Source organism: Antechinus flavipes, chromosome 2, assembly GCF_016432865.1.
Source record: "Antechinus flavipes isolate AdamAnt ecotype Samford, QLD, Australia chromosome 2, AdamAnt_v2, whole genome shotgun sequence".
Taxonomy (NCBI): domain Eukaryota; kingdom Metazoa; phylum Chordata; class Mammalia; order Dasyuromorphia; family Dasyuridae; genus Antechinus; species Antechinus flavipes.
In genome coordinates this window covers 640,988,804-641,059,256 of record NC_067399.1, presented here as the reverse complement: position 1 = coordinate 641,059,256, position 70,453 = coordinate 640,988,804, and the positions used below count along the sequence as shown (strand labels likewise).

The following is a 70,453-nucleotide window of genomic DNA, read 5'->3' as shown; positions in this document are numbered from 1 at the left end:
CAGAAACAGAGAGGAGAAAGAGAGGGAGGGATGGAGAGAAAAGAAAGAGGGGAAAGAGGGAGGGGAAAGAGGAGGAGGAAAAAAGGAAGGAGGAAGAGGAGGAGGAGGAGAAAGAAGAGGAGGGAGAGAGAAACACAGAGACAAGGAGACAGAGAAAAGAAAGAAAAGGAGGGATGGAGAGAAGAGAAAGAGGGGAGAGAGGGAGGGAGAGGGAAGAAAAAGAAGAAGAGAAAGAGGAAGAGAAGGAAAAGGAGGAGAAAAAGAAGGAGGAAGAAGAGGAGGAGGAAGAGGAAGAGAAGGGAGAGACAGAGACAAAGACAAAGAAGAGAGAGAGAGGGAGGGCTGGAGAGAACAGAAAGAGTGCAGAAAAGAAAAGAGAGGGAGGGAAAAGAGGAAGAGAAAGAGGAAGAAAGAAGAGAAAATGGAGGAGGAAGAAGAGGAAGAGAAGGGAGAGACAGAAACAGAGACAGAGGATTAAGAGAGGAGGATGGAGAGAAGAGAAAGAGGGAAGAAAGGGAGAGAGTGGGAGGGAAACAGAAAGAAAAAGGAAGAGGAAGAGGAGAGAAAGAGGAGGCGGGGGAGAGGGAGGAGAAGAAGAAGGAAAAGAAGAAGGGCGAGAAAGAGGGGGGAGGGAGAGACAGAGGAGAAAGAGGGGAGAGGGATGGAGAGAAGAAAAAGAGGGGAGAGAGGAGAAAGGATAAAAGAGAGGAGGAGGTATAAAAAGCGATAGGCATCACAAAATTAAAACAAAGTTCATCATAAGCTCAGAAGAGCGGAATTGGAGGCGATGTTCCAGTTCGGCATGTTTGTAAGCAGCATGGAGGCCACAGCAGGGTTAAGATTAAAGTGAAAATATAGGGTGACATCACATTGTGGCGAGGTTTGAATTTTGGGCAAAAAACAATTGGAGATTGCATGGATGATTTTCCCCCCTGACACAACTGGAGTTAAGTGACTTGCCCAGGGTCACACAGCTAGGAAGTGTTAAGTGTCTGAGATCAGATTTGAACTCAGTTCCTCCTGACTTCAGGGCTGTCCCTGCAACGATGATTTTGAGAAGATGATTCTGGAAGCTTCTATAAAGGGTGGTTGGGAGGAAGGGAAGGGTGACAGCAATAATCAGGGCGGGTAATAGACTCTGGTATTAGGAAGGAGGTGGTGGGAATAGATACAAAAAGACAAGGAAAACACTTTTAACTGACTAAGAGGGAGAGATTCCAAAATAACCCAAAGGTTTTGAAAAAGATATGGGATGAGTGGTGGGAACCCAGATGCAGCCAAACCAGGAAGAGGAGGCTGGGAGGGGGGAGAAGTTTGAGCTATAACTGGGATTGGGTGTAGGGTCTGGAACCCAGAAGAACTGAGATTAAGAACAGAGATGGGAGCGGGGATTTCCTGACACTGAGGTAGCTGTCAAAACTTCCGAGGGAGTGAAAGTCCTGCACAGTGTGATGAACCAGAATGGAGAAGTATTTGTGTGTGATCAGAGCCACAAAGGAGTCAGGAGGTGATGGATGTGAATGGGAAAAAGGCCGCTGAATTTGTCCCTTGGGACATCTCGGAGAGGGCAGATTCAGTAGTGGGAGCAGAAGCCATGCTGCCAGGGTTTGAGGAGAGAGGGGGTGACAAGGAAGTGGAGACATTTGCTGGAGAAAGCTTTTTCAAGGAGTGAAGGGGAGGAGAGAGGAGGGAGGGTGATTGTGTATGTGAAGGCTTTTTTAGGTTTGGTAACATCTGAGACTATTTGTAGGCAGATAGGAAGGTTCCAGGATGGAGGCAGTTAGAAGATGCTCAAGGGGAGGGGGGAGAGGGCCAAGACAAAGGCCTAGAAGAGGCTCGTGATGGTAGAGAGGCACTCCATGGGAAATTACCGCTTAAGTTTGGATTGGACTGGATCTGAAATCAGAGGGTTCTGCCACTTATTACCTATATGGCCTGTGATCACACATTACACTTTAACTTCTCTGTGCCTCAGTTTCCTCATCCATCAAATGAAGGAGTAGGACTTGAGCTCTGAGCACTCTCCTGGCCCTAAATCTAGAATCTAATGACTTGAGATACTCCCTGATCTGAAATTTAGTGGCTTATGAGCCTCTAACAGTAGGGATTGGGGTGAATCTGTGGGGACTGGAGGGGGCTGAGGGATTAGACAATGGGATCAGTCCTTTAAGTGAAGGACCTACTGCCCTGAGGGCCCTGGGTAGTCACCTCCGGTTTCTCTTTCTGGTTCAGAAATGTAAGGTCTGGACACAGTTCCTCCTGTCCTCTCTATTCCCAGCAGCCCCTCCTACAGGTAAGCTTAGCTATTAGCCATGCCTCTGTCCTAAGGTGGGGCTGGCCAGAAGCTACGCCACTATTTGGGATGTACCAGCTTAGGGCACTGGTCTGGGCAGCCAGGACCTTTCCTGTCCTTGCTATGTCCCAGGGCAAGTTGGTAGAGGATCTACATATACTTACCTTGTAGGCATTTGCCTTGGGAGCCTCATTTTCCACAACCCTCCCAAGCCCCACATGTTCCTTGCCATTGCCCCAGCTTCTCATCTCCACCTACACCCACAGAGTGCTAGCTAACTAGGGGGGAAAACCTAACCACAACTGATTTCCTTCTGGCTGTTCTGCCTCACAAATAAACAAACTCCCGACCTTATCTGTCTCCATACCCAAACTTCATCTGGTCCACAGGAGAGGGGGAGAAAAGAACTAAAAGGGCCCCAAGGAGAACAGAGGAACCCTGGCCCAAAAGACTAGCCTGGAATAGAGCATCTGAGCTTTTCCAGTCAATCAGCATCAGGCTGACATGGAGAGAACAGGGGTTGGAGCGAGAAGACCTTAGCTGAAGTCTCTGCTCTGAAGCACACTCACTACAGGACCCTGGGCAAAGCTCTTACGTTCTCTGAGGCTCAGTTTCTTTATCTGTAAAACACGATCAACAATGGCTCACATTTTAATAAAACGAAGATTAACAAAGTGGTTTGTCCTTACAATTCCATGTAGTAGGAAGTGCTTCAGTTTTATAGATGAAGAAACTATTTTTATTTTCTATCTCCCAGGATTTCTGGTTCCTGCTGTGTGTGTGTGTGTGTGTGTATTTTCTCACAAGCTTTATAGTTCAAACCCTTACTGGAATATGAGACCAGGGATATCTACTGTCAATTTGGAGCCATATTCTCAACTTAAGAGGGCCGTAAATATGTGATTAAATTTTTCTAAACTCCTATGGGCTTAGCTATGTTGTAAGAGAGGCTAGAAGAAACCTTGTGGGCTCACATTCAGACTTGGGAGTTCACACAGCACACACACACACACACACACACACACACACACACACACACGCCTGTGTAAAACCGCCAAGAATCAGATCCTAGTTTATATGTTTCATATTGATAGCTGTTTTTGTGACAGGGGAAAGCTCAGTACAATGTAAAGAGAATCAGCTAATAGTCAAGAATTAGGAGGATTTGTTTCACAAGGGCTTAGGAGCTGCTTCATTTCATAGAACCTGGGACTCCCCCAAGTTCACACAGCTGGTGTGTAATGCCCAATTCCATGTTATCTCTACCGCAGCCAATAAATAGTAGGCACTTGCTATTTGCCAGGCACTGAGCTAAGCACCCCTTACTGTCTCTTCCAGAGTCCCTCACCTCTCCTGAGAAAAAACACTCGGCATGTTCCCTCTTCCCAGGGACTTCAAGGTGCAAGAGGGGAACCTGGAGCAAACAATAAGAAACACAAAAGATGTCCCACCAGGGATGGGGTAGATATCTGGGGACAAGCAAACTCCCTTTCTTGACCTCAGATTGTGCCTATTGAAGATTTCACTATAACTGGCTTCTTAGACCAGCCAAATCTGATGGCCACAAGGGAAAAATATGGAGGCTTCAGAGGAAGCACTTGGGAAGAGGGGACTGCTCTCTGCTTGGGAAGTAAAATAGCCAATTGCTCACTTCTACTTAGGACACCAGATGGCGCTGAATCCCCACCTCTTATCAGGTCAGACTTAGTTGAGGATTTAATCTCAAACTTTACCATCCAGACGCTGGACCCTTTGGTTCTGACTTGGGGAGTTCAGTAGACACTATGCATTGGTCTAGCCTTATAGGATTTATTTGAATGATAATTTGTCATACACCTTTGGGTGTGCAAGACCCTTTGCCAGGTCCATTCCATCCTTCACTAATCCCATTTAAGCATTTATCCCATAGGTAAAGGACTATGGGAATATCACCAATGTCCCTAAGAGTTAGCCACAATCCTTCCTGAAAACAGCTGCATTCATCCTTAGTGTCTTCACTATCTCCCCTCCCTGAACTCCAAACAACTCTCCTCTAACCCATTAGGCATCTGGCCTTCGAGGATGAATTTCTCTCTTCTAGGGCCTGGCTCCACACTCAGTTTAGGCTTAAGAAACAAGTCAAAGAATGACAATGTGCTGGGGAAATTGGGATGGCTTGATTGGTTCTACAATGACCCCTTTACCTCTAAGAAAGTCTCTTACTTTAATATCAAGGTTGGACCATTCAGCATTTAGGTCCTCACAGACTCGAATTCATGTTTGCAATGGGTATGTTCTGGTAAGTTTCTCTCCTGGTTTCCAATTTATCTTTCATTTTTCTGGGACTTAGTTTCTTCATCTGTCAAATGAGGTGACGACTTAACCTCTGCATTTCCTGGCTCTATATCTATGATCCGATGACTTGGGGTAACCCCCAACCTTCTGAGATTTGAGGGTTTATGATCTTTCACAATGGGGATTACGATATTCCTGTGAGGATTGGAGGCATATGGTTTAGCCAATGAGCTCAACCCTTTGAATTAAGTAATCCAGGGAGAGGAAAAAACCTCTGAACTCTAGTTTTAAAACTCAGTTATTATGATAATAATGGAACTCCAAGCTAAAAAAAAATAAAAGTACAGAATCAGCACAAATATTTTTAATTGAAATAGAAAATGAAACCAAAAAAAGAGAAATGTTCTCAGCACTTGTCCAAATTAATATATATATATATATATATATATATATATGTTATAATACAGGAAGATACAATATATATGTGTGTAGATACTATTATTATGCAATATAACAAATAATCATTTGAAATTTAAAATAATGAGTTTGAATTTGTAAAACGCTGAAAGGTTCTCAGACTTTTTCCTGATATCATGATCACATCTTAGCAGGCATGAACCCAATACTTGCTGGCCTCTCCATCTACACTGATAGGAGATCCCGACTTTCTGTGCCATACTTTGGCCAACAGCTTTATGTGCAGAAGTTGACCTTTGCCTTTGTTCCAGTTGGAGCCACCCAGAGCTGCTCAGAACAGGGTTTATTCCTCTTCCTCCAGCTGCTCCTTGTTCCCAGTAATTACATTTCTCCTGGGCCCATTCATCACCCTCCTAAGAATTGGAGTCCTGGCCAGACCGGCTGTAACAAGGTTTTATCCAAAAGGCATTTATTGAGAGCCTAAAATGAACCAGGGTACAAAGAAAAGCCTTCGGGCAGCTTACATCCTAGAAGGGAAAGGAGTAATATGTTACAGGTATGCATTGTATATATATACATTGTAGAATAAATACAAAGTTGCACAAGGAGGATGCTAACAATTGGGAATATTAGGGAAGATCTGGGAGGAGATGGATCCTGATGTGCTTTTGGGGGAGCCAGGGAATCTCTGAAGCAGAGTGGAAGAACAGCATCCAATGTTATAGGGCACATTTGAGCAAATGCACATAGATGGGATCTGGAATATAATTTGGGCAGACAACAAACAGGGCAGTTTGGCCACAGTATAGAGCACGTGAGGAGGATAGACGTGAATCGGCATGGAAAAATAATAAGTTGGTTATCTATTGCTGAGCCCACCAGGAAGTGTAGTCTTGCCATGGTCTTAACCCCCTTTCCCCATCACATCCCCCAGTGAAGACCTCAAGCCAGGCTGATGATGAAAATCAATAATAGCCGTGGGGACTCAGGACTCGGCCCTCAGCCTGTATTAACGGCTGACTGTTGGTGACTAAGATATGCTGATGGCAAATGGATAACAATCATGGTATTGCTACACGTGATGAAGAGGGTGATGGTGGTGGTGGTGAAGAGCCCTAAATGAAACTGCTAGGGACTGTCCCTTCCTGGCCTAGGCCTCTTGATCCACCTGTTAGGGGAGTCTCCTGGGAGGGGCCTACAAAGGCTCATGGGGGAAGGAGGAGGAGGAGGGGAGACAACGGAGGCAGAGAGGGAAGGAGATGCACCCAGGGAACAATGCTATATAAGGGTAGAGCTGGGCCCTGCTTATTTCCTCCCATGTCTAGCTCAGCCTCGAGCACCTGCTCTGCAGGAAGTAGATGAGAACTCTGCTGCAAATCAGTCTTTTATCTCAGCTTCCTGTTTTCTGCCCCTGGGGGCCGACTGCAGTCAGAGTTCCAAACCACTTCACACCAACTTCTTTAAACTGTCATCTCTGCTCCCCTTGGCTGGGGGCAGAAGGGAATGGGGGAGGAGGCCCCCCTGCTTTCCCCTACCACGGGGCTTGCCACTATACTATACTCAAGGGTGAACCAGCTCTGGACCACAGCTAAATTCATCCTAATTTGCATCAATTTTGCATTTAGCAGGAATAATTACATGCAGAAGAAATCCCCTGGAGTCCTTCTTCCTTTTCCTCTCCTCCCATGGTTTTCCCATTCTTTTTTTCTCAAGCCCTCCTGTTGCTTGCTAACCATAATGGAAGAACTGGAAGGTACCCTGGCATTCTCTGTCAGTTTGCTCCCTTTACTGACCACATGAGGAAGTTGAAGTCCAGAAGGGGGGAAGTCACTTGGCCAAGGTCATGAGGCCAAGAAGGGCTCTTAATTCCTTCATTCAATAAGATGGGCCCACCAGGGCAAGAGGAAAAAACCACAGACAACAATAACGGTCAGTGATGAGCTTCCACCTAGATAGATCAATTTAATCTAGATCTAGGACCCTGGGTGGCGGAAAAAAAGGGGATATCTTAATTTTTGCCAACCTCTGACTGAAACCAAACACTTCCTTCCAGGATCAATTTTCAAAATATGCATTATTCAGAGGAGGTTCCATGGGCTTGAGACTGTCCAAGGTGTCCATGAAGTTAAAAGGTTTAAGAACTCCCAGCCAAACTGCTCATTAAAACCGGATTCTCGGCTCAATCTCCTCCATATCTTTCCTAAAAACTGGCTATTAGTTCTTTTCTAAACCAGGGTGTTCCACCAAACTGGCTGCGCCCAACAGTAGGAGCCCTCTATCTGGTCTCTGCTCCATGGACACCCCTTTCTACCATCCACTGGAAAGACCACATCAAGGCACAGGTCTGTCCACTCAAAAGCTTCCCAAGGTTGCCTTTAGTTTCGAGGCAATCTTTTAAACCCTTCCAGCTCACTGGAAACCTCCCTGATCCAGACATACGTTATTCAAATACATCCTAGAGTTTATTGTGTCTCCATTTATATCCAAACAAAGTAAAGAGATTCATTTTTCATAAATAAAAATTATTTCCTCTCTCCCCCTCCCCCAACTTGACAAGCTTCTCATACTCCAAGTTGGAATCCCTGATCCTGACACTGAACATTCACCACAATCCTGCTGTGGCCTGCCTACCTGCCCAGGTTTATCCACAAAACTCCCCTGCTGAAATGGAACTCTCCAGGCCTGTCCAACTGGTCAAACAGCTGTTCCCCGACTCTCTTCTCTGGGCCTTCAGCCGGGCTTCTCCCCAAGCCTCTCACCTGACCCACCTCTGAGAAGCTGGAACTCAGTACAAGGCTCAGCTCTGGGGGGCACCTGATGCTCCTCAAAGCTTTCCTAGATCACCCCTAGCCTCACCCCCACCACGCCCCTCACCCAACAATATCTGAGCACCAGCTGTGTACTCCTCCCCCTTCCCCAAACCTGCAGCTGCAGAGAGCATCTAGACATCCCAGGTCTGGTTGCCAAGCCTTAATAGGATTTGTTGAACTGAAAGACCCTCTACTACAATCAATAAGAAGTCTTCTTTGCCAAGACTCCATTAACTCAGGACCATCAATCCCCCCAATCTCCCAGAATCTCCCCAAAGAATTCCTAAGACTAGGAGGTAAATGGTTCTAGCTCTGGATCTATCATGATTTTGCTGTGCAATTTTAGGTCTCTCAGAGTCTCAATTCCTTCAACTGGCAGATAGCTTCTGTGAGGCTCCAATGGGACCAATAAAAGCACCTTGCGTTCCCCATTCCAGTCCATCTTGCACCCAAGTGTCAAAGTGAGGGAGTCACAATCATCACCACCTCTTATTCAAGAAACTCCAGTGGCTCCCTATCACCTCCAGGATTATACACAAAATTCATGAATTCCCTCTTCCCAATCTTTGCAATACCTTTTTAGTCTTCTTATACCCTACACTCATACACAAACCCTTACTCTGGGATCTACTGACCCCGACCTCTTTATTGATTGCCAAACAAGACATTCCTTCTCCCTACTATTTATGTCTCCTAGCTTTCTTTGAGTACCAGATAAAAATCCCACTTTCTATAGGAAGACTTTCCTGATCTCTCAGCCCTTTCTAAACCTCTGTCCATAATCTCCAATTTGTACTAGAGAGCAGGGACTCTTTTGCTTTTCTTTGTATCTCCAAAGCTTAGCATGGTGCCTGGCGATGAGTGGACATCTAAATCAATGTTTATTGACAGACTCTACAAAGTATGAAGAAGTCTTATGTGAATTAAGGTAGAGTTAAAATGAGCAGAACCAGGATATCAATTTATATAAGAACAATACGGTAAAGCCCAACAGCCAGGAGAGCCCTCAGAACTCTGAACAACATGATGATCAACCATAGTTCAGAGGACCAAAGATGGAGCAAGCTGCCTCTTAATAGGGAGTGATAGATCCAGGTTGCAAATTCATACATCTATTTTTTGCTTGATTATGAATATTTGTAACAAAAGTTTTGCCTTTGTTTCCTAGGGGTGGGTGATGGATAGATTTGGGTTCATTAAAAAAATAAAATTGTAATTTAAAAAGCAGAAAAAAAAGCATAAAATACCAGATATACGTATAATCAGCCAACAAGCTTTTAATAAGGATGTCAAATTTCAAAAATGCAACAGCCCCTGCTCTCAAGGCAGTTCCATTATAATATGGTATGAGAATAATGACATAGTATTGTTTTAAGGAAAATGCCATGTAAATATTAGCTTCCCATACAAATGTGAAAGAAGCAAGCAGCAGCATTATCTCAGTTTTCCAGAAAGAGAAACTGAGGCACAGAAATGTAAAGTGACTCAACAGGGTCACAATGCTCAAACCAGCATTCTAACTCTGTTCTAACTCCTTGTCATTTTCTATATATAGTTCATATAGTTCTTTGTTCTATTCCTGTATTCCTTCAAGTATCATTTTCTGGTAAATTGTCAGTTAAGGTACCCAGTGGCTACTCTGTAGAACAAGTACAGGGACAAATGAAGCAGGTAATTAGTATTTATTATTTGCCTACTATGAGCCAGGCAAAGTGCTGGTCCCTAGATTGGCCAGGGGAAGGAAAAATTCAGTTCTCTTTAAGGAAATCTATCTATCACCTTCCATACCTGTTCCTCCCACCCAGCATTTTTCTCTCTTCTCCTCTCCCTTCTATTTCTCTCTTCCCCCTCCCTCCTTTTCTCTCTCCCTTTCCTCTCCTTTCCCTTTTTTTCTCTCTCTCCCCTCCCTTCTATTTCTCTCCTCCCTCCTTCTCCCTTTTCCTCTTTTCCTCTCTCCTCTTCTTTCTTCTTCCATCTCTCTCTCCTCCCCCCCTCCTATTTCCCCTCCTCCAATATCAGCTGGAAGTGTAGCTCTGGCTAGGTATCCCCACAATCCCGGGTGCCACCAGTAAGGAAGTCAGGAGACAAATAGCTCTGAAGGACAGTCTTTCCCCTTGTTACTCAAAATCCTTTGTCTCAGAAATGGGGAGGGATGCCCGGAATACTCCAGTGTCCTGCTTTACCTCCAGCTTCAAGAGGGAAATTTCTATTTAACTGCCAATGAGCAGAATATTTACTACTTTCATCTGGGAATTCCTCATCTCTAAAATACAGAATTAAAAGATCTGAGGCTCAGTGGAATACAGCATGATGATCTGAATTTGGGGAGCTCAAATCCTGGCTTTTTACTTACAACCTGGGTGATTTGGGGAAAGTCACTTAATCTCTCTGGGCTTCAGTTTCCCCAGCTGTAAATAAAGGTGCCCTTCCAGCTATAAATCTATATTTCTATTCTGTTCTAATATTCCCAGATATTGGATTCTTCTTCTGTGTTTTTTCCAAAGGCCTTTAAATTTATTTAACTTTGTTTTTATCATCTTCACATCTATTCTATATATAAACATAGATACCTACACATATGTGTATAAATACACACTTGTCTCTCCACTTAGAATGTGGGAGGTCCTTGAAAGTAGGAATGGTTTCATCCTTTGCCTTTCTATCCCAGCACCTAACATAGTGCCTGGCACACGGGGACTCTTAATAATGAATAATAACATAAAATAATATAATAATAAAGACTGATTCATTGATATACAAACACAGTGCTCAATGCTGACAAAATAAAGATGAAAAAGTGATCCCAACAAATTCAAAGAGGTTGTAATTTATGAGGGAAATGTGCCAGGTAGGCAGAGGAGAGGTAGACATAATGGAAGCAGATCAGGCCGGTGACATGGTGTAGAGGACAGAACACTGGCTCTGGAATCGGGAGGTCCCAAATCTAGCCTCAGATACTTGATATTTATTAGTTGTGTGACCTCGGGCAAGCTACTTAACTCTGATTCCCTCTGTATTCGACCTCCCTTCCAGCAAAACACAAACAAACAAACAAAAATGAAAAAAAACAAAAAAACAAACAAAAAAAAAACAACAAAAAACCACAAACACAAAGAAAACCTAGAACAGAATGTGAATAGAACAAAGGCAAAATCCAGACCAATGCTTCAGGAAAATCTGAAGCTTGAGATCACTTTTAGTTGAGGGAAGATACAGAAGGACCTCCTGGCAGAGATGGTCCCTGAGTGGTTCTTGAAGAGGCAGAGATGTTCCAAGAAGAAGAAGAAACTGAACAAATATACATCAGGAAACAGCAAGGGCAAAATCAGAACTAATTGTCAGTTTGGCTAAAATGCAGTGTGTGAAGGAAAATAAGGAGAAAACCATTCTAGAGAGATAGGCTGGAGGCAGACTGTGCAGGCTAAGGAGACTGTGGTCACAAGGGGACAAAGAAGGTTTCAGAAAAGGGGTAACTCCTCGGGTCTACACAAAAGGATGGTTACTATAGCAACTGTGAAGGACAAGGTTGATTCCACCTTGACTCCTGGAGCCTCTAAGTTGTAATCTTCATCATCATCATCTTCATCTTCCAATTGGGGTTAAATGATTTGCCCGAGGTCACACAACTAATAAGTGTCTGAAGCCAAATTTGAACCCAGGTTCTCCTGATTCTAGGGCAGGTGGGCAGGTGTTCTGCCTACTGTGTCACCTGGCTGCTGAAAGTCATCTTCTGAGGAGACAGGGAAGTTATCTATGGTAGGGCTACTTTACCCTAGCCTGGGAGGGAGAAAGGAGAAGACTTCTTTCTCTTAATAAAGTCTGGTGACCCTCTAGATTATTAAGGGTCAGGGAACCCAGCCCTCCAAGAATTCTGAAGTTTATTTATATTGGGGTAAAGGGATCCTCTTCTCAACATACTGTATCATTGCTGTCAGCCTGATCAATGAAGGCTATTCCTCAGTTTCATTCTGTCCTAAGAATCCAATGTGCATAGTTTTTTGTTCTATCCCTGGCTTCCTTCAACCAAAGTCCCACTTTCTTTAAGAAGCCTTTCCCAGAGCTCCTCAACCTTAGTTCCTTGGACGAGTATGGCCAATTTAGCCTGTCTATGCTGTTAACACTGAATCTCATTTCCTCCATGTAAACCACAGGATTTTGGGGGTCACCTATAGCAATTCACTCCTGAGCAAAAATCCTTTCTAGGACATATTGGACAAGTGGCCAACCTGATTGTAGACCCTCCCCCAAAGAGGGGAAATCAACTGCTCTCACCCCAAGGCAGCCCACTCTGACTGCCCTCGCAGCCCACTCTGACTGCCCTCACCCCAAGGCAGCCCACTCTGACTGCCCTCGCAGCCCACTCTGACTGCCCTCACAGCCCACTCTGACTGCCCTCACAGCCCACTCTGACTGCCCTCACAGCCCACTCTGACTGCCCTCGCAGCCCACTCTGACTGCCCTCGCAGCCCACTCTGACTGCCCTCACAGCCCACTCTGACTGCCCTCACAGCCCACTCTGACTGCCCTCTCAGCCCACTCTGACTGCCCTCACCCCAAGGCAGCCCACTCTGACTGCCCTCACAGCCCACTCTGACTGCCCTCACAGCCCACTCTGACTGCCCTCACCCCAAGGCAGCCCACTCTGACTGCCCTCACAGCCCACTCTGACTGCCCTCGCAGCCCACTCTGACTGCCCTCACAGCCCACTCTGACTGCCCTCACAGCCCACTCTGACTGCCCTCTCAGCCCACTCTGACTGCCCTCACAGCCACTCTGACTGCCCTCACAGCCCACTCTGACTGCCCTCGCAGCCCACTCTGACTGCCTCACAGCCCACTCTGACTGCCCTCACAGCCCACTCTGACTGCCCTCACCCCAAGGCAGCCACTCTGACTGCCCTCACAGCCCACTCTGACTGCCCTCGCAGCCCACTCTGACTGCCCTCACAGCCCACTCTGACTGCCCTCACAGCCCATTCTGACTGCCCTCACCCCAAGGCAGCCCACTCTGACTGCCCTCACAGCCCACTCTGACTGCCCTCACAGCCACTCTGACTGCCCTCACAGCCCATTCTGACTGCCCTCACCCCAAGGCAGCCCACTCTGACTGCCCTCTCAGCCCACTCTGACTGCCCTCACCCCAAGGCAGCCCACTCTGACTGCCCTCACCCCAAGGCAGCCCACTCTGACTGCCCTCACCGCCCACTCTGACTGCCCTCACAGCCCACTCTGACTGCCCTCACCGCCCACTCTGACTGCCCTCACAGCCCACTCTGACTGCCCTCACCGCCCACTCTGACTGCTCTCACAGCCCACTCTGACTGCCCTCTCAGCCCACTCTGTCTGCTCTCACAGCCCACTCTGTCTGCTCTCACAGCCCACTCTGACTGCCCTCACAGCCCATTCTGACTGCTCTCACAGCCCACTCTGTCTGCTCTCACAGCCCACTCTGACTGCCCTCGCAGCCCATTCTGACTGCCCTCACCGCCCACTCTGACTGCTCTCACAGCCCACTCTGACTGCCCTCTCAGCCCACTCTGACTGCTCTCACAGCCCACTCTGACTGCCCTCACAGCCCATTCTGACTGCTCTCACAGCCCACTCTGTCTGCTCTCACAGCCCACTCTGACTGCCCTCGCAGCCCACTCTGACTGCCCTCGCAGCCACTCTGACTGCCCTCAGCCCACTCTGACTGCCCTCACAGCCCACTCTGACTGCCCTCTCAGCCCACTCTGACTGCCCTCACAGCCCACTCTGACTGCCCTCTCAGCCCACTCTGACTGCCCTCACAGCCCACTCTGACTGCCCTCACAGCCCACTCTGACTGCTCTCACCCCAAGGCAGCCCACTCTGACTGCCCTCTCAGCCCACTCTGACTGCCCTCGCAACCCACTCTGACTGCCCTCACCCCATTCCACTTTTGGATTTCCCCAATTATTGGAGAGAACTTTCTCTTCTTCCTAATAACTGATCGTGTCTCCTAATTTGGTTTCTGGGGTGAAACAACACAAAGCTGATTGCTCTTCCCCCAGACCGCACAGACGGCTTAGTTTGCCAGTTAAACATTAGAGTTTCTGGAGAGCAAGGACTGACTTTTAAAGCCTTTCTTTACACCGCCAGGCTTAGCCCAGTGCCTGGCCCGGAGCAGACATGACTGACTGACCCCCGCAGGGTTGCACTAGCAAGGACCTTTACCCTTTGGCTCTCATAAGCCTGTCCTGGGGGCGGTCTCAGGTCATTCACTCTTAACAATCGCGACGCAAAGAAGGGGTTCCCTCTGCCCCGGGCCCCAGCTGAACCCTGACCTGGCGCTCTCTAAGGGAGCCACTGGGACGGATGCCCACTCACCATTTTGCAGGCGAAGGGCCGAGACTGGGCCGCCGTCCTGGGACCGGCTCCGCGCCAACCTCGCTGGCGGCCGCCGGGCAAACAACTCCTCCCTCCAGAGCCGCCATCCCTCCGGCCACCCGCTCGACGTCTAGCGCGGCTCCCCATTTCAAGCGTCCAACAACCAATGGGTCCGCGGCCAGAGCGTGATGCTGGGCAGAAAGAGTCGCGTCAAGGGCTCGGGAAGCCGGGACCTAGACACACCCCCACGTAATGCCCGAGGCGTCCGGTAGGTGGCACAACCTCCCCGCTCGCGGCCGGTCCGCGAACGGGTCAAGCCCACTTAGCGCAGGCGCGCTGCTGCAGGCGGATGGATCCGGGCTCCGCTTCCTCCGGCCAGGCCTGCAAGCTTCCTTCCAGCTGAGCCGGAGAAGGACTGGGGAGGGGGCGGCCACCGCTGCAGAGGACGCGCGCGCGCGCCGCCACCCTTCCCCCCTCCCCCCGCCCCGCCCCGCCCCACCCCACCCCTCCCGCCGCGCTCCCGGGGTGGGGGCAGCCGCCGCCGCCGCCGCCGCCGCTGCCGCTGCCGCTGCCGCCGGCCCTCTAGTCCGGCCAGGGAGCCGTCGATCTGTCCCTCCCTCCTGCACTCCCCCCTCGCTCCAGCCCCCTTGCAGCCTGGGCCGCCGGTGCCTGGAAGGGCTGGAACGCTGGGAGCCGCAACGTTCCATAATCGAGCGTTTTGTGTCGGAGCTGCTCCGGCAGCGAGCGCTACATTCCAAAATCGAACCTTGGCGGCGGCGGCGTTCGGAAGCGGAACTCTCCTGGGGCCGCGGCGGCTACATTGTTTCCTCCTCCTCCCTCTGGCTCTTTTCTTCCCTCCCCGACCCGGGCCGCGCGGTGATCCCTCTCGCCTTGTCCCGGCGCTCGTCCTCTCCCCTGCCCTCTTCCCGCTCCTTCTCTCCTTCCCTCCCCCCCCTCCAGCGCTCCTTTGTACCCCTCCTACCGGGGACGCCCACCCGCCCCCCACTTCCACCCAGCCCCCCCGGCCGCATGGACTGTCCCGCAGCCCACTGATGTCGCCGGCGGCGAGGTGGATCGGACCGCAGCGCTCAGAGAGAGGTGAGTGCCCAACGTTCCGGGGTTCTGGCCCCGGCGGCCGAGGCTGGGTGGAGATCGCCAGCCCCGGAACCGACTGGTCCTTGTCCCGCTCCCGCCCTCCCTGCGTCCGCTCCCCTCCCCCACCCGAGGACCGAGAAAGGGTTTGAATTCTCCCGGGAGTTGCTGTCACAATCGTAGACCCGGGGAAAAAGCTGGCTTCTGAGAAGGGCCGGGGCCCTTGGGCGGGCGAGCGGAGCGCCAAGTTTGTGGATCCTCAACTGCCCCGGGGCCTACCAGGGGGTTCGAGTGAGGACCTGGAAAAACCCCGCTCCTGAGGAGGCTCTGACAAACTCCGATCGCCACCCTTTTATCTCCCTCCACCCAAGGGCTTGGAGCCTCAGCCCCGGAATTGGAGGAGCAGGAATGGGGCGGAGACCCAGGGGAATGCCAGCTTTTCTTCATAGTGGGACTGGGCAGGATGGGCATGTGGCTGATGGAGAGAGGGAGGAGGAATTAAGCTTCCAGCGTGGGGTGGGGTCAGACGGGACCAAAGGGGGTGGTGTGTGGAGAGAGAAGCCATTTCATCGTCTCTGGGGGGTTGCCAGAACTGCCCAAAGCTCTGTCTTCTCCTTCCCCTTCAGCCACCCCCAAATCTCCACCCTCTGCCCCATAACCGTAACCTGCTGGCCGAGCCTGAAGCCTGGCAGCAGGGGTGCTCACGATGGCCTGGGGACAATGCTCCTTGCTGCCCAGCGGGTAGCCGAAGTCCCCAGCCCATATGGTAGGACTCTGGTTGGTTTCCTTGATCTGACACCCCCCACCCACCTCCGACTGAAGAGGTGGAGATACTTTCTCTGGCTGGGGCTGCTCGTTGCAGCCTATGGGCTTCCCTGACTGCATCCCTGGGTAGCCAGAGAGAGCAGCCTTGGAAACAAAGCCCCCTGTACCACCTAGAGGGAGCTGGTCTTGCACGTGTGGATTGTATTTCTCCCCTTCCCCACCCCGCTTCTGTCTGGTTTCCTTCCATCTGCCTAGGCCTGTCTTAGATATCCAGGACTGGGGTCATTGAATTAGGGCAAAAAGGGGCCTTAGAACACATTTAGACCAAACTCGTCATCTTACTTTTGGGTAAACTGAGGCATGGGAAAAGGAAAAAGTGTTCAGCCAAAGTTGGGATCCCAGGATTTAGAACTGGACAGCAATTCAGAGATAATCCAGTCCATCTTCTGATTTTCACAGATGAGGCAATTGAGGTCCAAAAGTGACTTGGCCACAGTCACATACTGAATTACTTGCTCACGCTGGGCAACTAATTAAAACCAAAACTGCCTTGAGATGGCAGTAGCCAAGATGAACTAAGCCAGGCCCTGAGAGTCTTACCATGTGCTCAGCCAGGCTGCAGAGCAAGGCATGGGGAGAAAGGCGGTTTTGAGAATGTGATCAGCTGGCTCAGACTGGGGTATTGGCCAGGGTATTCCTGGCTCTTGCTTATTCTTGTTGGGGTACTGGGTTCTGGGGACCTACAGGTTATCTTTCCTTCTAGTCTCCAAAGCATCCATTCTGTCACCAGGGCTAAGATGCCCATGTGAGGAGGTAGTGATTAGATCTTGCTTTTTGGGGGGAGGGGGAGAAGGGAGTAATTGTGGAGGTGATCCTTGATGCCCTTGGCAGTCTTTGGAGAGAACTTTGCCCGTAAGAGTTGCCCATGGGCCTGGCCATGCCGGAGGAGAATTCTTCGTGTATGGGGATATAGGAGGTAGCTGATAGAGGGATAGGGTGCTGTAGCTAACAAGGGGCTCTTGCTGCTTAGAAACCTCTGACTTGGTTCCTTCGCTTCCTTCATTGTTGCTCTTAGTGCTTCATATTTCCTCTCTCCACCCCCTTTCTCCTTCATTTGGGATGGTAAGGGGAGCCAGGAAACATGGCCAGGGGGTGGGGGGGAGCTCCTGACTTTCTAGTTAAATGTCATATTCATCACTGACTGTTCAGTAGGGTAGTTTCTGCCCCTGGGCATACTGCCAATAAGGGAGCCACACAAGGATTCCTTGTGCCTTTGCCATGACCACCTCAGAATACCTGGATTTCAGAACTCTTAGAGAAGCAGCTGATAGTAGAGTCAGAGAAAAATGTGGAAATTTCCCTAGCAAGGAAACACAACTCTTAAGAAGAGTTTGGGTAACGCAGGATAAAGGGATGTGGCGCACATATCTCTCAAGAGCCTTTTGTCTCCGTCTCTGGTGAGTGTCCAAGGGAGAAGGCACACTACTAGTTCTTTTTGAGGTGTGGTTTAGAGGTATCTGGACCCTGGTGCTTTGGCACAGAGCTTTGCCTTCCTTGGAGGCTGATGCTGGTCCCAAGCCACAGTTTCTCCCTCAAAGGAGAATTGGGAAGAATCAAATATCCATGTTCAAACTTACTTAAACTCCTCACTCCCAGTTCTTATAAGTCTGTTCCATAACTCTCCTTCTCATCTTTCAGGATAATGGCTGGAAACTTCCCTAAAACTGTGATCCTCCTCTCCTTTCATCAGCTTTGTTAAGACTTGGGAATGAGACTCCCAAGCTCAAGGGCCTGAAAGTGGGAACATTTCCAGTTTCCCTCATGGGCCACATCCTCATCTTTCTCCCATCCCCATCCCACGGGATCTATGCTGGAGCTTCTGAGGCCGGTCTAGGACATCCACTCTCCACCTGGGCTGCATTCCATACGTCTGCCCTATGCTCCCTGTGTCCCAGACCATCATCCTCTGCTAGCTGAAGCTCCTCGTGGAACTCTGCCCTTCTGATCCTGCCAATCTCCCTGTCCCCTAAAGTGGCCACATTGGGAATTTGGGGAAAGCTGGCTTAAAATATGAGTCCCAGCCTTGAGAAAGGCAGGGAGAAAGCCCCACCTTCTCCTTCCCCATGCCAGCCCACCAAATAAGATGGGAGATCTAAAATGAAGGGGAAGAGCTGATGCCGGGGGGAGGAGGGGAAGCTCTGGTGGGCTGGAAGCAGCTGGAGCCTTCTACATCCGGTCAGCACCATCCCCAGGGGATGCTTGCTTGATCTCTTGGGAAATCTCCATCAGTCTTGTCAAGGCTCAGAAGATCTCCATCTGGCACTAGGGAGAAAGGAGAGTGTCCACCTCTCATTAACTACTGAAAGGGGGCATGGGAAGATTTCTCTATCCAAAGGATAGATTCGAGGCTGAAACAAATCCCCAAAGACAGTGTTGTTAAGACCTAGGGATACATAAAGTGAACTCTGGACATTATTAGATTATTTCTTCAGAGCTAGCGGGGGGTAAAGACCTAAATCATTCCCTCTGTGGGCTGGCAAAAGGACACTTCTCTTCAGCATTGAGCATTATACTCCAACTGGTTGCTTTGCTGGTTGCAATTAGTCACAAGGGAAACTAGTCTAAGGATTGTGGAGGGTCCAGTGCAACTCGTCCTCATTATTGGAACTGCTTCTCGGTGTGCGTCTCCTGTTGACGGTGGGTCATTTTAGTTTAGCTGGGGCATAATGTGACCTTCCTCAGTGGAGAGATCTTCATGGGTGACTCACTTAGCTTTATCACAATCTGCTAAAGTAAGGAAGGATCAGAAGTGATCTCAACCCCCATCTTTTGTAACTTGGTGAAGTCACTTGCTGGATGAAACAGCAAACGTCAGAGCAGGGATTCCATCTGACCCCTTCAACTTGTGTGCTGGGGCTGGTCCTGATGTAACCCATCCCTCTTCCTATCGTCCTTGGAGCAGGAGGCAGAGTTTTCTCTCTGAGAAATATTCAGGCTTTTCCTGAAGGTTTTTTAGCTGGAAGCATCAAGAGGAAATGGAATGCTTTTTGAGGCAGGATATAAAGGTATCCGAACCCTGAACCTTTGGTACAAAACTGGGGCCATTCAGGCCTTCCTTGGAGGCTAATGCTGCCCCAACCTCAGTTTCTTTTTCCTGACGAACAGAGATCCCAAAGCTATATGGAAAGAGATTCAGAGGCTCAAAAGATGGGACCCAGACAACCCGACTGGAGTCTGGTCTCTTCTCTTCTTCTCCCCCTCCCTAACTCCCCAATTTTTTTCTGCTTTTCTGTCTCTTTATGGACAGGGGGGTTATAGTGGGAATTGTGGTTTTGAGATTGTCTGGGCTAGACCATATAGATCCCAAGTCAGGGCATTGTATTGGAAGAACAGAAAGCCACTTTCTCTGGCTTCCAAGCAGGGACTCGCTGCTTCAGCCGTCTGTAATTAGAAAGTCCCCCCGCTCCTGAAAAGTCATCCCCCAGAAGGCAAGTATGTAACCCAACTAGGCCTGTATTCCATTATCTCTTATAAGAGCCAGATCTAGAGATGGGCAAGGTAGGTGGTGGTCACATGGGGCAGAAAGCATGGGCAGGGACTCAAAGAACAGTACTCCTCATTCTGGCTTTTCACGTCTGTGGCACATAAAGTTAGTTGCTCTTAGTTAAGCTACATGAGACAACCCGGGACCCTCCATCTGTAACCATGGAGATGAAATTGTCCAACCCTGCCTAGGACTTGGCCCTGCTGTTCATCCCATCAACCAGGCCAGGTCTAGCCTGAGCGCGCCTTGCTGCATGGAGAGGCGCCTTCCCTTCTCCCCTCTGCAGACATGGAGAGCAACTGCCAGCATCTTTTTCTTGCCAGTCCCCCAGGGAGTAGCGGTCAGTCTCCAAGGCACTGAGCTAAGGGGGATACAGTCCCCAAGGAAATCTCAGCGGCCCCATGAACACTTGGGGCTCCAAAAGACTACCTTTGGCTGGATGCATAAAAGTTCTAAACTTGGGGGTCAGAACTAAGTTCAGATCTCACTTTTGGTATTTATTTGCTGTGTGACCCACAGACTGGATGATGTACAAGGTCTCTTCTGGTTCTATTTAAATTTGGTTTCTTCTTTCTCCTTGACCCTTTAAAGAGAGTGCACTGATGGGCTAGATCAGCTTGCAGAGCTATGACTAAGATTACGGTCTTAAATTCTGGTGTCTGGAACTTTGGCCAAAGCATATTCCCTCTGGGTATTCTCCCAGGTCCCTTCTGACTAATTCATTGATCCCCTTTTTGACTGGGATAAGAGGTGGGTGAGGTCAAAATCCAGTGTGTCCTGGAACTAGATGGGTCAGAGGGCATTGTGCCTCTATTAACTGTGTGACTTTGAACAAGTCATTTCTGGTCCCCGAGCCCTACTTTCCACATACATGAAGCGAGTTGAGCTGATTTCTGAATTCCCTGTCAGCTTACAGTCCCTGTGACTATAATGCCCCTTTTCCCAAGGGGGAGCTTCAGTTTCCTCTCTGCCTCCTTTCTTTTGGGATTTCCTGATTCCCTTTGGGGTAGTATGTGAGCTGGCTGGCTCCCCCATCCCATCCTCCACCCCACAGATCACTGCCTGCCTGCCTTGGGCTGCCCTCCGTGGGCTGGAAATAGAATCCGCTAAGTAACGATTAAAGTCAAATTCGGGCCTAAAAATAAAGTACTGGGGAAGGAAGAGTGAGAGCACGTGTGAATGTGCTTGGGCCCAAGGGGAGAAGTGGAGCCTCTAGCTGGGGCCCCTGGGATCTGTGTGTAGGGAGAGGGAGGGAGGGAACCTCCAAAGGCTACCCAAACCACAAACGTCAGCAATTTGGAACAAGCAGCCTGCCCATCTGATTCACTTTAGATTTCCCAGACTTCTTGCCCAGTCATTGGCCCATTTGATCTTCCCAAGCAGCCCAATGTGGTAGATAAGGCAGGTGCTCTCCCCATTTCACAGAGCTAGAAAAAGGAAGTACCTCCTGGCCACATAATAGATTAATGGCTGAGCCAGAATCCAAACTCAGTATGTTTTGGGTTTTTTTTAAGTTCACAAACCCTAACTTTAAGAACCCTTTCACTGGATTGGGGGGTCAGTGCTCAGTGACAAGAGCACTGATTCTGAAATCAGAGTCCCAACTCTGTTGCTCACTACCTGTCAGACCTTAGATTATTGAGCTTGTTTAGGCTTTGGGCCCTTCCACTAAAAAACTGCAAGTTAGATTGGGTGGTCTCCGAGGTCCCTGAGTCCTTATGGCTGAGATTCCCTGTAGAATGAGACGCCTCCTGCTAACCTCTCTGTGTCATTTGCCCCTCTCTGTGGGGAACCACGGAGATGAAGTTGTCCAGTCTTGCCCAGGACTTGGCCCTTGGCCAAGTTTTCCCCTGTGTGAGATGAAGACTTGGATAATGTCCCCCCATCTTCCTGCCAGCTCTGAGCATAGCCTTCTTGGGCAGGATCAAAGGTGGAGGAGAGAGCGAACGGCCCTGCCCTGGAATCAGAGTAGTTCCTTCCTGTAGGAAAGCAGACTCTCCCTAACTCTGCCAGACCGAGGGAGCGCCCTCCCCTATGCAGGATCCCTGAGGACAAGCTCCAGTGGGTGGGAGCTGCTGCCAACGAGGCCCCAGTGCTCCTGCTTGGGTTCTCTCGCCCTGACCTCTTTCTCCCTCCCCCTCTGCAGTTTCCCTTCCTAGTTTAAGGCACAAAGTCCTGGGGTGGGGAGATGAAGCTGATTTCTGGGCTCTTAGATGCTCTGCTCCTGTTGGGGCTAATGAAAAAAGCTCCCTCCTCTACCCCCTCCCCAGTTCGAGCCCAGAAAACTGGGATGGGGGAAGGGAAGTGACCCAAAGCTTTCTGCTTTCCAGCTTCCACTTAAGCCAAGCCCTCTGCCCAGATTCTGCCTTTCCAGACCTCAACCTCTGGGTAGGGTAGGGGGAAATCCTGCCTGGGTCCTCTCCCCTTTCACCCTGTCCTCCCCTATTCGGAGGCAGTTCATTGAATCCCCCGGGTTCCCCTAGGTCCTACCGAGCAGCTGGGTGCTGCTTTCTCCCATTGTTGTGTTCACTCAACACGTGGCCCAGTTAGGTCCTGGAGGGGGTGGGGATAGGTTTGGAAAGGGAAATAGAAGAAAAGGCTAGATGAGGCCCTGGGGATTTCAGCGTAGTTGGGGATTCACACAGAAAATAATTAGAGAGCTGTGTGGATTAGTGCTTCCCTCCCCAAAAAAAGGGACAGGGTCCTATGAACTTCCAAAGATCCCTGGAGGACACGGCCCTTGAGGTCTGCTTTGGAAGACTGGAGAGGCTTTATATAAATCAGAGAATCTCAGACTTAGAAAGGACATCATCTAGTCTTACCACTTTCTTTACAGATTGGGAAACTGAGGCCAAGTAAAGTAACTTGTTCCCAGTCAGTTATTTAGTGTTGAGGATAGGATTAGAATAGGGGACTTTATTAAATATTTATTAAGATACTCGATGCCTGTGTGCCAGGAATTGTGTTAAACCTTGGGAAAGCAAAAAGCAATCGACACTCTCAAGGAATTCATAGTCTAATGGAGGAAACAACATTCAAACAACTGTAGGAGATGTAGCCAGGATAAATAGGAGATAATCTCAGAGGGTTAATTTAGGTTAAACTTAACAGAGTCAGGAGAACTGGAAAAGGCTTCTAGGGTGAGATTGGAAGGCAGGCAGTAGATACAGATGAAGGAGAGCATTCTGGGTATGGGGAACAGCCAATAAGATATCCCCAGTGGGGAGTTAGAGTATCCTGGATCACAAAAGGAAGAAAGCTGTAAGAAGACTGAAAAGGAGAGGGTCAGGTTGTGAAGAACTTCAGAGGTTATGCAGGATTTTATATTTGATCCCAGAGATAATAGGGAACTGCTGGAGTTTATTGAAGGAGAGGATAGCATGATCAGAGCTTTACGGAAGATCATTTTAACAGCTGAGTGGAAAATGGAATGGAGTGGGGAGAAATTTAAGGCGGGCAGACCCTCACCCCCTCCAGAAGCTATTTCAGTAGTCCGGGCAGGAGGTAAAATCAAGGCCTGCAGCAGGGTAATTGGGCAGATATTTAGGAAAAATATTATGGAGATGGAAACGATGGCAACCGATTGAGTGGATATGGGGATGAGAGTGGTGGGCCAAGGATTATATAGTAGGTTGTGAGCCTTGATGACTGGGACAGTGGTGGCTAACCTCAATGGTAATTAGGCAGGTTAGGAAGAGGGGAAGATTTGGAGAGGAAATATGATGACTTGAGTTTAGAAATTGTTGATTTTAAGATGTGTGTGGGGCAGACATGCAGTTCAAGATGTCCAAATCCTGTGTTCTCTTCACCAGGCTAGTCATTAGATCCAGCCCAATGGGATTTAAGTACCTACTGTATACACAACACCTATCTAAAACTAAACAAAAACCCCCAGCCTTCAAAGATTGGCTATTCTACTAGAGATCTTTGCGGGGCTCTGCCCAGGAGCTGAGGCTAGCAAGAAGTGGATAAGCTTAAAATGTGTTGGGCAATATTTTTAACTTTTGCAAGTCGTCTTGGCTCAGGTATATAATATCTTGCCTTCCCTGACCTTAGGGGGATATGGGGAAAGAACATCAATAGTCTGTCCGATAAGCAAACCTTTAACTACTCACATGTGCCAGGGACTGTACTGAGCTGGAAAATCAGAGAAAAATAAGTCTCTTTAAGAATCATACATTGCCAGTAGAGGAGAAAACTCTTTATGTTTCTGGGTCTATCCGAGATGTGTGGATGGTAATCTGAAAGGGAAGTACTAGCATCTGAACAAACCAGGAAACGCCTCCTGCAGAAGGTGAGCCTTGAACCACGTCTTGAAAGAAGCTAGGGAAACGAGAGATGGAGATGAGGAGGCAGAGCAAATCATCTTAATTAGCAGGTGCTAAAGCCAGGGACTTTTTTTTTTTTTTTGAGGCATTTGGGATTCATTGACTTGTCTAGGGTAACACAGCTAGGAAGTGTTTAAGTGTTGGAGGCTGGATTTGAACTCAGGTCTTCTGCCTCTGCTGCCCCTGGGAACTTAAGTTCAACAAGAATAAATCACTCTTGCTTCTCTCTAATGGGAAAGGCAATGTTCTTCATGGCAAGAAGGTCTGACAGGCAGACTCAGGTAACCTAGGCTTGGGTCATCCCTTTGTAGCCTGAATTATTAATAGAACTGGAAGACAATTCGGATGTCTCACACCTTGGGCAAGTGGTTTCCTCGTTGGTCATGGAGCAATCGTGTAGCTGGCGGTGAGGGCAAACCCAAAAAGCTCTGTCCTCGTGGAGTTTGTTTGATTTGTGAGGGAGACAACATGTGCCTCGTCAGTATTCACCGGGACTCCTGGGTGGGGGCCCCATGTAAGGGCTGGGGTTTGAGCTGAGCTTTGAAGGAAGCGGCGATTCAGAGACCTGGCTTGATCGGAATGACCTGGTAGGTCCCTTTTACAGGGAGCTATGTGGAACCCAGGTTTCCCCACTCCCAGGCCAGCACCCTTTCCACTCACGCCCTATACGATTCTGTCCTGTGCGGAGGCCCGGAGAGCTGGTTAGTTAGGTAGTATTCCAAGGGATTCCAGGCCAGTCCAGTCATTCCCAGATTCTGGAATTAGTTGCTGGGTTATTCTACAAGCTTGGGAAGATGTATGAAAATATATGCAAATGGGGATGCAAATCAAGCAGCTAGGTGATCGGGAGGCGGGGATCACAGCTTCTCTGGTAAGGGTAAAGAGGAGGAGCAGGAGGGCAGGACGCCCATCTCTTACTGCTTCTGGTCCTAACACCCCAACTTCCTTTCTACCCCTCCCAGGGTTTTCTGTTGTAACTAGGTACCCACTTGGCCTAGGGCGCCCCTGGTGGTGCCCTCCCAACCAGCTGGACCCAGCGGCCCCTGCGCGGAGCTGAGCTCCCCCGGGGCCCCCAGCTCCGTAATTAGACGCTGTAGCAGTAGTTAAATACCTTTCTGGGCCGGCAGGGCCGAGCTGTGAGTTGCTGCTCAGCCGGGTTGGGGGAAGGAAGGAAGGGAGAGATGGAGGAAGGGCCTCTAGTTCTAAGTTTGAGACAGGGACTGACAGAAGCCATGTGCGTGCTTACAAGTAGTTCCTCGGAAGTGTTTTATTTTTAATGACTGCAAAGAAGTCCCTTAATGGTTTGTTTGGGATTTTTTGTAGCTGGCAGATTTTAAGAAAAAAGCCTTGGGGGAGCTGGCTGTCCTAAGAAGCTAGCCTGGGATTTCCCCTCTCCAGCCTCAATTTGCCGAACTGTAAAATGGGAAGTGGGAGAGAGAGGATTAACCTCAGTCCTCCCATTAGTATAATAGAGCCTAACCTGAGGGTAAGGAGCTCAAAGGGTCTTAGCCCCTATTCTGAAACTAATTTGCCAACTGGGCAAACTGACTTGTGCTCCCGGGCTGGCCTCCTTGGATTCTACTTCTAGGAAAAGAGTGGATCATAATTAGCCCTACTTCCACCTCCTAGGATCTGCTCTGAGAATTCAGAATATCCTTGCTGTGTAATCCGGGCAAATCTTGGAACCTCTTGGAACCTCAGGCTCATCTTCTAGACAAATGGAAATAATTTTATTGGTAGCTTTTGCCTCCCTGTGTGATGAGATACTGTCTGTAATGAACTTTGGACAATTAACACTATAAAAGGCAAGTATTACTTATGAAGCAATTCTATTTCCCTTAGTTACTGATAGCTTCCTCCTTCCATCCCAGCCCCTCTATCCCTGTTCAGAATTCCCTGGACCCAGATGTCCAGACCTTAGTAGGTGCTTAATGCTTGCTGAGCCTTTTAACGGAGCACTTGTGGAAAACCGAGAACCCAATAAAAGCTCTCTCACTGTAGATGTCAGACTGGTAGTAACTGGACCAAATATTGAACATTCCCCATCCCCAAATCCCAAGCCTGCCTTGAAGTTATTAAGACTGGAATGAAGTTTAGAATTGGTGTCCTTTTCCAGCATATCCATCTATGTGATTTCCTTCCTTCCTTCCTTTCTTTCCTTCTGTCTTTCTGTCTTTCTAGGCAATGGAGTTAAGTGACTTGCCCAGGGTCACATAGCTAGGAAGTATTAAGTGTCTGAGGCAGGATTTCAATTCAGGTCCTCCTGACTTCAGGGCCAGCTTTCTATCCACTCCACCATCTAGCTGCCCCTCTTTTTTTTTTTTTTTTTTTTTTAAAGCTTTTTATTTTCAAAACATATGCATGGATAATTTTTCAACAATGACCCTTGCAGAGCCTTTGTGTTCCAGATTTTCCCCTCCTTCTCCCCTAGATAGCAAGCAATCCAATATATGTTAGTGATTTCTTTTTTTTAAAGATCTCGGCTTGCGAGGTTGAGTTTGCTACTTGCTACCTCCCGGACCTTGTTTGGGCACCTCCTCCTTGGGGTTTCAGTTACCTCATCTAAGTCAAGTCCATAAGCATTTCTTAAGTCCTGAAGTGTCTGATACTGAAAGCCAAAACCCAGCACCTTCCCTAGAGAAGATTCCAGTCTCTCTAATAAAAGGTGTTTACTGGATAATTTGGAGATCATCTCAAAAGGTCATAAAATGGTTGGCTTCTGAGGGCTCCTGCAGTTGCACATCTCTGAGCACAGGGTTTTATTTTCCTGCTATCCAGAGGCTGGAGGGCCCAAGGCCAAAGGGCAGAACAGCCACCTTTTCTTTTTCGGTGAGAGTGTGAGAGACACCCAGATCTGGGAGGTTCATTTAACCACCTCTGAAAAAGTGGCTTGTATAAATAAATGCCTGGCGAGTCATCTCTTATTATTGTGATTGTTTGATTGCTGTTGAACTAGCTGAACTGAACGGAGTGGTTGGCACGCCCTTCCCCGGGGCCTCCGTGCTACTGTTTCCAAGATGCAGTTCGGCTTTTGAGCACCTCTCCTCTGCACTCACCTGGCCTGGCAAGCCCAGCCCTGGGCCAGGTGTGCTGGCCTGGAGACCCACCTGCTTATCCCCGCTGCTTAAAGCCATCCCTCCCCATGGCCACGGGATCAACTCTAGACTCCTGTTTCATCCAGGCTGCTTCCACGGTCTGGGCTGACCCAGTAGCTCAAGCCATCTCTGATCACTGCCGAGATCAAACCGGCCTTCCCCGGCTCCCCGATGGCCTTTGTTCTCGCGTGTTTCCCTCTTCCAAGGATGCCCTCCCTCCCGCCATTTCTGCCTGTTCTTTACAGGTTAGCTCCTACCTCCTCTCCCTCCAGGGAGCCTCCTCTGCCCTCCCCAGCCCCACACTGAGTTTTCTAGGGGAGAAGGAGTGCTCTGTCTCTCAGAACCCACCTTAGCATTTGGTGCTTGGCGTACATAGTGCTCTGAATAACAGGTCACAGGAAGGGGACTTAAGGGCCCCGAGGGACCTCAGAACAGAAGTTCTCCCCTCCTTGGACCCCTCTGACAATGGCTAGTGAAATCTGTGGATCTCGGAATCATGAGTTTAAATATATAGATTACAAAGGAACCGAAGATCACATTGCAATAATCGTTATATTGTTAGATATTTTTTATATATTTCTATATGATTTTTTAAAAAAACATTCTATACACTCCAGATTAAGAACTTCTCCCTGACAGTGACGACTAGAAGGGACCTTAAGAACATGGCCCGTGCAACTTAGAAAATATCTTAGTTTAGAATATTAGATCTGGAAGAGACCATAAATGTCATTAAGGTTCACCTCATTTTTCAGAAGAGGAAACTGAGACTTGAAGACAGAAGCGACTTAGACCTATCAATCTTGTCTCTGAGGTAGGAATCTTTTCTGTATCTAGGGTCTGACACTTTAAAATGATTAATAATAATAATAATTGCAGTGGTGTGTATTTATATAGCAGTATAAGGTTTGCAAAGTACTTTACAGATATTGTCTCCTGTGATCCTCACAACAATCCTGGATGCTGCTCTTATTTTCATTTTACAGCCCACCCAAGGTAAGGGATTTGGACAGGATCACATAGATGAACTTCAAGTTCAGTGCACTTCCTTAGCTGTCTGGCTTTCCCCAGGCAAAAATGACACGTTCTGCACATATGACTGGGTGATCCTCACAACAATCCTGAATGCTGCTATTATTTTCATTTTACAGCCCAGTCAGGATAAGGGACTTAGGGTCACGTAGCTTGAACTTCAGGTTCACTGCACTTCCTTAGCCGTCTATGGCTTCCCCAGGCAAAAATGACACGTTCTTCTCCAGCCACACCATTATGGTTGGGCTCAGCATTAAGTGTTCAGTGAGTCCTTGCCGCTGAGTTAATGAGCAGACCTGACTTTGCCTTCAGGAAGCTGACATTTTCATTGGGGAGAAAATTGACCCCGGGGAGCCACGTTGACTGGAGGAAGTAGGACAGGGCTGCTTTCATGTTCAGCAGAATGGGGGTGATGTTCCCCAGTAAGGGGAGGGGGCAGGATTCATGGCGAAAAAACACTATTTAAAGCTGCCCTCTGTTGCCAGACTGGCTGTAAGAGGCAGCCTTAACAGTGTGGCAAGATTTGAGGGGGAGGACTATTTAGTACACGGTGCCCACGTTACAGGCATTGGCCCACCTGAAGACCCCTCCCCTCCTCCCCCCCCCCCCAGCTCCATGCTGAGGTGCTCCCTATTTCTGGGACTCCTTTGGATCTAATTCCTCCCAATGCCTGCTCCGAGGTGCCTCTGCCTGAATTTACAAAGTGCCCACCCCACCCCCCTTCTGTTCACTTCCCTTTTCAGCTGGTATTTTTAGACTCGTGTAAACAGCCGCCCAGTGGCTCCCACGCCCCAACAGACAGAGCTGAGCTTGGGGTGGGGGAGTAGGGGGTAGGGAGCTGGGCTAGAGACCTCATGTTCCCCCCTTCCCTTCAGCATCTGTCTTGTTTTCTGGGGTCTCTGGCTCGCCCCACTTCCTTGGACACTCTGGGTAACTGGGACCACACCCCTCCAATCCCCCGTAACTATACTCTTTGCTTTCAGCCATCCCGTCTTCCCCTAAGAACCCAGACCTTCCAAGAAAGGGTTGCTTGATGCTGTAGCCACTGACCTCAGAGCAGACGGCACAATGCCCGACTTGTTCCCCTGGACCTCGACACACAGAGAGGCCCCTTCTCTGAGTCAGGGGCTGCCCCAATTCCCAACCCTCACCCTCCCCTCAGGGAAGAATTCCCAGGGCCTGCTGGGACTTGTAGTTTGGGGGCCCACCCCATCCCACATCCCCTCCTGTGGGTCCCAGGGGGGTGTGACAGCTGCTTCCAGAAGTTAAATATAGCAGTTCCACCACAGAAGGGTACATTCAGAATGGAGGCTCTGGAGGAGGAGGAGGAGGAGGAAGAGAAGGTATTGCTGGGAGCTCTTCCCATATGTCTTCTTTTCCAGTGCTAGTCTTTCCGATGAAGCTCCTCTCCCTCTCTGACCCTAGGTCCCAGAAAAATTGCTGACCTGCTTAAAAGAGAAGCAGCTTGGAAACGCTCCCCTTCAATGGGGGGGGGGGGGGGGAGCCCTTCCCAGAGGCCAGGCCATGAGACCCAGAGTGCCGTGAGAGATAGCTGTGGTGTAATCATCACTTCCTGTCCTATAACCCATGACAATTTTCATTCAGTCAACAAGTATCTTTGTAGTACCCGCTCTGTGTCCCGGGCATTGTACCAAGCCATGAGGCTTTTACAAAGAGAGGCAGAAGCCGGTACCTGCCCTCAAGGAGCTCACACCCTAATGAGGAAGACAACGGGAAAATAACTAGCAACCTAGTAGCTCTGTTCTCTCCAAGGAAGGTAAGCTCAAAGGAGAAGCCGTAGTTATTGTTGCTCCGTCCCATCCAACTCTTGGTGACTCTGTTTGGGGATTTCTTGGCAGAGATACTAGAATGATTTGTCATTTCCTTCTCCAGCTCATTTTACAAATGGAGAAACTAAGGCAAACAGGGTTAAGTGCCTTGCCCAGTCACACGCTATCCAATTTCTGAGGAGAGATTTGAACTCGGTTAACTCCGCCCCCTAGCTGCTAACTGAAATCCCATCTTGTACAAAAGCCTTCTCCCTTCTCAGTTCTAGTGCCTGCCCTCTGTTGATTCCTATTTATTTACCCCGTATCTAGTTTGATTTATATTTATTTGTTTACATTAAGTTGTAAGTTCCTGATTTTTGCTCTTTTTGTATCTCCTGCACTTAGCACAGTGCCTGACACAGTAAGCGCTTAATAAATGCTGATTGATTGATTAATAGCTGCCCGAAGGGGAGTAGGGGGGGACTGGACCAGGCCTCTTGGCGGTAACACTATCCAATGTCTGAGGCAAGATTTGAACTTGGGTAAACGCACCACCTAACTGCTAACAAAAATCTTCTACAGAAGCTCTCTCCCTTCTTCTACAGAAGCTCTCTCCCTTCTCACTTCTAGTGCCTGCCCTCTGTTGATTGTTTCCTATTTATTTACTCTGTATCCAGTTTGATATGTATTTATTTGTTTGCATTAGATTGTAAGCTCTTGTTTTTTTGCCTCTTTGTATCTCCTGCACTCAGCATAGTGCCTGCCATAGTAAGTGCTTTGAGACTCAATAGATACCTCCCACTAAATATAAACATACACAGACATCAGCTTTTCTAGGTGAAAGATCATGTTTTGGGCTTTATTTGTACCCCCCAGAATTTGGTAGTTTCTAACACACTTCTTGATGTTGGCTATTGGTTTTGATTCAAACCCTCTCCCTTTTTTTAATTTAAAAAAATATTTTAATGGGATGTCTCCCATTAAAGGGTCAGGGTATATTTGGTGATTTGTCAATGAAATTGCTTAAAAATAAATCATTTTAAACTAAATCATAAGAACCTAATGGATTGAGATTTGGAAGCCTCGGGTTCTATTCTTTTGTCCTCAGTTACTTGTGTGATCCTAGGAGGGTTACTTCGTTTTTCAAGTTCTCTTTTTTTTTCCTTGCCTGCAAAACAAATGCTGATTGATTAATAGACGTCGGAGGGGGAGTAGGCAGGGACTGGACAAGGGCTCCTGGTCTTGGAGGAAACACTATCCAGTGTCTGAGGCTAACTAAAATCCCATCTTCTACAGAAGCCTTCTCCTCCCTTCTCAATTCTAATGCCTGCCCTCTGTCGATTGTTTCCTGTTTACCCCCATCTGGCTTGCTTTGTATTTATTTGTTTGTATTAGATTGTAAACCTGGGGGGTTTTTGCCTCTTTTTTGTATCTCCTGCACTTAGCACAGTGCCTGACATAGTAAGTGCTTAATAAATGCTGATTGATTCATAGCAGTTGGATGAGGAATAGGCGGTATTGGACAAGGAAAGGCCTCTAGAAGGCAAGATTTGAGCTGAGCCTTGAAGGAAGCCTTGAGAGGCAGAGAGGAGGAGAGGGAAAAGAGAACATACCAGGTGTGGACCATAATCATTGCATAGACCACAAAGGGCAGATATAGGAATGGATCAGTGGAGAGGATCATGGACCAGACTTTGAGGTGCTTTACTTCCCCACAGAGAGGATTTTCTATGTGATGCTGGAGGTAATAGGGGACCATAAGGGCAGGGGGTGACATGGTCAGACCTTCAATTTATGGCCCAGCCACGGAAGGTAGGTTGATAGTAAGTTGGCATTTAATAATGAAGAGGTTCCTTATGCCACAGGAGAGGTGGAGGGCTCAACCAGGATGTTGGTTGTGAGTGGAGGGTCACAATAACCCAGTGGGGTAGGTAACGTAAATGTCCGAATTTACACTACCTTACATTACATCTGGTGTTCCAGAGAGACCAAAAAGACTCCCCCCCTCCAATCCCTGAGCGGAACACTAAGCTCTCATCCAGCAGCAAATCCAATTTTTTTTGTTACTATTATTCCAGGTCTTCCCGGCCAGTCTAGGAGTCCCCTGAGGGCAGGGAGGTGGCCTAGAATTCTTTCCTTCCGGGATTTTCTTTCCCTTGGTTGAGTTGGATGTTGGCTTGCCCAATGACTGAGACTTGGTGGTTGTGGGGACTCCACTTTCACTAAATCCTTCCTGGGAGCCGGATTCCCAGGGGCTGAGTCAGGGGAAGAGAGAGGAAGCTCTCACAGCTGCTGGTGAGAGTATTTGCCAATAGAAAGCTCAGCAGGCTGGGGCTAATTTGAGCAGTTCTTGTACCTCTGGGGAGGGGCAGCCCTTTTCCTTTGCCTGTGAGTGAAGGGGATTCTGGACCTCCTCCCTCCACTTGGGTTAATAACTGTCCCATGTGTTCACTGTACTCACTTTAAACCTGATTGATGGTGGGATCGACCCCCCCATTTTACAGATGGAAAAATTGAGGAGTAAAGTGACCTCCCTGGGGCTCCTAGTTGAGACAAAGCTGCTTTTTCTCCTCCACAGCCCCACAACCTCTATCTTAAGGGCTTACTGTCAACAGAGCATTTAATGTGCAGCCACTGACCAACTCCGTGACCTTAAACAAACCACTTAAACTCTTTGGGCCTCAATTTGCTCATCTGTTAAATGGTTGAATCCTTTCGGCCAACTCTCCATGACTCCACTTGGGGGTTTTCTTGGCAAAGGTCCTGGTGTGGCTTGCCATTTCTTTCTCCAATTCATTTTCCAGATAAGTAACCTGAGGCAAACAGATTAAATGGCTTACTCGGCATCTCGCAGCCGAAGCCATTTTTTGAACTCGGGTCTTCTTGACTCGAGGCCAGGCATTCTATCCACCGCACCAGCTAGCCGCCCTTGTCACGTGGGTTTAAGTGTAAGTGCCTGGCCCACTGATTGAGTGAAGGTGGATTGGGCGCCTTTGGCAAGCAGGGCCCTGCTGGGCACACAGCAGGCGGATAAGATAGCATCTCTGCCCTCGAAGAGCGTGCCGCCCGCCATCTAGCTGAGGGAGCAGACATACAGCAACTGGAAAGGATGGGGGAGAGGTGTGATTAGATAACAGGTCATGTGGAAAAAGACCTGGGGTTTTTAGTGGGCCGCAAGTCTGATATGACTCAACAGTCTTTCGTGGCAATCCAGCAAGAGGCGGCTGCTTAAAATCCCCCCTGCCTGTAGAGAGGCTGAGTGTCTGCAGAGTGAAGGAGCTTATTTCCTGTGCCGAGCCCCAGCCAGATCCTGTAGGGACTACAGGTGGAGGGCGCCACATTTTAGGGACTGGAGGAGGGGAGGAGGATGAGGTTGGGTAAGGGGTCTGGAGACTTCACCTGAAGTGAGCTTCATAAGAGTCAGCTGAAGAAATGAATGATGCTTCCCTAGGAGAAGACTGGAGGGGGAGGGAAGGAGGAATAATTGATAAATAATCAAAAAGTCTGTCAGTGAAGGAAGGGTTAGAGAGGGGGAGGGGATTGGCCCTAGTGTAGAATTGGAGGCTGATGGGAGAAGTTGCACAGAATCAAGACTCTTGACAATTAGAGTGATCCTAGAACTGAATGTCTCCTGAGGTAGAGAAGGACCTTAGTACCATGGAGAGGGTCAGAAAGATGGCCTACAGAGCAGTTGAAGGAACTGGGAATATTTTGGATGAAAAAGAGACCTCAATGTGGATAGAATAGAGATCAAATTATTTGAGGGTCCTTTGTTGTTCTTATTCTTGTAAATGGCAAAGAGGAATATAAAGACCCTGGGTCGTTGTTCAGTCGTGACCCCAAATGGAGTTTTCTTGGGAAAGATATTGGACTGGTTGGTCATTTACTTCTCCAGCTCATTTGACAGATATAAAACTGAGGCAGACAGTTAAGTGACCGCCCAGGATCACAGAGCTAATAAGTGTCTGAGACAGGATTTGAACTCAGGAAGTTGAGTCTTCCTGGCTCCAGACCCAGTGCTCTATGTACTATGGCTCTAACCTAGCTGCTTTAAAGGGCATACTGGATACTGATATCAGGAAACAATTTGAAGAGTTCCAAAGTAGTGAGCTCCCTGACATTGGAGCTATTCAAGAAGAGATTAGCTGGTTGTTTGTCAGGAATGTTGTATAGGAGATTCCTGTTTGGGAGAGAGAGAGAGACAGAGACAGAGACAGTGTGTGTGTGTGTGTGTGTGTGTGTGTGTGTGTGTGTGTGTGTGTGTGTGTGTGTGTGTGTGATGCACTAAAGAGACTAGCTCCCCCTGAGACCCACATCTCAACCAATCTTCTTGTTGCTTTTGGACATAAATGTATCAGAGCACTGAGCGAAATTTGAGGCAATCTATCTGGTGCAACTTGGGGAAACTGAGGCTTAGAGAAGTAATTTTGCCTAAGATTATCCAAATAAGTAACAGAATTCACACCTGGTTCCATGCTCTCTCTGCCATATGAATAGGCAAGCTTCCCCACAGTAGGAATAAGAATAGTAAGGTTCTTGGTAGGCAGAGCTGGAGGTTAGGTCTGTGAGCCTTTGTGCACTGGGTGTCTATAAGAGGCAGAGAGCCTCACCCCGTGGGAGGATTGGTCACCTGGGACCACCTGTGCCAGTGAAATCACAAGTCCTTCCTTGATAATGTTCTTGGTCCGGGGGGCCCAACTTACATGGATGAGCGCTGCCTTGGTCTGCTTTGGTACCCACAGCGCCCCATCCACACATGCTTCCTTCCTCCCCATCTGCTTGGGCCACCCATGGTATTCTTTCACCGGGGGAGCTTCAAGTGACATGGGGACTTTCCTTAACAGCCCTGAATGAGAGTGAGCGGCCAAGGGTTGGATGACTGATTCCTTGTTCCCCATTTCCTTTACTGGGTAACAGACCTCCATCCTGGGTGTCCCCCTCCGCTCCGGGCTCCTAACCTCCATTATTCCTTTCCCTTCTCCCCCTCCTCTTTGACGAAGTGATGTTTTCCTCCCTGCGCCACAATCAGAACCCTCCCCTGGAATAAAGTACCACCTCTAAGCAAAACAAATCAAGTTGGCCGTGTATGGTGATCAGTATGTTCTGTTCTGTGTCCATAGTCCGCCACCTCTCCAAAGGGGAATGGGAACTATACTCTACCGACAGCCCATTGAAGATAGTCACCAGGCATTTATTAAATCCCTGTTGTATACCAGACATTGTACTGGTCACAGCTGCTCAAGACATTGATCAGAGTTGTTTCAGTCACCAATTCTTTTAAAGACAGTGGATCTGCTTTCTGCTCCTCTGGCTCATTTTACAGATGAGGAAACTGAGGCAGACAGTCAAGTGACTTTACTTGCCTGCGGGTAAAGCCAAGTCTTGGGAGCGGAAGAGGAAGAAGGCCATGCTTCAGCTCACCTCCTCACACTGCCCTCACTTCCTTGGCCGCCTTTCTAGCTCTAATGGTACCAAGTGATGGATTCTTTGTGTGAGAGTTGGACATCAGAACTCAACCAGCTCAGGGAATGGTAGAGCGTCTGGAACTGCTCTGCTCACCTCCTCTTTCTCTTTGCCTGACTCTTTTTTAGCTCATCCTTGGCCACTCAGATGGGAAGCTTTTCCCTCTGCCCCCATAGCCAGAAAGTTGCTCAGTCCTAATGATTCTTCCTATGGCCCTAAAAGGTCTTCGGACCATAGATTTAAGATGAGAAGATAACTTTGAGACCCCATAATCTGACTCCCTTGTTTTATGGATGAGGAAATGAAGTTTCAGAGAATTCAAGTGACCTGCCCATTTTATAGAAGAGGTAAACTGAGGCTTGTATGTTCTTTGGGACCCCTTTTAAGGTTTTCTTAGCAAAGATCTTGAAGGGATTTGCCATGTGCTTCTCTGGCTCATTTTCCAGATGAGGTAACTGAAGCAGAGTTAAGTGACTTACTCAGAATCACATAGCTAGTGTATGAAGCCAGATTTTAATTCAGGTCTTTCTGACTCCTGGTGCTCTTTCCAGTGCTCAGCAAAGGGCAGGGTCCCTTTTGGGAGAGGTGGGGGCTCTCCATTGTGCTCTTCTGATCAGGCAGAGTTTGGTGAAGTGGGGAAGGGGAACAGGCATTACTCTTGGCAGCCACCGCCCACCATCAAGGCCCTGAGGTGGTTGAAGGCTGCCAGCACTGATAAGCTCACCCTTTGGGGGTCCTGGGATTGAGAATGCCCAGGTTAACTGCATTTTGTCAGGCCGGATATGTTTTACTGGGATCTAGAGACAAACTTTCTCTCTGGTCTGGGGAGACTGGTTGCTGTACCTCTCGGTGTTACTGGCCCATCATGCCCAAAATGTCTCCACTAGTTCCACTGTCTGGTTCTGGCCTTTTCCACGTCCTTCTTAACCTCCCAGGCCTCTTGAGAAGCTCTCCTTGCTCTGACCAGCCTTGCTCTCAGAGAAACTCAGAGATGGACCAAGGCACCTTTATTGAGACCCACTTCCTGCCTTCTCTCTCCCGGGGCCATGTGGATCCTAAGCCTAACTCCTCTTTCCCTCACCCTGAGGAACGAAGGACCCACCCTCTGGAAAGGGTTCTCAGTCATCTGTTAGGGGAGAAATCTGGCGCGCCCTGGGTCCCCCAGAGTCTCTCCTGACAGCAGGTGGCTACTTAGTTTGCCTGTGGGTAAAACCAAGCCTTAGGAGGAGGAGGAGGGAGGAAATGCTTCAGGCCACCTCTTCACACTGTTCCTTGGCCCTCTTTCTAGCTCTAATGGTACCAAGTGACGGATCCTTCTTGTGAGAGTTGGACGTCAGAACTCAAGATGTCGGCAATCCAGGTATGGAAGAGACGAGCTGGGGGAAGGAGAGGACAGAACCCCTCCTCACTTGGGCCAGTTTGGGGCAAAGAGGATTGGACACTGGGCACTGTCCCTTGATGGATGCTCTGTGCCCACTTGGAGGGAGCAGTGTCAGGAGCCCAGAATCTAGAGTCCGACAACCTCATTTTGTGTGCGGGCTCCTCTCGTCTCCACTGTGGGATCTGGAGCCAGTTACCACCTGTCTCTCAGGGCCCTGAGTCTCTCATCTGTAAAATGAGTGGCTAGGTGATCCACAGGTCCCTTTAGCTAATACCTCCTGATTTCTGGAGCTCTCCAAGGCAGAGTGAACACCTCACCCTGCCCCAGGCCAGGGATACCATAGAAGGAATGCCTTCAGGGGCCGTTGGGCCCCAGGAACTGAATGTCAGGGCTGAGATTCTGGGGTTCTCCTTCCCCTTTGGAGCCTGCCCGGAAAGGAGATCTCTCCTTCAGTCTCCTCAGTCCTGGCTCCCTTCCTACTTGTCCCCTCACTTTAGCTTCTTCACTTCATTGGGAGGAATTGTTAGAGCCAGGGAAGCCCTCTGGATGTGGGAGCTGACAGTCGAGGGTGGGACTTCAGAGCTGAAAGGGACCTCAGAAATTATCTGGTCCTGGAGGCCCAGCCAGATTAAGCGGTACTCCCTGGGGCGCCCAGCATGCCAGGGAAAGAGCTAGAACTAGAATCCAGGGATAAAAACCAAGTTCTTCCCTCTAACTTCCTCTAATTACAGGAGTGTTATCCTGTGACACTTGATGCAGGGTGGGAGGAGGGGGCCTGGACTGGGCTCTCCACTGGGGTAGCCAGGGCTGGGCTGGGATCTCCACTGAGAAGATTAGGCTGGGCTAGGCTCTTCACTGGGGGGTGGAGGCTGGGTTGGGCTCTTCACTGGGGATGAGGGCACAGGATTGGGCTGGGACCTCTACTATAGGGGCTGGGCTGGTAGGATCTCCATTGGAGGCTTGGGCTGGGCTCTCCATTGGACGGCTGGGTGGGGCTCTTTACTGGGGTAGGACTGGGTTGGGAACTCCATTGGAGGGCTGGGCTGGGCTGGGCTGGGATCTCCACGTGGGGAGCTAAGCTGGGATCTCTATTGCAGGGGGCTGGGCCAGGCCCTCCAATTGTGGGAGGAGGGGGGAGTGCCGAGTTGGTCCTCCTGATGGGAGAGTGGGCTGAGACTTCTTCAGGTCCCCTTTGGGGATGGGTGCCTGACCCTCTCTTGTCCCTCTGTCTGACAGGCCGTCTGGCCATCCGGTACAGAATGTATTGCCAAGTACAACTTCCACGGCACAGCCGAGCAAGATCTGCCCTTCAGCAAAGGGGACGTGCTCACCATAGTTGCTGTCACCAAGGTAACAGTCACCCAGCAACGGTGGACTCCTTTTTCTCCTTTCTTCTTTCCTTCTCTCCCTCTCTTCCCCAATGCTTGGTCCCCACTGTGACAGGGGACCTTCCCTAGGGGAGAGCCTGTTTAAGAGTTGGGGCTTCTAGGTCTTCACAATGCTTAGCATCTCAGTCCCTCCCCCAGTTGCTCTTGGGGTCATTTGTTGTCATGTCGGTCCCCTTCCATCTTAGTCCTGGACCCTCTTGTGAGGGGTCGGAGTCTCATTCATCATCAGGATGGGGCGGCTCTGGCAGCTGGCGCCCCATTCACATGTGCACCTCCGTTCCCTCGCCAGGACCCTAATTGGTACAAAGCCAAAAACAAAGTCGGCCGGGAAGGCATCATTCCAGCCAACTATGTGCAGAAACGGGAAGGAGTGAAAGCCGGCACCAAGCTGAGCCTCATGCCGTGAGTAGCCGTCGGGGGTCGTTGGGAAGGGAGGAGTTGGTTCTCTGGGTCCAAAGGTATCCTGTGCCCCAGGAAGGCCGCAGACCCTGGGAAGCACCTGCTGGGCACAGAGCACTGTACTGGATGCTAATGATGGTTTGAAACTTAGTTCCAGGGTGTCTTTGAGTGTCATAGCACAGGAAAAGAACATGGGCAGATGAAGTGATGCACAGAAAAACACTAGAGAGTTGTGGGCCAGAGTGCCCAAGAGGGCAGGGAAGGAAGGTCCTAGGAGGAGGAGGAGACCTCTGGAGTTGGACTTAAAAGCTACATAGTCAATCTGGCATTTGATGAGAAGGCATGGAACAGGTGAGCAAAGGGGTGGAAGGAAGTGAGACAGCCTCCAACAAAGCCCGTGTTGGAGTGGTGGGAGGTGTGGTGCTATGTTTAAGTCAGCATTCAGCGCCTCCGTAGGTGGACTTGGGCCTGAGAGGTCAGGAGCTTAGGAGGAAGGCAGAAGAAGGAAGGGACACGGCCCTTGTCCCTGGAAGCTCCAGGTCTATTCAGGGAGACAAAACAATTACTATTGTTGTCATCCATAATATTAATTAATAATTCTTAGTAATAAAGATAAAAGACTGCTCAGAGAGAGCTGGCTTTGGAGCCTGTAAGATTATGGCTTCTGACCCCCACTGATTCTGTGGCCCTCAATAAGGCACTTATACTCTTAGCATCCAGCTAGCCTCTGAGAGTAAATGGCGGAGAAGGTGGTGGTGATCTGCTGTGAGTTTCCTCACCTGGAGCTCCCTTCTGTAATGAAACCACAGTGCCCTCCCTGTCAGCAACAGCGCTTATAGTAACAACATTTCTAGAACTCTTTTCCATTTCCATGGACTTTTCTACGTAACTCACTGATAGCTCGTCAGCACAGGTTTGTCTTGAATTTGCAGACAGGGATGCGGGTTCAGAGAGAGGTGTGATTGTCCAAAGTCGCACAGGTAGGAAGCATTGAAGACTGGAAGACGGGCACCGGTCCCCCGGTGCATCTTGTTACCTCAGTGGAACGAGCGATGTTGTAATGGCAGGTGCAGACATTGTCTGCGCGCTGGTTGTGCCTCCTAATATCCCTCATTCCCCTCAAGGCTCAGCTCTTCCTCCAAGACGCCCTTCCCGCTTCCCCCAGTTATTAGCGCTCCCCCAGGCCATTTTCCGATTACTCGTATGAACTTTGTTTGTTTTACTTATGAACGATGACGGTTTCCCTCAATACAATGTGAGGGTAAGGATGTCTTTGTGACATCGGTCCTTCGCATAGAACCTGGTATGCAGTGGATTCTTAATGAATGCTTCTTGTTATTAAGCCTTGTAGAATCCCATGACTGGACTGATGCTTAGATTCTAGGAAGTGTCAGAGGCGGAGGGATTTGTGTGAGATGGAGAGGTTGGGGGGCAGCGCCTCAGGCCCAAAAGCTAGGGCTTGAAGGATGGGCAGGATTTGGAGAGGCAGAGAGAAAAGGGAACACACTGCTGAGGAACAGCGTGACTAGAGAGTCAGAGATAGGGACAAGTGTGGGGTGTGCCCCAGGGATGGGGGAGGAGCCCTAGCCTGGCTGGCACCAGGTGAACTTCCAGGTAAGGAAACACCACCAAACAGAGCAAGTTACCTTCTCTCCAATTAATAATCTTAGAGAAATGCCTGCAATCCAAAGAGGGTAATTTTCCCAGCTTTGCAGCCAGTATGGGTCTGAACTATAAGATTTGAGCTCAGAACTTCCCTGCTGCAGCTCTGGCTCTCTCCTCTCAGCTTTATAGGACTGTGAGGGCTCTTAACCCCAATTCAGGACTCTGAACTCTGCCGTTTAGACGGGAGGATGCTATTGAAGGTTATGAAGCAGGGGGTGATGTAGATGAAAAGAAAAAATAAAAACAGCAAATAATTTTAGGCCTTTTTGTAGCTCTGAAGTTTACAAAAGCCCCTCTTCTCACATCAGCTCTGTAAGATCAGTATCTTATTCACTCCCTCCTAAGGAAACTGAGGCACAACAGATGTCAAAATCACATCTGCTTGAATGCTCCCTCTGCACAGAAATTGTGTCTGAGGGACCCAGTTTTGGCAGGGAAGGCTGGCTTCATGAATGTGATGGAAGGGGAGAAGGGATCACCCTAAACCAGGGTTAGACCCCAGCCCTAACTCCCCCGCCTTGTGCCCCTTCCCCCAGGTGGTTCCATGGAAAGATCACTCGGGAGCAGGCAGAGAGGCTGCTGTACCCCCCAGAGACGGGCCTGTTCCTGGTCCGAGAGAGCACCAACTACCCGGGGGACTATACGCTGTGCGTGAGCTGCGAGGGCAAGGTGGAACACTACCGAATCATCTATTCCGCCAGCAAGCTCAGCATCGATGAGGAGGTCTACTTTGAGAATCTCATGCAGCTGGTAGAGGTGAGTGACTGGCACGTGGCCGGCCCAGCCCGGGAGTGATGGGGACTCAGCGCCCTTCCAGTTTTTCTCTTTGAAAGCCCTAGAAGCTGCCCTTAGATCTAGCACAGGGATACTTGCCCTCTTGGGGCCACCTGAGAAGGACCCCTTCTCACCTTTGTGGACTTTAGTGCCTCAAATAAAATGCAGAAGAAACCAAATACATTAAAACACAATTAGCGAGTTTATGGAACCTTGAGACCTATGGTGGAACCCTTGGGGGAAGACCCAGATTTGGCGCTGGAGTTCCCACCTTTGTCGATCGTGAGTACGATCGCCTTGTTAGCTCCCGAATGTCTCCTACTGCCAGAGCACAGGAGCTGTGCTTTTAACAGCCACGGAGGGGGGAAATGCAGGATCGTATATTATGGAAAATCCATAATTCAGTAACATTTGAATTTGTATTTCAAGAAGCACAACAGCATCTGTGCACATTTGAAAGTAACAGGTCTGTGTGTGACACATTGAGTCCACAGAAAGTGTGTTTGCTTCCTTAAGGAGGCCCACGGGGTGTGTCGGACTCCCCGTGATAACCCCGTAACCCCCTTCCAAAGGACTGTGGTCTAAGCTTGGGGGCTTACTGCTCCAGAGGAAGAGGAAGAGATTTGAACAGGCTGGATCTGGAATCCCACCTCAGATATTTTACTAGATTTTACTAAACTGGCCAGGTCATTTCACCTCAGTTTCCTCGTCTTTAAAATGGAGATAATAACAATAACAGTTGCCCAGAGTTGTTGTGAGAATCAAATGAGATATTTGTAAAATGCTTTTGCAAACCTTAAATTCATACAGATATTGATAGTATTCTTACTACTAATAGTCATCCTCTTTCTGCAAGACACCCCTATAGCTTTTATTTTTTTAAAACAGTGGTCATTGAGGCTCCTCTCAGGCTAAAAATCCTGATTTTTTTCCCCCTGTTATGTCATGTTTATGCCCCTTGCCATCTTGGCTTCCTTCTGGGGGCTGTTTCTCAGTGGCACTTCACAGATTTCATATAAAAAATCTAGACATGCTGTGTCCAGGGTGGGGGACAGGAGGATGGTCTCCCTGCCTTATTTTGTACACTGTTTCTTAATGTACCTTGTGATCAGTCAAGTTTGGGACCATGTGGTTGCTGTGTCTGATACGAGTCAGTAAAGAGGCCTTTGGAACACCTTTTTAAATGCACAAGAGGATAGAAGGAAGCACAGAAAAAAGGACAGTTTTGAAAGTAATAGATGAAATTGATTAGACTTTTTTTTTTTAAGCACAATTTCATATACAACCCTCTTTCTGTGTTCTGGAACCTCTTTCGGGGTGTTAATGTTCAGAGTAAAAAAATAAAATTTTAACAAAAGGCATTTCCTCAAGCCTGACCCGCCTCCTTTCTCTCCCAGCAACTGACTGACACCCCAGAGTGTGCTGGGTTGGGCTTTGTTCAGCCCCATGGGTGGGCGAGCCAGCCCTGCTCCTCCCCCCAGCTGTAAGCTTCTGCACCCGGGACACACCTTTTTTGTGGGAAACCAGATGAGTGTGTGAGTGCAGGAGGTCTGGGGAAGCCGTGAGTCTTTGGCAGCTGGCAGTCCAGCTGCCACCTTTTACACGTGGAGAGACAGGCTTAAGAGAGGAAACCACTCGCCCCAAAGTCCCACAATGGTCTCGTGTTTCCGTGGCCGAGCTGGGGTTTAGCGCTGGATGTCCCCACTTCCCAGCCAGTCCTCGTTTGTCCCATACAATGTCTTCCTCTTCAGTGTGCATTTATACATGCAACACCATCAGACACACAGAGAGGTCCTCTCCCCCTTCTCCATAGGTCCGCACACACAGATACACGGGAGAACGCGGGCTCTTAACCAAAAAGTCACATGACACATGTACCTTGCCCCAGACATCCCCTCCACTCCAAATGCTCCTGGGAATACGGGATTTGAAATCAGGGCTTGGTTTAGTATTTAATTAATTGATTTCATTAATTAATATCGTTACCTTGTGAGCTGCTGAGGACAGGAGCCTCTTTTTGTCTCTTTTTGTAGCCCCAGCTCTTAACATAGTAGATGTTTACAAATGTTTATTGATTGAGTTACTCTCTCTGGCCCTCAGTTTCCCCATCTGTAAAATGGGAATAACTGTACTTCCTGCTTCGTAGGGTTGTGGAGTTCAGCCAGATGTGTAAGCCAAAATAAAGGCATGTGAATATTAATAACCTTGTAACGACTATGCGAAGAGATCCACGAGGGGCCCTGGAGCGGGTCCTCTCCCTGTTCTCCATCCCTGCCTTGTAGCCACTCTGGGCTGCTGTAGCCCATCACTTGGGGAGCTTTACTGCCTCCTTCCCCTCCCCCACACCACCCCCCAACCCTCCAAGCCTGCGGCTGCCTCAGCCTGATAGGGACTGGAGTATTTCCGGCTGAGGCAGGAAACTCTGCTCCCCAGCTCGCCCCCACAGAATAACTTATTCCATTACCCACAGCGGGGGAGGGGAACCCGTGGGGATGAGCTCAGGCAGCGAAGCCCCCAATATCCCCTGGCAAGAAGGAGGGTCCCTTCGATGTTCAGGGTTTTCTGCCACGTTTTGGAAGTGGGGGAAGTGATACCGGCTGAGGAACTCTAAAAATCGAGACCAGCTTTCTCCAGTAATTATCTCCTAACTTTCCTCCCTCTTTGCTTCCCCATCATCTCCTTCCTTCTCCATTCTGTTCCTCCCCCCCCCCCCAAAAAAAAAAAAAAAAAAAATTCAGACCACTTGGAGTTTAAATGTTCACAAAAGGAGCCAGGGCTAAACCAGCCTAGTCCTTTTCTGCCCTCTAGTGGCCAAGAGTGGAAGTGCACCTCGGAGCTGGGAGCTTTCCTCTCCAACCCCCAACTCTATATGAAAGCATTCTGCCAGTCCCGGGAGAAAGACAATGATTGAATTAGGCACAGTCCCCTCCCACGGATTGATCTCTATCTCTACCCTTTCTTTCTCTCTCTCTCTCTCTCTGTCTCTCTCTCTCTCTCTCTCTCTCTCTGTCTCTCTCTCATTCTCTCTTTCTCCTCTCTGTCTCTGTCTCTATCTCTCCTTCTCTCTTTTTTCTCTTCCTCTTTGTCTCTGTCTCTGTCTTCTCTCTGTGTCACACACACACACACACACACACACACACACACACACACTCATTCACTCTATAGTATACATTAATGCCTCAGAAACAGAGACCAGTGTTTTTGTGGTCTGAGGTGAGAAAACATTATTCTCGGCATGGGGTGGGGGCAGGGAGGAAATTGGGGGAGATTATAACAGTAATAACCATAGTATGACAGACTTGGTTCTTCTCAACATTCAGCGATCCAGGGCTGATGGAAAGCGCCATCCGCCACCAGAGAGAACCGTGGTAGATCAACACACACTATGTTGTATAGTATAGTAATTGTATAAAATACAAGTACCTTGTTTTCCCCTTCTTTTTTATGATTTTTCTCTTTTGTTTTGATTTTTCTCTCCCAACGTGATCATTATGGAAATATGTAAAAAATGAATGTACACCCCCCAAAATTTTTTTCACCTGTAATTGGGAAAATTAAAAATAGCATTAAGAAAAAAGAATGTTAAAAAATAAAAACAAAAAGGTAAAGAAATTTAAAAATGATAATCGTATGACTGATGTAAGGTTTGCAAAACCTTTTCCATTACCTGTGAAATAAGCGCTATAGATATCCTCCCCATTTGACAAATGAGGAAACTGAGACTTTGAAAAGCTGAGTCACTTACTTGATTGTGGAGGCACAACTAGTCAATTTCAGAGACAGGATTCGAATCCAGATTCAGCATTCTAAACTGTATCAAGCTGCTACTTCTCCAATAGATGGACAGGGAGGGAAGCCATTCTAGGAACAGAGAACAGGGAGCAAAACTAGCAATTATTCTCATCATTCATTCTTTTTACTTTCTTTCATGGAGTTCCAGTAGCCGTGGTGCTGGGACAAGTGGCTACCCTGCTGTGCCAGTGGATAAAATAGCTGCTTTTTGTAATTGGATAAAAATACTAGAAAGAAGATGCCTCCCGTACTCCCTGGGAGTGTGTTTGATGCAACTCAACCAGCAGACGAGACACCCTCCCGTGGGTTTCGATCTCCTTGGCCTGCTGCTAATGTTTTTAAAAAGCTTTTCGTCACTTGTAGCCGAGACATTTTGTGTGTTTGGTAGGGTGACATTTAAGAGAGGTTTCTTCCCAATTAGTGTCATTGTATAATTGTGTAATTGTGGGGCCATGGTTCGGTCTGTGATGATGTCTAAGTCTGGCCCAGGGTATTGGTCCACAGGATATATTTGTAGGACAAGCTGGACTTGGTGATCCATGAGAGATTGGGACCTTTTGAGGCATAATTCTAGTGACCAGGTTATGTCTTGCTAGAGTCAGCACGGTATTTTTTACAAATGTGAGAATCAAACGAATTAACATAGCTTATAAATGCTAGTAACTGTTACTCTTTTCTTTGTTATCATCGTTACATAGATTCACCCATTTCTGTGCATCCTCATTATCCCCTCATAGCCTGGCAAAGTTCCAACTCAGAAAGGATCAGATCCCTACAAAGTATATTGATTTAGAACATTATCTATGTTGTATCGTATTTTTAGTTATTTTGTTAAAACTTTTCCCAAGGACATTTTGAACCTGACTCCTGGCTTACAAGTTGGACTGGGGGCTCAGACCTTCCCGACATCAAGTCCCAAACCCTCTTCTGTACCTTCAAGTCACAACGACCTGCTCCCAAAATGCTTTCATGAACACTTCTGTTTCCACCAGCAAATTCACAGGACACTTGACAGCCATTTGCTTGCCACTTATTGATAATATTGTTATGGTTTACATAGTCATTTTAAACTAGGTGGTGCCAGAGTGCTGGGCCTGGAGTCAGGAAGACCAATTGGGCTTTACTCACTTACTGGATCTGTGCCTGGGCCATCATTTAACCTCTTTCTGCCATATATTCCTCCCCTGTAAAATGGGGCTCATCATAGCAGCCATTTCCCAGGTTATTATGAGGATGAGGTAACTTTTCATTTGCCTAGAGATAGCTTTGTTTCTTTTTTTAATTTTATTTTATGTCTAAAAACTGCCCATTTATACCCTTTGACCATTTATCAATTGGGGAATGACTTTGATTCTTATAAACTTAACTCAGTTCTCTCTGTGTTTGAGAAATGAGGCATTTCTCAGAGGCAATTTCCATAAAAAAATTTTTTTTGCCTTCCTCCTCATATTGGCTGCATTGGTTTTGTCTGTGCAAAAACTTTTATTTAATGTGATTAAAATTATCATTTTACGCTGTACAAAATAATTGTGACACACTGTATAAATGCTAGCTGTTACTATAGTATTCGTGGTACAATGGAAACTGGCTCTATGCTCCAAGGAAATGAGTGGAAATTCCTCCTCAGGTATTAATAAGGCAAATCATTCCTTTCCTCATCTGGAAAATGGGACAATTGAACTGAAAGGCTTCCAGGATTCCTCCCGGCTCCGAATCTGTGATCTGTTGAGCAAAGGGCTTTTCCTTATTCTCTCCGAGCTCTGCAACATAAGAGCTCTTTATCTTCTCTTTTACAGATGAGAAAACTGAGACTCTAGAATAGCTTAGTGACTTCCTACAATAGTGGAACTTGGATTTGAATCCTGCTTCAGATACTTTGTTTGACCCTTGGCAAGTCATTTAATGTGTGTGGACCTCAGGTCCTCATCAGTAACAATGAAGGCAGGTACTTTCAGGTCTGCGCCAGCTTTAACACTGTAATCCTGCAGATAACACGAAGGAAGGCCAGAGGCTGGGCAGCATCAGGCTGGGGAGAGCCTTGAGTGCCAAACTAAAGAGTTAGAACTTTATTCAGTAGTTGGGAAGTTTGGAGAGTACGGTGAGAGCTGGGAATGACAGAATTAGGGACAGGGAGAGCGTAGGCCTGGGGTGCCAAAGGGTCCTGCTGAGCTTAGGGCTCAGAGCCCCGTCCCATGTCCCCCACCTCTTCTCCCCTCAGCACTACACCACCGATGCCGATGGACTCTGCACTCGCCTCATCAAACCAAAGGTCATGGAGGGGACTGTCGCGGCCCAAGACGAGTTCTCCCGAAGTGAGTGCCCGCTGCCCCTGCCTCCACCCTCCCCTTTGCCCTCTGGAGATGTTGCCCAAGCCCCATCCCCGGCTTCTCACGCTGAGCTCCCTCCCCCAGCCCTAGGCCCTGCCCTGCTCCTTCTCCCTGAGGACCCTCGGGCAGCTCTTTCTCATTGCTTCTAGCTCGTGCCAGGCTTGCCCTGGTCCCTTGGCCCCACTTCTGTGCCCTTTCCCCTCCAGTCCGTCGTCCTCTTCTCCCTTACACTCAGCTTCCTCCCTCCAACAGGTGGCTGGGCTCTCAACATGAAAGACCTCAAGCTGCTTCAAACCATTGGCAAGGGCGAGTTTGGGGGTGAGTGATGGTACCAAGCTGGGATCCAGAGGGGAGAATATCAGGGTGAGTTTGGGAAGGAGCATTGGTACCAAGCCGGATCCAGAGGGGTTAGGGAGGGAGAATATCAGGACGAGTTTGGGGGTGAGTGTTGGTACCAAGCTGGGATCCAGAGTGTAGGCTGGGGGAGAGATGAGCAGGGGTCTTGACCCCTACCTGTCATCCTCCAGATGTGATGCTCGGGGACTACCGGGGGAACAAAGTCGCCGTTAAGTGCATTAAGAACGACGCCACCGCTCAGGCCTTCCTGGCAGAAGCTTCAGTCATGACGTGAGTGAAGAATGGGGCACCGAGGCTGGGGAGGAAACTCAAGTGAGTGGGAGCTGGTGGGGGAAGATTTGGGAGCAGCATCTGAGCAGCCCCGATGGCTTCCTTCTCCCCAGGCAACTCCGGCATAGCAACCTCGTGCAGCTACTTGGGGTGATTGTGGAGGAGAAGGGGGGCCTTTATATCGTCACGGAGTACATGGCCAAGGTGAGCAGCCCTCTCGCCCCCCCATGTCATTCCCCTTTCTTCACCTTATTTCTATTATTCCTCCTTCCCCGCAGTCTTGTTTTGCAGGGGAGGGCGACATTTTCCAACCCTTCCCTATTTCCCAAAGAACTTGAGAATTTTCCCAACACCACTGATAGCATCTGTGACCCAGAGAGATATTGGGGGAAAGGAGGAAGCTGACAGTCTCTGAGAAAGAGACACGGGATCGTTCTGGGTTTCAGTCCGGCCCTTTTACTTACCTCTGTGACCTCGGGCAAGACACCCACTGTGGACTGAGGGGGCTGAGGAGCCAAGGCCTCTGATCCTGGGCTGTCAGATGAAGGGGTCGGCCTCCAAGAGCTCTTGATTGATGATTCTTCACGGATTTATTTCCATCCTAGGGCAGCCTCGTGGACTATTTGCGATCAAGGGGCAGGTCGGTGTTGGGTGGAGATTGCCTCCTCAAATTCTCCCTGTGAGTACCCCAGAGCTAGGGGGAAGAAGGGCTGGGGAAGGGGGACTTTCATCCCCAGGGATTGTCATTTTTAAAGTAAAAATGAGGCAGGCCTTGAATCCCTGTGGGTGGAGCCCAGTGCTGGGCACTTTGGAGGGAGAGAAGCCATGTTCTGTCTGCCACCTCCTCCTCAGGGAGCTTCCTGTCTGAGGGGGACGCGGGGTTTGTTGTAAAAGAGATGGATTTTGAGTCAAAAAGACTCTAGATTGTTGGGGGGAGGGTCAATTGGAGTCAGGATCACACAGCTGGTATCTGAGACTCAGGGCCTTCCTGACTTCAGGACCAGTGCTTTATCCACTGCCCTAACCACCCCGATGCCTCTTGTGCAAAGACCCAAGTTGGACCCTCACCTCGAGCAATTCTAGCTGCGAGGCTCTGGGCAAGCCAGTCAGCCTTACTCGGACTTAGTTTCCTTGTTTGAAAAATGGGGAAAACAATATCACTCATCTCCCTGGTAGTAGGGGAGAGCCAATGGGCTAATGATCCTTTTACCTAAAGCACTATATGAGGCTATCGTGAGGATGATCCTGATGCTTATTGGGTAATGGAGGCTCTCAAGGAAACTTGTTTGTTCGGCTTCGTGCTAAGTGGGGGGGTAGGAAGGCAGGGATGAACCTGCCCCTGAACTCAAGGAGCTTGTGCTCAAGGTGGCGGGGGGGATGTCCACCATGACTAAATAGGAAGCTGGCACCCTTCGGAGCGGGGGGAGGCTGCGCCGGGGTAGGAGGGGGCGTCTGAGCCGAGGCTCTGCGAGACCCTGGGGGGGGGGGGGCGTGTTCAGAGGCAAGGAGGAGGAGGGCTCTGCGACTCCAAGTCTGTCGCAGATTTGGCGAGGGGGAGACGCTCAGACGGAAGCGGCCGGAGCCGCCCCTGATCCCCGGCCCTTCCCTCCCAGGGACGTGTGTGAGGCTATGGAGTACCTGGAGGCCAACAACTTTGTGCACCGGGACCTGGCGGCCAGGAACGTGCTGGTATCCGAAGACAACATCGCCAAGGTCAGCGACTTCGGCCTCACCAAGGAGGCCTCCAGCACCCAGGACACCGGGAAGCTGCCCGTCAAGTGGACGGCCCCCGAGGCCCTGAGAGAAAAGGTACGAGTAGGGGCGGCCCCCAGGGTCCTGAGAGAAAAGGTACTAGTGGGGGCGGCCCCGAGGCCCTGAGAGAAAAGGTACGAGTGGGGGCTGCGGAAGGCCGGCCTTGGGGGCCCACGGGCAGCTGTTCTCTGACTGGGGCCTTCAGCAATTCAGCGCTTCTCCCTGAGCCCAGTCTCCACAAAGAGGTTCCATTGCCAGTCCTGGGCCTCTTCTGGCTCCGAGCGGATGCTCCCTTGGTCATCCATGACCATTCGGGCTGAGCCCTGGACCCCAAGCTCCCTCCTCCGTTCAGTCGCCGCCCCCCCCCCCAGCCCCGGGCAGGTTAGGTCACGGTGGTTGCCCTCCCCCTCCCCACCTCCAGCCTGGCTTTGAGATTCTGCTCCTTCCTCCCGCTCAGAAATTCTCCACCAAGTCTGACGTGTGGAGTTTCGGGATACTCCTCTGGGAAATCTACTCCTTCGGCCGAGTGCCTTATCCGAGAATCGTAAGTCACCAGGTGAAGGGAGCACATGGGGAGACTTGGGGGAAGGTCGGGGTCTCAGGGGGAGGGGAGGAGACTTGGGGGAGGGTCGGAGCCTCAGGGGGAGGGTCGGGGTCTCAGGGGGAGGGGAGGAGACTTGGGGGAGGGTCGGGGCCTCGCGGAGGCTCCAGCGTTCCCTGGTCTCCCCCCAGCCTCTGAAGGACGTGGTCCCAAGAGTGGAGAAGGGCTACAAAATGGACGCTCCGGATGGCTGCCCAGCCGCCGTCTACGAAGTGATGAGGAACTGCTGGCACCTGGACGCCGCCAACCGGCCCACCTTCCTGCAGCTTAGGGAACAGCTAGAGCATATCAAAGCCCACGAGCTGCACCTGTGAACACCAGGGTGGGGGTGGGGGCACCCCATGGGCGTCCCGTGCCACCCTCTTCAATCACCTATCTCCCCTACCCTCAACACAAAGACTGAGGTGCTGTTGAGAACTGGACCAGCTCAGACTGAATCCCGTCCTGGGAAAGACTGTGCCCACCTTTCTGGCCTCCCCCCAGGACAGGCCGGAGACAGGGGGCGGGACTCGATCCTGGGGGGAGCAGCCGCCAGGTCCTTGATCCCAAAGTGATGCGGCCTCCGGCCCTGTCCCGGCTCCCCCCCAGCCCGATCTCCCCCCGGCCTCCCGCCACCTCTTGTCCACCACAGGAGGCCCACGTTGGCCTGTCCCTCTCTCACAGGACAGCCGAGCGGGGACCAAAGGGGCTTGGGGGACCGCACTGAAACGGGAGGAAGGGGCGGACTCCCTTGTCTCCCCCTATCCTCCTGGCTCCTGCCTGCCTCTCCTTCTCATTTTCTTCCTTCTCCTTTTTTATAATTTTTTTGTGTTTTTTTTTTAATTTTCAAGTTGAGGAGAAAAAAAAATACCCCATGTTGGGCATTTTACAAGAAGTACGAATCTCATTCTTCATGTATTAAGGGCAGAGGGAAGGGAACGGAGAGCAAGGAAACGCCCCTCTCCCCAGGTTCTCCCCCTCCAGCCCTCGTCAGAAGCAGCCCCGTGCCCTCCCCTGCCCGTCTTCCAGCCTCGGGCCTCGTGTTTGCGCTTGACCCTGTCTCAATGTTGCATGCCGATCCCAGAGGCCTTTGCGTTTCTGTCCGGTGCTTTAATCTCATGTATTGCTGCCCACCCTGTGAGATGAAACTGTAATAAACCATTCCATGAGGACACCCAACCTCCCTGCGTCCTCTCTGGGGGCCCGCCTCCCTCCACACCCCCACCCTGGGGGGGGCCCTCCCGAACCCGGCTGGGGCTTGAGAGGATCCCCCCCACGCCACTCTCCCTGTCATCCTGTCCATTCCCCTGTCTCTACGAGCAGGACTGTGCTTGTCCCGTTGTACCGAGTGAGGGGAGCGGCGGGGGCTTCTTGGGGAGATGTCAGCTGCCTTCTGTTACCTGCATGAGTGTCTCGTGTCCGTCACCATCAGCGAGCTCTGGCCTCCCTCCCGCTTCAGTGGGAAGCCCGCCTCTCATTCCGTGGGGGTCGGGCCCGTGATGACGGAGAAGTCGCAGATGGGTGCCCGAATTCTCGTGCTGTTGGCTCTGTGGCTTGGGGGTGGGGGTGTCTTCTGCTGTGTACCTCCCTGGTCCCGTCCCCAGCCCCTCACCCCTTCTCCGGCCCCCCAGCTCCCAGGTCAGAGTCACCGCAGGTGGGAACAGGTGTCAGCCGTCTGAGGCCTTTCAGACCCCCTTTATTTTGAGGCTGTCGAGTATGGAGAGGGGGGGAAGGAAAGGGGCTAACGTGCTCTTGGGCCACGTTGGCGATGGGACCGTGTTCCCTGGTGGGTGGCTAGGGACGGAGGCAGAAGCCCGAGTCCTAGGAGAGACCAACAACTCACAGGCTGGAGGGTTCATGTATGGAGCCCCTCCCGTACGTCCGCCCCAGGCAGGGGGAACCACGAGCCCAGGCCGTGGGGAATTCACGGAGAAAGACAAGGCTCCTGGAACATAATGGCGAGGGGCTTAAATGCCCCTTGAGTCTTAGGGACTCTGTGTCCCACAGTGGCGAGATTGGTGTTGGAGTACATGGCTAGGGAGTCCTGGAGTCACCATGACTGGGTCCTGAAGACTGACGAGATTTGGAAAAGGGGGAGGAGAAGTGGATGGAGGTGGGGGGCCAAGAGTTCTGTGCACCCCTCAAGGGTCCAGGCGAAAGGCTGGGTGGAGAAAGGTCTCCCTTGACCAGCAAAGTTTGCTAACACATCAGCTCCTATTGGGAACAGCCTGGACAACCCCTTCGGCCACACAGCATTTCCTACTGCTGATCTTGTAACTCTTACTGGAGTCCCAGAGGCCACACACAGCCCTTGAATTTGGGGGTCGTCCACACCTAAGCCCCAGTTATCTCCCCCTTTTTAGGGCCCGATCCTCGCTCTTTCTCCCAGGGCTTATTCCAGGGGGGAACAGATCGGCTTGATTGTGACACCCAGAGAATGGGGATGTTTGTGTTTGCCCGGGAGCGTTATTTGTGGCTCAGGGACTTAGCCCACACGGACATGCTGAACCCTGGCTCGCTTGTCCAATTCCCCCATCCATCCAGTGGCCTCCTGAGCTCAGTAAGGAACCTTTCTTTCCTTGGGGGACACCTTAGTGAGAGACTTGATTGTAATCATACCAAACACATTCATCCTGGCCCCAGAGTTCACAAAAGAAACTTAAATTGGACATCTGGGCCAACTAAGCATCCTAATCGGAATTCTCCACCCCCACCTCCCCAAGAAGTCTCTGGCAAATGGTCATCCGGCTTCTGGGTGCAGAGGAGAGCTCGCTGCTTCCAGACAGCTCAAACTTCCCCTCCATTCTTCCTCCTTCTGCACAGCCTATTATAGTAGCCTCCTACCTGGTCAGCCTGCCTTTTATTTTTTCCCTTTTGTAACCATGGTAAGGTTTGGGATAGAAGGTTCCCAGGTGGGCACGTTCCTTCCACCATTGCAGAGCGGCGCCTTCTCTGCAATTAATTGCCTACGGTACCACCAGGTTAAGCGTGGTCATATGTCGTGATTATTTATCAAAGCTAGGACTCCGAAATCAAGTCTTCCTGCTTATGCACGGTAGCCAGAAGGATTTCTCTAACACCTACCTCTCACAATCCAGCCAGTTTTATACTCCCGAACCTTCCGTGGCTCCCTTTGGCCTGCTGAATAAAATCCAAGCTCAGCCTGGTAATCTGGGTGCCTGCCTATCTCATGCCTACTGTACCTCTATAACAGGAGTTCTTGGACTTCAGGGGGTCTGTAAACTTGGGGGAAAATAACATCATTATTTTCATCAACCTTCAGTTTCTCTTGTAATCCTATGTATTTTGTTTTGTGCCTTTAAAACATGGTTCTGAAGAGATCAGTGGACCAAGGACCATGACATAAAATGGGTCATTGTGAGGGGGGCCCCTGGCTGGCCATCAGTACTCGTTCAACAGCCCCATCCTTGCCATAGCAACTGTTGGGATTGGTATGGCACTCGGGGCACTCCCCTGCCCCATTAACTTGCTTAACCTTCAGCCCTCAAAGAGGCACTAAAGGTAGCGTTTATTAAATGCCTCCATGTGCCCAAGCACTGTGATGAACGCTTTACAAATAATTTCATTTGATCCTTACAACTACCCTGGGAGAGACTTGCTATTATTACCATCCCTATATTACAGTTGAGAAAACTAAGCCTGACAGGTTAAGGGCTTGCCCAGGGTCACGCTGCTAGTTAAATGTCGGAGGCTGAATTTGAACTGAGATTTTCTTAACTCTAGGCCCAACACTATCCATTGTAGCACCCAGAAGCTTTTCAGTGGTGCTGGTGCTGGTGCTGGTTCTGGTTCTGCTGTGGTGCTGATCTGGTGCTGGTGCTGGTTGATTCTTGTCCATTCTCAGAGGACCAAAATGATATCACTGTTACAATCAAATGACAGTGTGTGCAACTGTGGCCGATCGGACCAATAGGAGCCTGGGATGGCCTGCCACAGATCCGGGACAAATAGTCCATGTGGACACTTGGGGGTGGACAATTGGAGAGTCTCACGTTTCTCCTGAGCTGCTTCGGTTCTGCTTTCTTCATAGAGCACAGCAGCTTCTCTGATGAGGGCACGCCATGCTAGGACCTCCGGGGCCAGTATCTCCCAAGGCAGGCAATCAGGTTTTTCAGAGAGATCTCGAGAGCGTCCTTTTTCTGACCACCACATGAGCACTTGCCCTGTGTGGTTTCCCGTAGAAAATAGTCTTCTAGACTACATGTACAAGTGTGCATTTGGTGTTCAAATACTGTGGCCAGACCAGTGGAGTTGTGCCTTCTGCAGCAAGTCTAAATGCTGGGCAGCTGAGCTGAAGAAAGGACCTTGGTGCCTGGTATCTTAGCCTGCCAGGTGAGCTTCGGAATCTTCCTTCTACAATTCAGATGGAAGTGATTCAATTTCCCAGAGTGGCGCTGATACACTCTCCAGATTTCACTGACAGCAACAGTAGTAGTGGTGGTGGTGATGATAGTTGTACTAGTGATAGTATTAGTAGTAGTGGTGGTGGTGGTGTAGTAGTGCTAATAATAGTACTAGTAGTAGTGGTAGTAATCGTGGTGGTAGTACTAGTAATGGTAGTAGTGGTGGTGTAGTAGTACTAGTAATAGTACTAGTAGTAGTAGTAATGGTGGTGGTGGTAGTACTAGTAATGGTAGTAGTGGTGGTGTAGTAGTACTAGTAATAGTACTAGTAGTAGTAGTAATGGTGGTGGTGTAATACTAGTAATGGTAGTAGTGGTGGTGTAGTAGTACTAGTAATAATAGTAGTGATGGTGGTGGTAGTAATAGTAGTGGCAGTGGTGGTGGAGTGGTGGTAGTGGTAGTATTAGTACTAGTAATAGTACTACTAGTAGTGGTGGTGCAGTAGTACTAGTAATAGTACTAATGGTAGTGATAGTAATGGTGGTAGTAGTAGTACTAGTAATAATACTAGTAGTGATGGTGGTGGTGGTATGGTAGTATTAGTAATAGTACTAGTAGTAGTGGTAGCAATGGTGGTGGTGGTGGTACTAGCAATAATACTACAATACTAACTAGTAGTAGTGGTGATGGTGGTGATGGTGGTAGTAGTAGTAGTAGTAGTGGTATTAATGATGGTGGTGTGCTAGTAGTCGTAATAGTACCAGTAGTAGTAGTGGTGGTAGTAATAGTGATGGTGGTGGTAGTATTACTAGTAGTAGTAGTAGTTGAAGTAGTGGTAGTATTTGGGATGGTAGGAGGAGGAAGAGGGGGTAATGTGGGGCAGCTAGATAGATAAATTGCCAGCCCCAGAGTCAGGAGGACCTCAGCTTAAATCTAATCTCATACAAGAAGTCGCTGTGTGACCCTTATCCTATTTGCCTCAGTTTTCTCATTTTTAAAATGGGGATCACGCGGGATGCACGGTCCACTGTCCTGCTGCCTCATTTCATGGTTAACTTGCTGGGTGTCCATTTTGCCTCAGCGGCTGTGTGCTCTCTGAATGCTCCATGAGGACTTGGAGGAAATCCCAATCGATCACACAGTATGACCAGGGGGCTGGGAGTGTGCTGGTAACATAGCAAGGAGACCAGCCTGGCTGGAGTCTTCATGTACAGAGAGAAGCAGGGAGAGGAGGCTGGCAAGGTGGGCAGGCGGGATGCAGGGGGCCTTGAATGCCAGGAGAGCTTAGATTTGATCCCACCCAACCTGAGCAAACAACTTGTGGAAGGAGGGAGGGGCTCTGCTCTTGGGCAGCCCGGGACAGGTTCTGGCTTTTCCTTGGGCTGTCCTTCCCCAGCCTCCTCCTGGTCCTCCCCTCTTCTTCCTCCCAACTCAGGCCAATCTCCAGGAGTCCCTCCCTCCCTCCCTTTCTTCCACGTTGATACTGGATCCACTCTTCCAGCCTGCTGGAGATAATTCCAGGGCAAGGGCAGGTCCCTTCGATCTGGGTCCATGGAGTCTGGGCCCTCTCCTCTCCTCTGCCTCCTCTTGATCCTGCTGCCCTCCTATAGCCAGACTGAGGCTGCGCCCCCTTGGCACCGAAGGTTTGAATACAAATTCAGTTTCAAAGGGCCGAGACTGGCGATCACCGGGCAAGAGATCCCCTTCTGGAGCCACCACGGAGGTTAGGGGATGATGGGGAAGGGATGGGGGAGGGTCCGGGCCTGAATCTCAGAGAGGGTGGGGAAAGATGCTGAGAGGGCCATCCCCCTCCCCAGAGTCCCTCCCCAACTTGGCGCCAGTTCCTCTCGTTCCACGAGAGCTAAATCTTCGGGTGCTTTTCTGCCTCTGAAGGATTCTAATCCTCTAAGTTAGGGGTGGGGGTATTGAGCTGTCTATTCTCAGTGAAAGGCCATTCCAGGACTCGGCTTTTCACCTGGCATTGCCAACCTGTGCCAGGGGGCCAGAAACGAGCTTTATCTGAACTGAACTTGATGTTCAAGGGCCAGACCCTAGCTTTTTAGATTTCTACAAGAGCCAAGTGATTTGACCAGCAAATAATGATATGAGGCAGGAGCTATAGGTCATACTTAGGGTCTTGCTTGTACCACTGGCCCACAATGGACTTGGGGCCCAACTAGCTGCAGGTCCAGCTGACCATATCACAGTCTCACTCTCTCAGCCTCAGTTTCCCCTGCCTCTACTTTTTCAACTTGGTAATTCCCAACATCACACATAATTGGCTAGGCTGTCTTGAGAATAATTTAGCAGGTTGAAGCTGATACCCAGAGAGTTTTAAGACTTGCCAAGGTCATATAGCCATTATGCCGGAGAGTCTGATTCCAGCCTGTCTCTTGATTCAAGTTCACCTTTTATCCCTTCTTTCTGCCTCTTTCCCTTCTGCCCCACCCTCTACCCTTCTACCTCAACTTCCTGTTCTGGTACCTGGGAGGAGTGAGTGTGGTTTGAAGATCACAGAATGAGGGCTTAGAAGAGGAGCCCGAAGATGTTGTGTCCTAGACCCTTCCTGTTAGAAGAATCTCTCTAGGGCTGCTTTGTAATCACGGGCTTTGGCCCTCTCCCAGGAACAGCCTCCTTACCTCCTTCTCTAACGTCCAGGTCCTTCCTTGAGTTGTTCTGGGGAGGCCCAGCTTCCCAAAGGACTCTGGAGGGGCCCAAACTCCTACTCTCCTGCCAATCCTGGCTCCCCCACAACTAGGAAGGCTTCACATCCCCTCCTGGCCTCGGAATCTGGACCCTAGTAATGCTAAAGCCATTTCACTCACGGTTGTCTCCAGCCACCATCTCCCAGCCAACCTGGCCGCCTCTTCCCCAGCCCACAGGTCAGGGAGAAATGTCTGACAACCTTCTCCCCTGGAATGCTCATTCCCAGCCTACTCTCCGGTCTGGGTCAAGCTCCAGGGACTCCTCCTGGATGAGGTGTGAGGGACTAAGTCCTCCCAGCAGGCTCTGCAGCAGATGATTTTGACTTTGAATAGAGGCAGCTCTAATGGGGGTTTCAGACACTGTGGAGCAAGAATATATTCGGGGATAGGACCGTCTCGGAGTCCCTAAAATCACACTGCAGAAGTAACCTTTTCCTCCACCAGGGGTAAAAGCAGTCCTGTACAGAACCTCCTCAGGGTGGTTGGTGCCTTCCTGCTCCCACTGAATCCCAAATAGAAACATAAGACCCAGATTTAGACATGGATATGCTCTTGGAGATCATTTAATCCAAATTTTACAACTAAAGAAACTGAGGTCCAGACAGATTGCACTTTAGTCTCTTCCTCTCCTCCAGACGAGAGAAGGGAAATCTGATTTTTGTGTCCCTTCCAATGTGGGGGAGACTCAAGTGGGACCAGATTTCTACACCTGTCCTGATGTCTCAGGAGGGGATCCTTCCCAGATTGAGGAGAAGGGCTGGAGCAGCCCAGGGACCATCCCAGGGGACAGGGGGGCTCCTGAAAACTGTTCCCAAGACCTAGAGAGGTACCACGGACTGGACATTCAAGTCTGGTTTCAGCTATGGCACTCATTGACTGCTTCCTCTCTCTGGGCCCCAAGTCAGAGTTCTTCCCAGGTCTACTCATCTGTAGGATGGTGACTGGCTCGGGCCCTCTCCATGCCCATGTTCTTTCCCTTGTTCTCAGCAGCTTTTCCCAAGGGCAAACACAAGGATTAGTAAGATCTCCAGGAAGGGCTGGCAGCAACTAGGGGGAGGGGGAGACACTAATGACAGAGACCTGGGACTTCTGCCAGCTTCCAGGTTGGCACATGGCTGGGGGCAGGAGGGATCAGCGGAAGGGAGGACTGTGGTCAGACTGGCAGCTGGCAACATCTCCTTTCTCAATTAAGGTTGGCCCTCTAAATGTGTAATGAGCCAGGCCCAGTGCCCTGATCTGGGCCAGCCTGGCCCCATCCTTTTCTTCTTTTAGCAGCAAACAGTAAACACACACACACACACACACACACACACACACACACACACACAAACCATGTTTTGGTGAACGTTATTAGGATCTCCCATAAATGTTACTATTTCCAGAGCAATTTGTATTTTACAATACAAAGAAAAGAATAAATAGAAGGAATAATAAATAAAAAGAAGGAAAATCCATTAATAAATGAGCATTTATTAAGCAGTTACTGTGTGTCAGGCATAGTGCTAGGCATTGGAGATACAAAGATAAAAATAGTCTTTGACCACAAGGACTTTGCATTAGCAAACAAGCAATTATTATTAATTAATAATAATTATTAACAACTAAATTGCTACAATGTGCAAAGCTCCAAGTTAGGTACAGTGCCATAATTAGGAACTTTATGCTAAGTGACAAGGGGAGGGGAGTAGACTAGAGGTCACTTAATTGGGGGGAGGAGGAGGAAGCTAATCCATCTAGGACTGATGATATTTTCCAGCAAAGGAGAGGCTGCTGCTTATACTATAAGGAAGAGCTTACCCCAGTCCTTCATCTGGTATTTTCCTATTTTTAACTAACTTGCTACCATTTTAATAGGCGCCGAGCTCTATTATCTCTGCTGCTGAAAGCCTACAAATGTTATCAGCTTCTCTTAAGTTTTTTTGCCCTCTAAATCTGGTTTCCTGGCACAAAACCTGTCTCCCTCACCTTAGTTACAGCTCTGGTTAGATGCTTAGTTTAGACAGCTCAGGGTGTGAGGGCCTTTCACTCTCAGGGAGAGAGTAGGGTTGGGGGACGTGGGTGACAAGGACAGAAATAATTATGACACCAAAAACAGGGATAGGGACAATACCTGTGATTGCATGACAGAAAATTCTCAAGTGAGGAAATTCCCTATACTAATGCAGGCTGGGACCTTTTCCGCAGCTGCCTAGAACGCTGAGGTTAAGTGTCTTGCCAGGATACATCAGAATGGGGACCGGAAACCCATGTTTTTCTCAGCGTTAAGGCCGGCCTTCTGTTCTCCAAACCTGTGCTTCTCAAATGTTTAGTCTCAGGATCCCTTTATATTCTAAAAATCTTCCTTAAGTAGGTTATATCCATATTTACTATTTTAGAAATTATAAAGGATACTTTTTTAAATTTAAGAACAACCCCATTATATGTTCATATAAATAACATATTTTTGTCAATTGGTGAGAACAGCATTTTTTTTTTTAACTTTTTTCATGAGTCGCTTTAATGTCTGGTTTAACGGAAGATTGCCGGATACTCTTTTCTGTTTCTATAGACAATTTGTTGCGCTATGTCATTCTGATTAAAGTTTATGAATAAATCTAGCCTCACACAGACACGCACTTGGAAAACAGAGGCAAAGACCATCTTAGTAGTTTTATGAAAATTGTCTTAATCTTGTGCTGTCCCTGAAAAAGGAGCCTTTTGTGAATGGCTGCATGAGATAAATTCTGAGGAAAGAGCCAAGCCATCACCAAAAGGAAGCTCAGGAAAGGGAAATCACCTTTTCAGGGACCTGTCACCAGAGGTGGCTTCAGAGGAAGGATGGGACTTCAACCTGGAAGGCAGGGAGTATATCTCCGTTGTGGAGAGTGAAAGGGACATCTGCAAAGGAATAAAAGTGAGACACAATTGGATGTAGAACAGGAGACCCGGTTTGTTTGAAGGGGACCCATATGAGATGAAACTTCATCATAGGTTGGAGCCAAATTGTGAAGAGCCTAGCAGAGTGATGTGAATTAACTTCTGATGGGGCAGGAGAGTACCAGAGAGCACACTGAGAGTCATATCCCTAAATTGACATTGATCTCTAGGTAATTGACTTCCCCTCTAGGAACTTTGATTTCTTTCTCCGTAAAAGGAGGGAGCTCTTTAATCATTCTGTGTAACAGGTGATGCTTTTATCTCTGTAGTCCCCCCACCCCAGATCCCGAAGCTGACCACATACCCCCATCTGCCTTAATTTCTCTCTCTGCCAGGAAAGGCCCACTCCCCACTCTTCAGGTAAAAGAAGGAAATGTGATCCAGAAATCCTAGGGGCTTACTCCCAAAAAATCAAGTCTAGGCTTCCCGGCCCATCATGCTCATCTCCCAAGGACTCTCTCCAACATGCACTTCATTGATCCTGTTCTGTCATCAGCCTCTGCCCTCACCCATCGGATTCTTACTCCTAATGATTCTGTTTCTAATCACCTCCTCTCTCCTTCCCCATCCTCTCTTTTCCATTCACACAGCCACCATCCCAGATCAGAAACTCCCGACCACCCATTCACCAGGATGATTACAGTAGCCCCCTAATTGGTCTCGCCAATTCTGTTATTCCCACCAATCTATTTGCAAAATGTATGTTCAGGTAGCGCAGTTCTGATCATACTTCTCTGCTCAAGAAGCTTCGATTGCTCCCTAGTCTCTCTAGGATGAAATATAAATCTCTGGCATTTAAAGCGCTTCACAACCTGACTCCAGCTATATTTTCAGGCTAGACTTGCATTACTCCTACTCTCATAATACACGCCAGCAAAATGGCCTCCATCCTGACCCTGTATATTACGTTCAGTCTCCTACCTCTGGGCCTTTGTCTTCTCTGCCTCCTAGAATCCTTAGCTTCCTTCAAAGCGCATGCCAGCTGTCACCTCCTACAAAGAGAACTTTCCTGAAACTCCCAATTATTCTTGTCCTTTCCCCCACCTCCACTTCTGCTCCCCATCCCTTCATATTCACTTTGTATATAATTTGTATCTGTATCTACTTTGTATATGATTTGTATCTATATTCTTTCCTCCCAATAGAATGTAAACTCTTTGAGGGAAGAGATTGTTTAATTGTTGCCGCCATGTTTCCACCTTAGACCACAGTACTAGTAATTGACAAAAGAAGATTATCTCAATAAATTCGTGTTTGACTCTTACCCCTGAACCGTTACTCAAACTATTTCCATCAAGCTAGGCTATCTTTTCTCATCTCCCCTTCCAGAAAATCTACCCACCCTTCAAGGCCATCCCTTCTAGTAAGTCCTCCTCGATTATCCCCTGCCCTAACCAGTGGTGCTCCTTCCCTTGCTTCTTTGATCTACTGAATCCTGGTCTGAACCACTACCTCCCGTGACCTTGAACAGTCGCTTGTCCTTTCTCAGCCTCAAGTTTTCTCATCTGTAAAAGGAGTTTGGACTAGCTGCCCTCCGAGGTTCCTCCCAGCCCTGATCTGCCCTCATTATTTCATATGTAAGCCTCGTCTCTCTAATTATGCTGTGACTTCCCCAAGAGCTGGAACTATGTCTTTTTTTTGGGGGGGAGCCTCCCATTTCCCAGACATCTGTTGGAGCATTCTCTGCCAAGAATGGAGCCGTTAATCCTCTCTTGCCTTGCCTTAATGATAATTTCATCCTTCAAAATGTGCCAGAACCAACAAGAGGGAAATTCTATCCTGGATCTGATTGTAACTAATACCGAGGAATTGGTGTCTGCGATGGAAATAAAACCCTAAGGAGAAAATGACTACTTCATCTTAGAAGCTGTGAGAGGGGAGATGGATCATAGATATTGGAAAAGATTTCAGAGGGTCTGGGGAAAGGCAAGGTTGACTTCCTTTCTGTGAGAGGGATGAGGTCTTAAAGATGAGAATCTAAAGTCACATACAGAAACCATGCTTATGGGGAGGGAAAAGGAGAGTTGTCGGCAGAAAATATCCACTCACTACGTTTTTATGTTTTGTTTTGTTTTTTTTTTGGAGAGATGAACACAAAATAGAAACAAGGCTGGGTAACTCCTGATGAATAGGTGGGATGTAATAATAATCTCAGGAAAACTAATGATAAGAATAAGCTGAGATTGGCAAAGAAACCGGTGGAGAATAATCACCCAGAGTTTTTAAAGCTCTATTGAGGAAAGGAAGAAAAACAAAAAGGAAAGATCCAGTGCTTATGGAATAGGGGATGACAGTGAGTGATGGTGGAGAAATGGTAGAGCTGCTCAATTTGATTTATCTTGCCTGCTCTCTCAGTCGGGGAGAATGACCCTTGAACAGGAGAGCAGAGAATAAAAATGGCCGATCAGGCGTTGTTACCCAAGGGAAGTAAGGAGTTAGTAAGGAGGCACTTAGCCGTCCTTGAAGTCACCTGGTCCACGTGAACTACGTGCTGAGGTACTGACTGAATGGGCAGATGTCATGAATGGCTGAGCCACTGCTAATGATCTTGGAAAGATCACTAATGATGGGAGGACAATTGTTGGCACGATTTGTAAAAGGGGGAAAAAGATGTAATCTGCAAACTGGAGCTTGGCAGGGAGCTTGACTTTGATTCTTAGCAAAATCCCAGAACGTGTTATTAAAGAGATGGATGGTGCACATCTCTGGGAAGGAGACAGTGATTACAAAGCACTAGTACCATTTCATTGAGGGCAGCTCATTCCAGACTCCTCTTGTTTCTTTTCTTTTCTTTCCTTTTTTTTTTTTTCCTCTTTTTGACAGAGCTGCTAAACTCTGGGTATTGTTGGTTAGTAAAAGATTTGCCAAGGTCTCTCATGTTCCTAAAGAAAAGATAGATTTGTGGCCTAACTGGTAGTATAATTAGATGGATTTGGAACTAGTTGAATGGTTGGACTCAAGGAATAGTCATTAATGGTTCACTGTCAACTTGGAAGGAGGTCTCCAGTGGGGTGACCTATGAATCTGTGTTTAATTATTTGCAGTTTGACTTTTTACTCGATTATATCAACAATGAAAATTTGGGGCTCATAGTTGCCCATATGAGCCACAGCTTAGAGGCACAGTGGATAAAGGTCCAGATCTGGAGACAGGATCTGGCCTCAGATACTTAACAAGCTGTGTGACTCTGAACAAGTCATTTAACCTGTTTGCTCCAGTTTCCTCATCTATAAAATGAGCTGAAGAAGGAAATGGCAAATCACAATAGTGTCTTTTTTTTAATCCTGAAGCAAGTGGGGTTAAGTGACTTGTCCAGGGTCACCCAGCCAGGAAGTGTTAAATGTCTGAGGTTACATTTGAACTCAGGTCCTCCTGACCTCAGGGCTGGTGTTCTATTCACTGTACCACCTAGCTCCTCTCTACTGTAGTTTCTTTACAAAAAAAAAACACACACACACACACACACACACACACACACACACACACACACACCAAAACTCAAATGGGGCCATAAAGAATCAGACATGATTGAAAACACTGAACAACAACAAATTATGTGCCAGACTTTGTGCTAGACACAAAGTGGATGCAAAACTGTCTCCACCCTGAAGGAATTTATATTCTGTACAAGAAATGTCAATTTAAAGTGATTCCAATAGAAAGAGAGCAGTAATGACTCAGGGGAATGACAGGATAGAGATCAGATTCTATCTAGAGACAGAGTTAAGATTTTGAACTGTGCTTTGGAGAAGTTTGGGATTCTTCAAGGCAGAGATGAAGCAGGTCTGTATTCTAGATGTGGGCAATTGCTGGAGCAGTCACAGAGAAAAGAAACAAAATATTATATATTAATATATATGTATATTATATATTAATTAATATTAATCATATAATAATTAGTTTGACCAGACTATAGATTATATGAAGGGAAGAAACCAAACAGTAAGGCAAGTGGGAAATAAATCATAAAGGACTTTGAATGGCAGGCTAATGATTTTCTGTTTCACTCTTGAGACAGTAGGGAGCCACTGAAGAGTTTATGTAGGGAAGCGGCACAGTCAAATTTCTTGTTTACAAATAGCAATTTGATGACTATGAGAAGGAGAAATTAGAGGGGATAATTTGGATAAAGGCAACAGGTGATATAGATTTCTTATTTATAGAGTATCCAAAGCTTGGAAGGGTAGTTAACACACTGGGTGACAGAAACAGGATTCAGAAAGATCTTGACATGCTATAACACTGGGCCAAATCTAGCAAATGTAAATTCTTACCCTTAGGTTCAAAAAAGCAATGTCCCAAGTGAAAGATAGGGAAGGAGTGGATAGACACCAGCTAATATGAAAGAAGTGGGGGAGGAAGGGAGTGAAGGAGGGAAGAAGAGAGGGAAGGAGAGAGGAGGGAGGGAGGGAAGGAAAGAGAGAAAGAGAGAAAGACAGAGAGAGAGACAGAGAGACAAAGAGAGAGACACAGAGAAAGAGAGAGAGAGAGAGAGAGACAGAGAGACAGAGAGAGAGAAGGGGAAAAGAGGAGGAGGGAAAGGAAAGAAGGGAGAGAGAATGGGAATATCTGGAAGTTTTAGTAGACTGCAAGGCAACACAGCATGGAATCAAGAAAGTGAATGGAACCTTAAGCTTCAATAAAAGAGATGGAGCATCTAGGAATATGGAGGCGCTAACAATGCATTGTTGGGCTTTATCAGATCGCATCTGGAGAATTATATTCGGTTTGGGGATATCATATATTAGATGGAACATTAAGGAGCTGGAGCGTGTCCAGAAGAGAGCAATTAAGACCGAGTTCCTGCCCCGCGGGGATCCGCTGAAGGAAATGGGGCTAGTTATCCCGGAGCAGAGGAGACTCCGGGGGGCTGGGAGAGCTGCCTTTGAGGAAGGGAGGCGCGATCACGAGGTAGAAGAATTTGACTCATTTAGCTTCTTCCTAAAGAGTAGTACTGGGGGAAGGAGAGGGCTGTGAGGAGTTTGTGCAAGTTGGATAGAAATTTGCTCATCTTTGGAGTCATCCGTGTGCGTCCTGGGCTGTCTCGGAGCATGGGGACTTCCTTCACGGGAGGCCAAACAAAGCCTGGACCGCCCTCGGCACAGGTGTTACTCCCTGAGGGCAGAAGCGGTTTCATTTTTGTTGTATCTTCCGCTCCTAGCGCAGTACCTGGCACCCTGTAGGGATTTCATTAATAACAATTACTACGATTCGTATATTGCAAAACACTCTGTGTATGTCAACATATTTCCACGTATTTATATATATATAAATGTCACTGATCTCACAACTCTGGAAGGCAGGTGATTTTTTAATTGACTTTGGACATTTCACCTCCCCAAGCCTCAGTTTCTTTATCTGTAAAACGAAGGGATCGAATTTATTGCCGTTGGGGTCCCCAGTTCCTCACAGTGGTTCTCAGACTTCTGTTTTCAGTATCTTTATCCTATTAAAAGTTATTGAGGATCTCTGTTTATTTGGATTATATTTATAGACATTCACCATATTGGAAATAAAAGCTATTTTTGAATTTGTAGACCCTCTAAAAGGGTTTCAGAGATCCTCAGGATTCTCTAGACCATACTTTGAGAACCACTGCTCTAGATGGATGATCCCACTGATTGTTGTGATAGAGTGATGTTTGTCCAGGTGTGAGTTGGTTGGGATGATCATGAGGTTCCTTCCAGCTCTGAAGTTCTTTTTTTTTTTTTTTTTTTTTTTTTTTTTTTTTGCCTCTCCCATAGCATTTAGCACAAGGCTGGGCACCCAGGAAGCCCTCAAATAAAAATGAATGAAATAAGTGAATGGATAAATGAATGAATGAAGAATATGAATTACTAAGAGAATGAATGAGTGAATGTATGAATTATTCAGTGAATAAATAAATTGGTGAAGTGAATGAATAAATAGTGAATGAATGGTTCTTGTAATGAATTACTGGGAGGGTGAATGAATGATGTACCTTTGTTAGGCGGTGTGCAGAGATCCCAGGTGGCAGCTGTCCTGAGGAGGAGGGACAGCTCATGTCTCTGAGTAATCCCTGAATACCCACAGATGCCATTCCTGGGATGGAGGAGGTGAGACTGGCCCCATCTATGAGGAACAAGAGTGGAGCCATGTGGACCCAGGCTGCCATCCCCTTTCCCAACTGGGAGGTGGAAGTGGCCTTCCGTGTATCCGGGCCGGGCCACCTGGGAGCTGAAGGGATGGTAAGCAGTCAATGGCCTGCCCTGTCTTGATGTTCATCCCAGGGGAGCCTCCCTTGTCTGAGGGGCTCCTGTTTTCCCTGGATCGGTAGGGGCAGCTATATCTCACTTTAGAAGGAGCTACATTATAGAAAAAAGAACCAGGAGGAACTACCAAGGATCAGGAAGGGCTGAAGCTGACGGACCAGGGGAGGTGGGATGCCCATGATGGAGGCTCTCAGGAATCCATACCTCTCCACCTAGCTGGCTGGAACAGCACGGGTCCCTTGGCACGAGGCTCGCTGTTAGAGGATGCCAGGTGCCAGGCAGGGCTGATTGTGCTTCCATTACCCATAGGCGGTGTGGTACACCCGGGACAGAGGCCAGAGCGGCCCAGCCCTGGGCGCTCCTGCGCTCTGGGATGGCGTCGGGATCCTCTTTGATTCTTTTGACAATGACGCTCAGGTGAGTTGTGCCTCAGTCTCTTTGACCTGGTCTGTCTAAAGCCCTCGGGAACCCTGGACGACTCAGACCACTCACTCACTGCTTCCTCCCACAGAAGAACAACCCTGTCATTCAGATTTTGGCAAATGACGGCCAAGTTCCATATGACCACCTCAGGTAAGGGTTTGCCCTCCCATCTCAGTCCAGTTCCTCTATTCAACAGGAGGAAGCCACTGGTTAGCTCTCTCTCCTCCTCGTCAATGTTGGACTCTGACACAGTGTTCTGAGTTCAAATCCTATCTCTGGCATTCACTGTCTGGGTGGCACTGAGCAAGTCATATACCTGTCTGCATCTCAGCTTCTTCATTTCTCAAATGAGGGTGTTGGACTAGTGACCTGGGACCCTTCCTAGTTCTATGATCTGTGATGATAGATTGCTTACAGAATTTTGTTTATTAAATTATTATAGAAGGAAGGTAGATGGAAGGAAGAGAGGGACAAAAGAGGAAAGGAGGGAGAAAAGAATGGAGGGAGGGAGGAAAGAAGGAAGGGAGGAAGAAAAGTAGGAAGGAAGGAAAAAAGGAAGGAAGGGAGGGCGGGGCAGATAGACAGACAAAAGAGGAAGGGAGGAAGAAAGAAAGGAAGGAGGAATTAAGAAAGGAGAGAAGGTCCAGATGGACAGACAAAGGAGAAAGGAAGGAAGAGAGGAATGAAGAGAGGGAGGAAAGAAGGAAGGGAGGGAGGGACAGATGGATAGATGGAAGAGGAAGAGAGAAAGAGAGGAAGGAAAGAAGGAGGAAGGGAGAAAAAAAGGAAGGAAGGAAGGGAAGGAGGAAACAATAAATAGAGGAGAAAGGGAGAGAACAAAGGGGGAATAAATTTAAGTAGTCAATTTAATCAAATAAATATTTATTAAACTCTTATTTTGTATAGAATGGAGGTAGCTAGGTGGCTCAATGTATCCTTTGAACTCTGGGCTTGGAGTCATAAAGACCTGAGTTCAAATCCAGCCTCAGATACTTTCTAGCTGCATATTCCTGGGCAAGTCACTTAACCCTGTTTGTCTTAATCCACTGGAGGAGGAAATGACAGACCACTCCAAACCCCATGGACAAACATAGCATTGAAGTGCTATGATCCAGGGGTCATGAAGAGTAGGACATCACTGAATGATTGAGCAACAACCATATTGAGGTAGCTCAGTAATGTAGTGGATAGAGCGCTGACTCTGGAGTCAGAAGGACCTGAATGCAAATCTGACCTCAGTCACTTAATGCTTCCTAGTTGTGTGACCCTGGCCAAGTCACTTAACCCCCATTGCCTTGCCAAAAAAACCCAAAAAACCAAAAGCAAAAAAAAAAAAAATCATAAAATAAAACCCAACCATGTAGAATAGACTATTGGTGCTGGAGAGATAGAAGGAGAAGTGAGACATGGTTCCTTTCCTCCTGAAGTTTGGTCTATGGGGAATCAGACATTTGGTGATATCCTGGTAGGTCTTCTAGTTTGTCAGTGAGAAGCTTTCCTCCACTTGTCCAGTTAACAGACATTCTATGCCTTCTGATCCTGGACTATTACTGTCTGTGTCTTTTCATAAATCCTTCACAGAGGATGAAAAGACAGAGGAGGGAGGGAGGAAGGGAAGAAAGAAAGGAAGGAAGGAAGGAAAGAAGGAAGAAAGGAAGGAAGGAGGGAGGGAAGGAGAGAAGGAGGGTGGGAAGGAGAGAGGGAGGGAGAGAAGGAGAATGGGAGAGAGGGAGGGAGGGAAGGACAGATGAACAGACAGAGGATGTCTATATCTAAGAAGACATGAATACAAATATAAACCCATATGGATGGGGACCTTTTCTTTGTTAGGATATATATCCATGTACATAGATGAGTGGGACATGGATTAGAATTGGATTGAGAGTATAGAGGAGACACATAGAGATTCTTAAAGGACTTGAAAAGCTTCACTTCTACATGGAGGAATCTGGGAAGGCTTCATGGAGAAGGTGACATCTTCAAGATAGACTGAAGAAGGGAAAGGATTTCAGACAGGTTGAGATGTCCTTGGCACAGGGGAGACTGTACAGATGATCAGAGTCAAGAGAGGGTAGGGGGAGATCAGGGACCGTTGAGTAGCCCAGGTTGTCCAGCATTAGGCAGTTAGGAGCCAGATTATGTGGACCTTGAACGTCAGACTAAATAATATGACTTGGAATTGACAAGCAGTAGAGAGCAGCTTGACAGGCTAAAGGAAGGAACAACACGATGAGACCCGCGTGTGAATGGATGTCTTCCAGGGATGGAGGGGGCCAGGTGCTGGGTTCATGTCTTTGGGACTTCCGGAACCGACCATACCCATTCCGAGCTAGAATTAGCTACTGGGAGGAGAAGCTTCGGGTGAGTAACCCCGGAGTGGGGCCTGCCCTGGGTCCTTTGGTCACTTCCATCAACACCTGGGCCTCCACCCTCCTGTCCTGACTCTGTCAAGCTCCTTAGGGAGGAGAGCGTGGGCTTGGCTGGGTGGGGAGCACAGGGGCGCTCTACTAGCTAAGCCGTCTGGCAGACTGAGCAAGGTTGTGCTCACACCCAGAACCCTTAGCTTCTCTTCACCCTTTCTCAATGCCCTAAGTATAAGCTTCTCCTGAGTCATTTTGGGGGGAAAGAGATCCCAGCACTAGGGTCCTCAAAAACTATCTCAGAGTGAAAGCTCTGGAAGCTCCAATCAGTGCAGTCCAATAGCCCAGTGATAAACTCCCCATTGGGTCATCTGAGGACCAGCTTAGCTCAAATCAGAGAGGCCCCCCCTCTTTTATTAGGTCTTAAATCCAACCCCCTCATTTTAGAGATGAGAAATCCGAAGCCAGGGAGGTTGAAGGAGCTGCCCAAACTCACACAGGAGTAGCTGGCAAAGCCAAACCTCAGCCTCCCCCTCAATTTGTTTTCAGTCATAGCCATTCTCTTAAGACCATCTGCTGAATTAGTTCTAGAAAGCCGTGTAATCTGTATCTACGGAGGGAGGGTCCCCCACCAGCAAGATTACAGAGCCTGAAGAATATGATACTTGACAAACCTTAAAGGCATATAAATGTAAATTATTATTTATATATATTGTACTTGGTTCCTCTTAAAAGCTCTTTCATTAGCTCTTTCATTACATACTACAAGATGAGAAAACAAAGGAAAGCATTTTCCCAAGGTGCAAGTCAGTAACAGAGACAGGACAGATGTCAGGCCTTCTGGTTTCAGGCCCAGCATCGCACTGTTTCCTTACATCTAGGCACAATACATTTCATTAGGGGGTACACAAGGAATTGGTTTTTTCCCCCCAGGAGAACATATATTGAATATTCAATCATATAAGAAATTTTTATTTATCAAATAAACTAAAGAAACAAACAAACAAACAAAAAAGCAGATAAACTTAATTTTATCAGCAGCTAAATTTTACTTTTAAAATACAAAGCTTTAAAAATAAGACTACCGATATTTTTGTGTCCCTGAACACACCCAGAATACCTTGTGTTCATCTTGCACTTCTGAACATTGACCACAGGGACGCTGGCCAAGTCCTATGTGTGCACATGGACCTCAGTGAGGTTTCCCACCTGCCACCAGGTCAGTGAGGTTCTAAGTCCCAGGGAAGACACAGAGGAAGAGAGAGACTCAATCTCTATTGCTTGTCTATCCTTCCCAGGTATTTGTGAGCAATGGCTTCACCACCCAAGGGGCAATAGATGAGGTCTGCGCTGAAGTAGGGCCCCTTTTTCTGCCCCCTGAAGGCTACTTTGGGGTCTCAGCAGCCACTGGTACCCTAGCAGGTAAGTCCTGCAGCTAAGCATAATGGGACTGGCAAGAAGAGGTAACCCCCCACTAGTTCTTGGTTGAGAGGTAGGAATTAAGGGAAACCATAGAGGAATATATTATTGGTTTCACT

The 70,453-nt window shown here is 48.6% G+C and overlaps 2 protein-coding genes across 3 annotated transcripts in view; both read left to right on the top strand.

The window, feature by feature from the left end:
* Window positions 1-15,140: 15,140 nt before the first annotated feature.
* On the top strand, window positions 15,141-51,093 carry CSK (C-terminal Src kinase). 2 transcript variants are annotated; one of them, XM_051982238.1, is made up of 13 exons: window positions 15,141-15,239; window positions 36,518-36,589; window positions 37,847-37,960; window positions 38,288-38,400; window positions 40,599-40,818; window positions 46,847-46,940; window positions 47,208-47,273; window positions 47,483-47,582; window positions 47,696-47,786; window positions 48,188-48,261; window positions 49,196-49,391; window positions 49,792-49,878; window positions 50,067-51,093. In XM_051982238.1, the coding sequence occupies exons 2-13, from the start codon at window positions 36,575-36,577 to the stop codon at window positions 50,247-50,249; spliced, it is 1,353 nt and encodes a 450-aa protein (XP_051838198.1). In that variant the 5' UTR covers window positions 15,141-15,239; window positions 36,518-36,574; the 3' UTR covers window positions 50,250-51,093. The 2 variants fall into 2 exon arrangements, with proteins under 2 accessions (XP_051838198.1, XP_051838199.1); XM_051982239.1 differs by lacking the exon at window positions 15,141-15,239 and adding an exon at window positions 29,663-29,774.
* A 4,736-nt stretch (window positions 51,094-55,829) lies between these two features.
* LMAN1L (lectin, mannose binding 1 like) overlaps window positions 55,830-70,453 on the top strand; it is a 35,567-nt gene continuing 20,943 nt past the window's right edge. The window contains exons 1-6 of the mRNA XM_051973841.1: window positions 55,830-56,001; window positions 65,954-66,108; window positions 66,442-66,549; window positions 66,647-66,705; window positions 68,817-68,916; window positions 70,214-70,337. Of these exons, the coding sequence (XP_051829801.1) occupies window positions 55,830-56,001; window positions 65,954-66,108; window positions 66,442-66,549; window positions 66,647-66,705; window positions 68,817-68,916; window positions 70,214-70,337 (718 nt within the window). The remainder of the gene's footprint in view (window positions 56,002-65,953; window positions 66,109-66,441; window positions 66,550-66,646; window positions 66,706-68,816; window positions 68,917-70,213; window positions 70,338-70,453) is intronic.

Coding starts and splice junctions, on each gene's coding strand:
- CSK (XM_051982238.1), top strand. Junction 46,941..47,207: donor CCAAGACGAGTTCTCCCGAA/GTGAGTGCCCGC, acceptor TCCCTCCAACAG/GTGGCTGGGCTCTCAACATG. Junction 48,262..49,195: donor TGCCTCCTCAAATTCTCCCT/GTGAGTACCCCA, acceptor CTTCCCTCCCAG/GGACGTGTGTGAGGCTATGG.